Source organism: Amblyomma mixtum, chromosome 1 (genome assembly GCF_055824585.1).
Source record: "Amblyomma mixtum isolate Tamu chromosome 1, ASM5582458v1, whole genome shotgun sequence".
Taxonomy (NCBI): domain Eukaryota; kingdom Metazoa; phylum Arthropoda; class Arachnida; order Ixodida; family Ixodidae; genus Amblyomma; species Amblyomma mixtum.
The window spans coordinates 156,766,185-156,837,913 of NC_143012.1; the positions used below are offsets into that span (position 1 = coordinate 156,766,185).

Here is a 71,729-nt window from a genome sequence, read left to right on the forward strand (position 1 = left end):
CATTAACTCCCGCAGAGAGAATCTATTCCGTGACAGAAAAGAATGTCTCGCGATTATCTTCGCTCTGCGGAAGTTTGACTACTACGTCGACGGAGTCGCTTTCGTGATTGAAACTGATCACATGGCACTCACGTGGCTGAGACGCCTAGCGGACGCCTAGCGCGGTGGGCGCTGCTCCTCCAGCGTTACGACTTCACCGTGCGCTACAGGAGGGCCAAAAACAACGTGGTGGCGGACGCACTTTCGCGCGCGCCCGTTGACGGCTTGGGAAGTAACAACACTACCTACACCGCTGCGCCCGACAGCCAGAGCAGCGCGACTGCCGCGAAGCTCACACAACGCCCGGAGGGAAGGGACACCCCGCCTTCCCAGGGCGAAAGCGTGAACCACTTGGAAGGCGTCAGTTCCGTGGTGAGCGTTTTCAGCAGAAGGGAGCTGTTGGATGCACAGCGGGAGGATCCATTTTATCGAAAAGTGTTCGACGGGCTCAGGCAGCCGGGCGGCGCGGCCGCGGCGCACATGGAGGCAACTGGTATTGTTGTCCGTGCGGGGCGCTCGAACACAGCTGGTAATGCTGTGAGCGCGACGGATTCCTATCTGCTCGACTCCGATGGCATCCTGCTGAGATATATCCCCTCCGAGAAGGATACACACGAGTCCTTCAAGGTGGTGATTCCACGCACGTTGAGAGGAGCACTTTTACGCTACTTTCACGACACGTGCATCGCTGGGCATGCGAGTGGCCCTAAGACTTACCTCAAGTTGTGCCGCCTCGCTACCTGGCCTGGCAGGAAGCGGGATGCGATACGCTACGCCCGCTCGTGCGACGTGTGCCAAAGGGTCAAGCCACGTGGTGGACACCCACCTGGGCTTATGCAGCCGATCAATAGCCAGGTTCCTTGGCAAATTGCGGCTTGTGACGTCATGGGACCTTACCCCAGGACTCCGAGTGGAAACCAATATCTGCTCGTTGTCACAGACCATTTCAGCAAATGGGTGGAACTGTTCCCACTTCGAAAGCTGACGGCACGCGTGATCATGGGGAAGCTGATCGAGGTGTTCACACGATTCGGCTACCCCGGGCAGTTGATAACGGACAATGCATCGTACTTCACTGCCAAACTTTTCGTCGACTCCTGTGTGGCCCTTTGCATTAAGCACCGGAGAACAACCACGTACCACGCCCAGGCGAATCCCACGGAACGCGTGAACCGCAACATCAAGCACATGCTCGTTGAATTTGCGGAGACGCACATAGACTGGGACACCTGTCTCCCCGAGATTGGGTTTGCTTTCAGGTCGACCTAAAGTCCCTAGATCAGCTTTGCTAAGTAGCGACAAGTCCCTCCTCTCCTAACCCCCTTTCCCCTGCGGCTCGCATCGTCCGCCATGTTCTTCCTAACGCGCTCCGGCGGCGCGGTTGTATGCACTGGAACGGCGGACCTTGCAGAGTCGCTGTTTTGCTGTAAGGGGCAGTAAAAAATGTAGCAAATGAGCTTGGTATGAGGAGAAGGAAGACATGCCAGTAATGCGCTCCGAATGTGATTTGCGTTGAGTTTTGTCGTAGACGGCGAGTGCGGCGGCCTAGTTCGCGAGAGAACACGGACACGCACGCAGCTTTATATATAGCGTATTATTGTAAATACTACCAACGGTCACTCGCACGTAGTAGAATTCATAACTGCGCCTGAAGAGTCACGCCCGAGCGGTGCGAACTTTTTTACCTGACGAATAGTGCACAGTACATTGCTCTTCCCTGTCCGTTCTCGCTCACCCCTTGCCGAGTTCTCCCCTTTGCTTTTATTTCCGCCGGCCGCAGCTCGTTTGCGCAAGACATTAGGTAGGAATTGGCGTGGCTTTCGTTTTTTATTGCAATGAAACCCTTACCGCTACAGCACCTTTTATATGCTGCTGTTTCAACACAGCATCCCCACTACGTGGTTTTGAATAGTGTGCCACAATGCACGATTACAGAAGTGTCACTCGCGCTCAGTCAAATTCACGTACTATCACGAAATAAAGTTTGCCGTCGGTAGGGGAATCTGTTTCACGCTTTTCAGACTCTGATGCAGGGCCTTTCGAAGCGTGCATTTCACACAGATTTGTGCTACATGCGGCTCTAATTTGCATAAATCATAGTTCGAGGTGAACCTAAAATAGAACATAACCAGTATTGCTGAAGTTAGAGGTCAAAGAAAAACATATTGTGGTGCCGGAGTGGGGCCGTAGGCTGAAATACGTGCGCATACTTGCACTAACATGCATGTTTACGAAATGAGAAAGGCGGACTGCAGCGCGTAATCAAACAATCGGCAAACACAATGCGAGCTGGGAGCTTTACCAATTCTTACACACCAGCCAAAGTCTGATACTAGAGCATTGAATCTCAACGATGGAAAGCCGGAATTGAACTTACCTCGCATAGCTTGCTATTTCGTCGGCTTGAAATTTTTTCTCCCAATACTGTGGAGCCACGCTTTCTGTCGCACAACGTCGTTTTTTGCAAGCGGCACTGAAAACAACGCCAGCCCTTTTCCTGACTGGGTTGAGCACCCGAAGGCGCGCAACAACCTGGCACTTCGGCTGCTGCTCGGCCACAAAAAAGCGCCAAAAAAACTCAAGTTACTTCCAGCACACAGCGACAAATATAAAAAAGTCACCTCCGCTGAATGTCCGTCGCCAGCACAACTATACGAGTAGCGTGCAAGCGCCGTCAACGCAGTCGAACTATGCAGCCGGACGACTTGGGAAGAACATGGCGGAATTAAACCAGTTCCCAACCGAAGTGTCCAATAGTGTTCGTCTGCAGCGCCGCAAATGTTTTCGGTACTTAGCTTTTTTTAGAAAAGCTCATACAGGGACTTTAGTTAACGCAACAGTTATTCTATAGCAAGTTCCTCATATAGCTATCACTCTCACTGAACTGGTTTGCAACAATCTATTTCATGCTCATGTGTCCAGCATAAAAAATTGTAAATAAAAGGGGAGAAATGTAAAAGGGGAGAAAGAAAAGGGGAGGAGAGAGGTACAACATTTGCTGCTGCTACAGGCCACCAAAATTCAGTTTTCTGCAACTGGCTATCCAACCCCGCTGATATTTTTAAGCAAGATAGTCTTTGGCTTACCTATAATTGCATTGGACATCTTCAAGGCTGAAAAGTTCAGCTTGTTTTTCCTCCCAACCTAAGAGAACTTTGCTGCCAGCTGATCGCTTACTACATATGCCAGCATGCGCTTAGCAGCGATATTTGAATGTTTCCCCCCAAGCTGCACAAGTTCTCGGACCTGCAAAGAAAGCATGCGCGGTTTTTAAGGAATGCATCTCCAGTACATGAAGAGGAACAGATCATTTCGCAGAATGTTTCACTTTTCGAGAAGTGTATGTGCACAAAAGGAAACAAAGCTTCTGAAAAACGTGCACCACATATAAAGAACATAACCAATGTTCAAAACAGATTTAACAGGCTAAAGGAAATAAAAAACGAAACCAACTCACGTTTCTTGCCTTTTCCCACCGGCTCCTAGCTAGTTTGACTGCAGCTACGCATCCAAAATCTGCACAGCAAAGGAAGGCTCAAAATTACACGAGAAGACTTTGCTAAAGAATAAACTAATCGGACTTACCGCTTCCACTCCGCACTCCTCACGCCGCGCACTTCTCGCCGCGCGAAAAAGCGACGCCAGCGACGCGCACCGCCACTGTACCGGCTTTGGCAGTGGTTGTTGCTGGGCGCAAAAGTAATGCGCGTGCTGCAAACAGCTATCTGCTTCGTCAGTGTCACGTGTGCCCTCTTCCGCCCTGCTCATCTTATCACACAGCTCTCCTTTCCTTCTCGTTTTCTTTGACTGGCTATACATTAAACCAAAGCCACGAAATAAACCTCGTTCTTTTTGCTCCAGCCACCCGTCTCGTTTCGTTCTAGCGGGCTCCGCCGCGGGAGGCCCACCTCGTGAACCAATACACGCGGCTCACGCAGACGGCTCCTGGGCGCCGCCTGCTAAACCGCTTACACATCCAACACGACTGCACTCCAGAGGAGGCGGAGCGTATCCCAGTACTATGGCGCCATATGCTCTGGGTCTCCCCGCTCCCCCGTAACATGGACACCGACATGCATGAAAACAGACGACAAGCGCGGGCTCGGGCTCTTGAGAGACAACACGGCTCCCGACCCGGTGTATATTATGTAGACGTAGCAGGGCCATCGCCCACGGGATTTTACTCGGCCGCTGTCGTTCACCAGGAAATGCACGTTGATGGACTCTCCTTTCGAGCCCCGAATTCAATGCGGGCCGAGGAAGTAGCGATAGCGCTTGCTGCCGCCCACGCCAATTCGAGAATAATCATCACGGACTCCCGAAAAGCATGTGAACATTACTTGGCAGGGGAGATCTCCCCCTTAGCTGCTTGTATTCTACGACGGACTGCCACTGATCCAACACCCAAACGAATCATTTGGGCTCCTGGCCACCAGGGCTTACGAGGTAATGAGGCCGCTGACGCGGCTGCCCGAGCGCTTACTCACCGGGCTCCTCATCCCAGCTCTTCTGGCTCGGAGACTAACCAGCCGCTGCTGCGATTCAGGGAAATTTTAACACATTATAGCGACAACCACCGCCTTTTCCCGGCCCCTGCAAAAGGGCTGAGTAAGACGGAGGAGCGAACTTTAAGGTGCCTGCTGACAGGTACTCTACTCTGTCCTGCAATAATAAAACATTACGATCCTAACACGGATGGGCGATTCCCACACTGTGGGGAGACCTGTGATATCTTCCACATGGTGTGGGCATGTAGTCAAAATCCCCACCTCCCCCCTTCCCCTACCCCTTCCAGAGAGGCATGGGAGACTGCCCTCCTCAACTGCTCCTCGCTTGAGTCCCAAAGGGCTCTGGTGAAACGGGCGAGAGACGGGGCCTCGTCATGCGGTGTCCCGGACTAGGGACGCCGACCATGTAGCGGGGCCACTCTGTGGCCCCCAAATTCTTTTTCACAATATAAAAGTTTTCACCACCACCGCCGCCGACCCGTTGGCAGGCGTCCGCCAGCCGCCGGCCCGTTTGTAACAGCGGGGTTTGAATTATTTGAATGGGTAGAAACTGTATGGTTGCAGAGCTCGGTTTATATTTGACGCATGTAACTGTTCGTTTCACAACGAAAACTCGTACATATGCACTTGAAAAATGTCAAGGGAATAGATATGTACTACAGCGGATGACCAGAGGATCATACCGCGCCGGACCAACTCATACGTCCAAAAGAGTGAATCAGGAGGACTTTCGCCGGTTCGCGAGTGATGGACGTCCAAAAGCGAAAATCCGCAGGACCTCCGATGGTTTACTACCAGTGGACTTTGCTAATTTCCGATTATGGACGTTCAGTGTACAACCGATGGACATTCAAATTGGGTCGTGTAACGAGTTAGTGGACCGAGCAATGCCGAGAGGCGGACCGGCTCGGCGGTCGCCGTCAACGGCTAGGCTCGAAGAACGGACGACGATGCACCGCGCTCCACTGCGCAACGAACAACTGCTCCTAGAGCTGTGTCCTTTTTATTGCCTTGCTGCCTCGCAAGTTCTATCCCGTCGGCACCGGGTGGCGCCACAAAACAAACATGAAACTGAAACTGTAACAGTCCTCCCCCATTAGTTTGCTCAAGAAGAGCTTTATGGAGAGTAGCGCTGCACTGGCTTGCGGCTTCTCATGCTTCTTCGCAACTGAGGCGTGCTGCACGCTGACTTTGGAGAGTTCATAGCAGTCTCTTCGTACCACCAGTCACGTTCACAGTTGTCTCTTCTGTGCCACTAGTAGCACTCACGGTGAGGTCAGAGTCCACAGAAACAGCCAAGCTGGTGTCACACTCAGTTGATGGGTGGCTGGAAACGCCCTGTGTTCCAGTAGGTCCCGGCCTCATAGTCCAGTGGTTGGCTCAACGATTTCTTCGTTTTGAGGACGTAGGTGGTCGCCGTGCCTATGCCAGAGTGTACCGTCACTGAGACAGACTGTAGCTGCCGACTGACCTGTGGTGCTCGTGACACGTGCAGGTACCCACGCTGGCCCTCGACGAAAGTTCTGTGCGAGTACGTTGTCTCCCACATTCGGCAATGGAGAAGAACGACACCCTGTATCGGCCTGTAGTTTCTGCTTCAACTGTCTCAGCAGCACTTAAGTGTGTAGATTTGGGCGAAGAACATCCAAAGGTGTCTTGAACATCCTTCCCATGAGCATTTCACACGGTGCTCTGCCTGTGACTTCATGTGGCGTGGTTCTGTAATGAAATAAGAACCGCGAAATCTGGGTTTGGAAAGATCCAGATCCACTCTTCTTGATCTTGTTCTTGACAGTCTGTACGACACGCTCTGCCGCGCCATTCGAAGCTGGATGGTAGGGAGGCACAAGCATGCGACGTATTCCATTACGTGCCAAGAATTCCAAGTACTGTTCACTTGCAAAGGCAGGCCCATTGTCAGAAACTATGACATCCGGCAGTCCATGCTGCGCAAATGTTGTTCGCAAAGCATTGACAACAGCATCCGCTGATGTTGACGTCACTGGAAAAACTTCGACCCACTTTGAATAGGCGTCAACAATGACCAGGAATGTATGACCAATGAATGGGCCCCCAAAGTCAACGTGAAGCCTTGACCAGGGCCTCTGTGGAAACGGCCATGGCGTGTGCTGAATGCGTTGCGGTGCACGCAGGTAAGCTTGGCAGGTTTCACAGCTCTTTACACTCTTAGCGATGTCTCCATCAATTCCCGGCCACCAAACGTGGCTTCTGGCAATTGTCTTGCTTTTCTCAATGCCAGGATGCCCTGCATGAAGTATCATTAGGATTTTGGCTTGCAAAGATTTTGGGATAACAACTCGGGAACCCCACAGCAAGCAACCTTCGTGGGGGCTGAGTTCGCTGCTCCTTGCTGTGAATAGATTTCCTTCTGGTCCTGCTGGAAGTTTTTCCCCTCGCAGGACAGCAAGAGCTACATGGCTCAGGAATGGATCCTTTTTTGTAGCTTGTGCCACAATGCCAGGTGACAACAGTCCTGGGTATGCTTGTTCAAGCATGAACATTTCACCAGGTGCAGGTAGATCCACGTTGTTTGCCGGCAACGGCAACCTACTGAGAGCATCCGCATGATCTAAGTCCACACCAGGCTTGTACACAAGCTTTTACTTGTATGCAGAAAGTTTTAATGCCTGTCTGACTAGTCGTGGTGATGCTTGCACTGGAATGGGTTTGTCATCATTCAGTAATCCTAGTAGAGGCTTCTGATCCGTATAAGCAGTGAAAGGATTGCCCCACAAGTACTGGTGGAACTTTTCCACACCAAATACAAAGGCTAATGCCTCTTTGTCGAGTTGGCTGTAGTTTTGCTCTGCACGAGACAAACATCTGGAGGCAAAAGCAATGGGCAGTTCTCGACCATCAGATTCTCGGTGTGCCAAAACTGCGCCGACCCCATACGGAGAGGCATCGGAGCTGAGACACAGTGGCTTCCCTGGGTCGAAATGTACTAGGACTGGGGCGGATGTTATTAACTGCTTCACTGCATTGAATGCATTTTCTTGCTCTTTTCCCCACACACATTTCTTCTCGTTCATGAGAAGTAAATGCAAAGGGCGGAGGCGTCCGGAAAGGTTTGGTAGGAAACGCCCGTAGAAGTTCACAAGTCCTAAAAAACTTTGAAGCTCCTTGACGCCCCGGGGTGCAGGTGCATGAAGGATGGCAGATACCTTACTCAAACTTGGAGACAGGCCTTGTTTGCTTATGATGTGCCCGAGGTATTCAACTTGTCGGACGAAAAAATGACACTTGTCGAACTTCAACTTAATTCTAACATCACGAAGTCTAGATAGGATAGCACTGAGGTTGCGAAGATGCTCTGAGTCATTCGAGCCAGTGACAAGGATGTCATCGAAATATACTGCAACATGTGGCAGCCCTCGGAAAAGGTTCTCCATCTCCCTTTGGAACAAGGCTGGTGCCGATGACACGATGAATAATCCCATGTGTGTGGAGATTGTGACATACTCTCTAGATTCTTTGTCAAGAACTCTTTGCTGGTAGGCGTCCCTCACATCCAGCTTCGTGAACTTCTCACCTCCTGACAGCATGGCCCACAGGTCCTCAATTCTTGGAATTGGATACTTTTACATCACAGCCACTGGATTAACGGTAATCTTGAAATCTCCGCAAATCCTGACGCGTCCATCCTTCTTGGCCACTGGAACAATTGGTGCAGCCCAAGCTGAAGAAGTGACTGGCTCCTTCCCTCTGTAGGCGCTGAAGCTCTTGTGACACCCGATCCTTCAGGGCAAAGGGCAGTGGCCGTGGCTTGAAAAACTTTGGTACAGCATATTGTGGAACATGGATTGTGGCTTCTGGACCCTTGAAAGTTCCCAGGCTCTGTTTAAACACCTCAGGAAACGCTTGAAGAACGTCCTCAACATCAGAAACAGCATGAACGTCTGCTTCCACGCGAGCAATGTCAATGCCCAGTTCTCGAATCCAGTTCCGGCCCAGAAGTGTGGGTGAACGTTCCCCAGTCAGGAATAAAGGTAGCACTGCTTTTCTGTCACGAAACTGCACTGTGACATCCGCTCTACCTTGAACTTGTGTGAGCTCACCCGAGTAGCTTCGCAGGAGTACATCAGACGGCATGACAGGTACTGACGGTAGCAGCTCCTGAAGACGATTTTTTTCCATGACAGAAACGCTCGCACCAGTGTCCAGCTCCATACAGAGTGGCTTACCGCAAACGCTGACTGTCATGGTGAAGGGTGGTGACGGTGCGACGGTGTCGACTGGCCACATGTCAAACACGTCGGCAGAAACGTCGTTGTCAACAGTGTTGAGTGGATGAGTCCCACACGAAGTTTTGCGAGCCGGAGGCACGGACGCTTGTGGCTTTGTGAATTTTCCCTTCCGTGACGAAGCGTGCTTTTTCTTCGCGTTGCACACTCGAGCAATGTGTCCCTGCTTCCTGCAGTAATTGCACGAACTACTGATGTGCTTGCACACGGACGCGAGGTGTTCGTCCCCACAGCGGTAGCATGTGACAAGCCCCTTTGATGCCGCGACTTAAGTGGGAAGCGCGCTTCGGCTTGAGCTCGCTATCTCGCCGGCATCTTTCTTCGCAGCTTCCATGGCAAGTGCAGTTTGTACAGAGTCTTCATACGTAAGGTCTGCTTTCTCGAGCAGCCTCGTCTGCACGGCTGTGTAGTTGATGCCGCACAAGATGCGGCCCCTCAACATGTTGCTAAGCTCAGTTCCAAAGTTGCAATGTTCAGAGAGGCTTTTGAGCGACGCCACAAAGTTACTGACTGACTCGCCCTCCGCGCGAACACGCGTGTTGAACCTAAAACAATGCGCGACAGCAGATGGCTTGGGGCAGTAATGGTCACCAAGAACAGAAAGAATTTCTTGCAAGGTTTTGTCTTTTGGTTGGGCTGGCTTCACGAGATCCCGCAAGAGAGCATACGTTTTCTGTCCACAACAACTAAAGATGACTGACTTCTCTTTTGCTTCTGCGATGTCATTCGCGATGAAAAAAGCTTAAAGGCGATCAACGTAGCAAGGCCACGTATCTCCTCCTCCTCCGTCGAACGCTTCGAGGTTGCCGAACATTGGCATGACGGAATTCTTGCGCGTTGAACTCGTCAGGACAACGAAGAACTCACGTGCGCAGAAGGGGCGGAGGAAAGACGAACTTGAACTTGAATTTTTCTCCTCGTCGCCACTTGCAACGAGTTAGTGGACCGAGCAATGCCGAGAGGCGGACCGGCTCGGCGGTCGCCGTCAACGGCTAGGCTCGAAGAACGGACGATGATGCCCCGCGCTCCACTGCGCAACGAACAACTGCTCCTAGAGCTGTGTCCTTTTTATTGCCTTGCTGCCTCGTGTGAGCGCCAGCTCATCCCCGCCGACGGAGATCCTTCGCCGGAGGGCGAGCAACCCGAACTTTGAGTCCGAGCAACCCGAGCCGCCCGTGGGAGGAGAGAGTGATGTGAGGAGAGGATGAGGAGGACGAGCGCTCGCGCGGCGCGTGAAGAACAACAGACTCAGCTGTTGGACACGAAAGAAGCAACACGGCCTTTTGTTAACCCAGAGCTCCTTTGTAACGGAAAGACGAATAAACGTCTTTTGAATTGTTATTCTACCCTAACAATTCAGAAGTGGGATAGAGTCAACGTTCGCCCGAACTTACGAAGTTAACCGGCAAGCCCCACCATGCCTGTCACCCGCACCGGAGCATCTTCAACGGATATGGCAAACGAAGATGGCGGACGACCGAGCAACGATGGCGGGAACGACGACGCCGACGACTCAAGTGAAGGCGGATCCGACAACGTGGTGACAAGTGGAAACTTATCCCCGATACCTCCGTCAACGATTAACGTGGCGGAAATCCTGCAGGCCAGCGTTCAGGCCGCAGTGAGAGAAGCCATCAATGGAATTGCCTTGCTTCAGACGCAGCAAGCAGCGGCCACACCCATCATCGGCGCGAGAGAGACAGCTCGGTTAGTGCCATCGTTTGATCCAGTGTCATCCAGCTCTCCGACAGTAGATGCGTGGATAAGACGCGTGGACGACTTGGCACAAGTCTACCATTGGTCCGACCGGCTGACATCTGGCAAAGCACTCTCGAGGTTGGAAGTGCCTGCGAAGACATGGTATGACTCCCTCTCTTCCGTCAACAAAACATGGCCGGAATGGAAAGAAGAAATTAAGCGCGCCTTCCCCACGACAGCGGGATTCCAACGACTCCATCGAGAAATGCAGGAGCGACGACAAAAGCGCGGTGAGCCCATCGAGTGTTATTACTACGACAAGCTCTCGAAAGCTCGCCGTTGCAACCTCACAGATGAAGCTTGCATTGAATACCTCATCACGGGGCTATACGATGACGACGTAATTAGAGCAGTGAGCGTACGCACGTACGAGTCGCCGGAAGACCTTCTTCACTGCCTGAAACGCCTCGAAGAAAGATTGGGAAACACTGCCTCCAAAAGTTCAAAATCAAGTGGTCCCCCGAACTACTCTCGTTTCCCCGCATATGCCAACGCCCATGGCAACAAAAGCGAAGCAATGGCGTTGGCCTTGAACACTACCGTCCACAAGAACCTTTCTCCGAAGGCGAGGAGGAAGCCGCCATGGAATGAAAGAGGAGAGCCCCTCTGCTTCAACTGCAGCGAGTACGGTCACGTGTCCCTCAATTGCCCGGCCCCACAGCGAAAGGCGAGATGCAACGCTTGCGGACGAGTGGGCCACGGAGAAAAAGACTGCTGGGCAAAAACGGAGAGAGGAGCGCGCGTCGCTCAGAACGCGTTGGGGTTTGACCTCCGAGCCACTGAAGAGGCGAACGAAAAGTACTTTATGATGGCGAAAGCGAACGGCTGCGACATACGAGCATACGTCGATCTCGGTAGCCAATGCGTAACTCTGCGGAAGGAGGATGCCAACCGAATCGGAGTCGCTTACACGAAGTTGACAAAGCCGTTCACTATCGGGGGTTACGGGTCCGGACATGTGACACCGTGTGGGGAAACGAACATCACCCTCACGGTCGACCAAGCTACAGCGGACGTTCCCGTGCTGGTCGTGCCGGACGCGTCACAGTCCATACCCCTACATGTGGGCCAACCTTTCACCGAGCAACCACACATCACGATTGTGAGGCGGAAGAACACAGTGCGGATTTTTGAGGAGCACAGGAACGAGGACAATAGAGACGACACGCTTCAGTCCATTGAAATTCCAGAGCTCCCAGAACGACCTGTGTGCCTATATATGGGCGAAGGAAACAACGGTTGTGCCCCCAAAATACGTGGGTTTCGTTAAGCTCTACGCCACTGGTAGCGCACCACGCTCAGATGTCTTCGTGGACATGCAGCTCAGGTGCCAAGAAGGTCGAGAGCATTGCATACCACGCTGTGTCCTCAGCGTTGACGGGACCAACGAAACAGTAGTCCCTATAATGAACATTTCCAATCATGAACTGACCATCAAAGAGAACGAACGAGTCGCACGAGCGGAAATTTGCTACCCAGACGATGCATCGCCACGAGAGGGTGAGTCGGACATTAGCACTGACCAGCCCTTATTGATACCGAGCGAAGAGATTCAAGTAGGTCCTGGTGTTGCTCCTGAGGAACGTGCAAAGCTCGAACAGCTTATTTTTGAGTATCGGGATTGCTTCGCAACCACCGTTTCAGAGACTGGCTGCACAAATGCCGCTGAAATGAGCATTGAGCTAACAACGCTGGAGCCAGTGAAATTTCGTCCCTACCGACTCTCTTACGCCGAACGGGCACACACAAAAGAAATGATTGAAGAACTAAAGCAAGCTGGCATTGTTGTCGACTCCAAATCGGATTATGCAAGTCCTATCCTACTGGTGCGAAAAAAGACAGGGGAGCAACGAATTTGCGTGGACTACCGTGCCCTCAACCGTGTCACAAAAAAGGACCGGTATCCACTGCCTTTAATTGAGGATCAACTGCACCGTCTGAGAGGGAAATGCTTCTTCACGAGCCTAGATCTTGCGTCAGGCTACTATCAAATTCCTATGACCGAGGAATCGAGACACAGGACTGCGTTCGTTACTCCAGACGGCCATTATGAATTCGTTCGAATGCCATTTGGCTTGGCCAACGCACCGGCAGTGTTCCAGAGAATGATCAACGCTGTACTGGGTCCCCTACGGTACACCGTGGCTCTCGCCTACATGGATGACATCCTGCTGCCCACAACGACCGTGGAAGAGGGGCTACCACCTGAGAATGCTTTTGGATGTCCTCCGTGGAGCGGGATTAACGCTGCGATTAAGCAAGTGCCGTTTCTTCTTCGAGAAAGTCGATTACCTTGGCTACGACATTTCTGCCAGAGGAGTGCGACCCGGAAGTTTAAAGATCCAGAGCGTCGCTAACTTTCCCGAACCAAGGAATGTACACCAGGTGAGTCAGTTTTTGGGTCTGGCAAGCTATTTTCGAAGATTTGTAAAAGGGTTCGCCAGCACTGCTAAACCTCTAACGCGACTGACGTCTAAGGACGCAGTTTGGAAATGGACTTCAGTGCACGAAGCCGCGTTCACTGAACTGAAGATGAAGTTGACTGAAAGGCCAGTTTTGGCGCATTTCGCGTTCGACGCAAGAACAGAGGTGCACACGGATGCCAGCAAAGACGGCCTAGGAGCAATACTTCTGCAAGAACAAGCAGATGGGCATGCAGCTTCATCCTGTCATCTATGCAAGCCGGCGGACAACTGACTACGAAGAGAGATACCACTCATACGAACTAGAAGCGCTTGCGGTTGTTTGGGCGTTAGAAAAGTTTCGAGTGTACCTAATCGGGACGAACGTCAAGGTGATCACGGACCGCGGAACTGCTTATACAAGTGCCAAATTCAAAGCAGCGTGGCAAACTTACAACATCGTGCACGTCAAAAACGCTACTGCCACTCCGCGAGCTAACGGGCAAGTCGAAAGATATAATCGCATGATAACCTCGGCAGTGGCAAGCTTGACGAAAGATGCAAACGGCAAAGACTGGGACTCTGCGTTGCCTCAGGTGATGTGGGGCATAAACAATACGCTCCTCAAAGCCACTAAAACTACTCCGTTCGGACTGCTCTTCAACTTCAGGCCGCGAGGCATCAAGGGCGACACCGTGGAAGACGCCCTCGCCGAGGAATTTGACCATGAAGTTGAAACCAGGCGAGCCGCAGCGGCGGAGAATATCCGAGAAGACCAACGCAAGCAACAGGAGCGGTACAACAGGAAGCGGGTGGAAGCGCCGACATACAATCCCGGAGATGTTGTACTAGTTGAGCGAGAACCGGCAGCAAGTGGGGAGTCAAGGAAACTGAAAGAAAAATACAAATGACCGTATATCATCCGAGAAAGGCTTCCCAACGACCGCTACCGCATCGAAAACGTGCCTCCGGGGCGGCAAAGGCGAAGAGCTTACAGCAGTATTGCACCGGTTGACAAGCTGAAGCTTTGGGACCGGGAATTCCACGAGACAAGTTCGGAAGAATCGGGCCGCGAGGACGATTCCGACCGGAGCGGTCGGTGGCACAGGATGGCCGAATGTGAGCGCCAGCTCATCCCCGCCGACGGAGATCCTTCGCCGGAGGGCGAGCAACCCGAACTTTGAGTCCGAGCAACCTGAGCCGCCCGTGGGAGGAGAGAGTGATGTGAGGAGAGGATGAGGAGGACGAGCGCTCGCGCGGCGCGTGAAGAACAGACTCAGGTGTTGGACACGAAAGAAGCAACACGGCCTTTTGTTAACCCAGAGCTCCTTTGTAACGGAAAGACGAATAAACGTCTTTTGAATTGTTCGTTTATCCTAACACTCGCAAGTTCTATCCCGTCGGCACCGGGTGGCGCCACAAAACAAACATGAAACCGAAACTGTAACAGGTCGCGGACAGTAGCGGACGTTCGGTTCTGAAACGGATGTCCGACGAACTTTTGTGGCCCAATGGGACCGTTTCCGGATAATTGTCATTTCAGCATCCCGTCTACGTTCTACTATTCGTCTGTCGTGCAGAACTCCATGACCAGCACTGACATCAGCAGTTTTTTTAGCTGTCCGGAAAGGCGTCACCTCCATCCCACAACTGATAACTGCAGACTCATGGAATAAACATATTGCAGCTACCGTCAAGATCATGAACCGGTGCTTCACAGTGATCGTCGGGTACGTACCCTTGCGTGTCACCTTTGACGCTGACCGCCTTCAACATATTGTAAGCAGTACTCCTGCACCGCATATCATAACGGGAGACTTCAGTGCACATCATCCTGCACGGGGAGGCACCAGATCAACAGCCAGAGGACAACAGCTATTTGATTTTGCACAGCGTAACAATTTAACTTTCCTCAACAATGGCCAGGCAACTTTTTATCAAGGAGCAAGATCCAGTGCCCTTGACACTTCTATGATCTCTGCGCACCTGTCGTCTTTAACAACTTGAAATGTTGACATAGACTCTCATGGCAGCGATCATCTGCCTACGTACATTAAGATTGATGATGTTTTTTTAAGCTTCCAGCGGCGTGAGGTACGCTACACAAATTGGGAAGTTTTCACAGACACAGTTGAAAAAATGGAGCTCTCACACCTTGATTATGAAAACTTCATTGATGCTGTAGCACGTGCTAGGTCAAGCACTAAACTTATAACTCAGCCAAAAGTGTACTCAACTACAGATGCTGAATATGAGCGACTTGACTTCCAGCAATTCGTCGCAGAGCAGAGAGAGAGCACGCAGGACGAATAATAGAGAAGACATGCAGCTTCGCTAGGCACGCACAAAAATATTGTAACGTGGTGGCCAGCCGAAGAATGAGGCGTGGTGAACGATGGCTACGAGATGATTTTAATGGCCGCTGGCTTAGCGCGGGCGCTCCGTCCCGCGCCACTGCCAGCTTCGTCTTCGTCACACTACCCGGGGCCTCCGAGCGATCGTCCCGATCGGTGACGCACAGACGGCGAAATGGCGATGGTCGTGAGTGAAGGATCGAACAATATGTAGAAGATGGTGCAGTGCTGGCCGCCACAGTGGATGAGATGATCGAAGGATGAGTCCCGGTCCGCGAAGCATCCGGGCCGGAGGGTGCCAGGAGCTGACGGCCGAGGTCCGTGGACGCACCGGACGGCAGGGGCAGGGGGGCGGTGTCCTCACGTGTGGGTCTTGGGTCAGTGGGGTCTTGGGTCGGTGGGGTCTTGGGTCCGTCGGGTCTTGGGTCGTCGTGTCGTGTGGTCCGGGCGGGGGACGGGGCTGGGGTGAGCGTCGAGGTCGGTTCAGGTCGGGCGGGCTGGGGCACGGCCGTGCGGCGCTGACCAGGTACTCACTGCCGACGTCCACGGCAGGCCCTGGACGCCGAAGCTCCGTGACCAGGATGGCGATGAAGGGGCCCCAGCACCTCACACCAAATGTAACGTGGCGGCCAGCCGTAGAATGAGGCGTGGTGAACGATGGCTATGAGATGATTTTAATGGCCGCTGGCTTAGCGCGGGCGCTCCGTCCCGCGCCACTGCCAGCTTCGTCTTCGTCACACTTCCGGCTACTCCCCCTTCTATCTTCTATACGGCCGTGACCCTCTGCTTCCATTCGACAGCCTGCTCACTCCCGTCGCCACTGCCAGCTCATATGCCCGTGACGCCATAGCCCGAGCTGACGTTGCCCGCGTTGTTGCTCGCAACCGACTCACAGCCTCCCAGCACTCCCAGAAACGTCGCTATGATTCCTGTCATCGCAACACAGAGTATTCTTGCGGCTCTCTCGTGCTGCTTTGGACCCCAGCTCGCCGCGTTGGCCTCTCGGAAAAACTTTTGCCACGATATACAGGCCCCTACCGTATTTTACGACAAGTGACATACGAAATTGTGCCCTTGCATCCCGCACGCCATACCTCCACACCTCGCACTGAGACGGTCCATGTTGCACGCCTCAAGCCGTACTACGCGGACCCTGGTTTGGACGCTAGTACGCACCGGGACGGTGCTTTTCAGCCGGCGGGGTATTGTTACATTAGGCGGTGCATGCATAAGGAAGGAAGAAGAAGAAGCTCTTTAGTTTTTGTGAAGAAGACGACGGTCGAGCAGTGTCGGCTGGTGCCTGCAGTAAACGTGCCTGTGGTTTTAAAGCCCTGTTTTCCGTGTCCGCTCTCTGCAATCCCAAGCGGAACTACCCCGTAACAATATGTTCAGTGCCACTTGGACAAGCTGGCAAGACAGAAATGGCGATCCTTTCACGCAAAGCTTGATCCCAGAGAGCCTCTTCCTAAGGTATGGAGCATTGTACGCAGCCTCAGTAGCCAGCCCGTGCCATTAAATCCTTTCGAGTGCGTAGCTGTGAAAGCGAATATCTCTCGTCTCGATGCAGCGGAGGCTTTCTGTTCTAAGATCACTGCTCAATTAACAGCGATATCTGTGCCATTACCTCCCCAAAGCTTTATCTCTTCACTTAACACTGCCCTCCTTGACGAACCGTTCACTATGGATGAACTTCAAGTGGCATTGGCACCTACCAATAAAAGAACCTGTCCAGGACCAGATGGTGTAAGCTACACTACCCTTTCTCACTGACAACTAGGGCCAAGGTTCACCTGCTCGCAGTTTGTAATACCTCCTGGGAGTCCAGCTGCCTTGCAACATGCTAGAAGCGTGCGCGTGTCATACCTATTCTCAAGCCTGGAAAACCATCAACTGACGCCTACCGTCCTGTTGCACTTCTCAGTTGCATCAGAAAACTGATGGAGAAAATGGTTCACTCCCGCCTAACCTGGGACCTGACTAATAGGGGAATTTATACCTTCCGGCCATGTCTGGTTTCCGAAAAGTACGCAGCAGCATTGACATCCACCCGAGCGCAGCCATATGGCTACAAAGGAAAGCTATACAGCTTTCCCCTAAACTTTTGACTGACCGACCAGCAGCATTGCCGACGTTATTGCCCTTGCTAATTTTGTCAAACACAGCAAAGCAGAGCAGTCTGTGACCATAGCTGTGCTTCTTGACATGAAGGGAGCTTTCGATAATGTCACACATGAGGCAATTCATTCAGCCTTACAGTCAGTTGGCATTGGTGGACAAATGTACGACTGACTGTGTGACTATCTTCACGGATGATCGATTTTTATGTCAACAAGTGAAGATGACACTGCTCTGCATCAAATATGGCGTGGAGGACCTCAGGGAGATATTAAGTCCTACTCTTTTCAATATCTCACTTGTTGGCCTGGAAAAATGCTTGCCACCGACAGTTTAAATCTCCCTTTATGCAGATGACATCTATGTATGGTGTTCCGGACTCAATAAACGTATTGTGCATGTCCGACTACAGAGGGCAATAAGCTGCATTGAATCATTCTTAAGTAAGCGCAGTCTCGTCATGTTGCCAGATAAAAGCTCAGCAATTGTATCCTCGAGGCGCGATCTTTCACGCTACATGCTGAAAGTAGCTGGTACCCCAATACCGTATGTCATAAGCCATAAATTTTTGGGCGTGACATTTGACAGGTCACTCTCATGGTCCTCTCATGTGCAACAGCTGAAAATCAAGCTCTGCTCTTACGCATCTTTTGTATGCTCTCCACTATCAGAAAAGGTTGTTCTGCAACTTCATTACTACGAGTGTGTGGCGCACTCTGTGAAGGTGTTTAACGCTACAGTCTCCCAGCTCTTCAGGGTATTTCGCAAACCAATATTAAAATCCTTGAAGCTATGCAAGCTAAAGCCTTGCGAATCAGCCTTGGCCTTCTTAAAAACACCTCCACAGTGATTACTGTAGCAGAGAGGTCCATCTGCTCTCTGTTAACCCTGGAGCGCCTTCATGCCCAGGTTCGGTTTGTGGCTCGTGTACCTCCCTTCGCAGAGTACTGTATAGAGGAAGTTTCTCACATTCTTTCATCACAGTACCAGCACCCCGTCATGACCTCCTCCGCACCTTGGAGGAACGCAGGACGGCAACTCAAGACCACAGTCCCTGGCATTAAACGAAACACAAATACCTCCGATCACTTAAATACTTTAAATACTTTGCTCTTGCGCACATTTATGGTTGATACAGTGTGTACCGCCACATCTGCACTGGTGGCTCTGTCACATCCATCTCATTGATTGGCGTCTGATTCTGTCAACGCGCACCACAATTTCTGCACACTCAGTCACCACACCTCGACTACCGCTACCGAGCTGGCTGCTTTGCGAGCAGCATTTAATTACATTCCACAACAACCGCCAACAGTGTGGGTTATTTTCAGTGACTCTTGCGCTGCACTACAATCGACAAAGTCATCACGAAGCCTTCAGGAGCAGACCTTTGATGATTTGAACAGACTACACACCGAGGCCTGTGAGCTACGTCACCGTGTTGTGCTTCAGTGGTTACCTGCTCACTGCGGCCTCGCAGGCAACGATCGTGCTGACGGTGCAGCGAGGTCGACGCATGGCGACACCTCCTTGCTCCTACCCATACACTAAAGAAGGATGGAGGACCCCCCCACGATGTCCTGCCGATACCCTTTTCTCGTAGTGATGGCGCGAGACTTCTGACTGTTAACGGCAGATGCAACGCTCTTTGTGATCTGATCCGCAGCGTCAATACAGACACCTTCTTCGCACCGACCCAACTTGTGAATTTCATTCAGATGCCACGCAATTTAGACAGACGTGATTGTAATTGCCTGCACCGAATTCGTCTGGTCGTTGCCTTCCCTAAATTCTATCTTTATAAAATTGGTGTATCAAGTAGCCCTCCGTGCTCGACATGTGGTGTGCACAAGGACCTTTAAGTGCTTTAGGACTCCGTCAGGACGGCCCCGTGCACCTCGAGCATGTCCTTGGACCCTGGAGTGATGCGACTTCGGCTGCGCAAGGGACAAAAGTATTCTTAGTTTTTCTCAGGGACACGGGTTTAGTGGGCATCCTTTGATAATCGTGTGTTTGTGAGTGTTGAGTACGCTTGACGTCACCTTTCTTTTTTCCCTTTTTCTCTCTTTTTCACCCTCTTCTTCCACCCTCATCTGGAGTGGCATGCCAGGCTCATAAACAGGCAGACCTCTCCTTTATTCATTAAAGTCTCCCTCCCTCTCTCCTGCAGCGCAGCAGGGGCAACCTGGTCGTGTTCCAAACAGAATACAGGGTTGCCATCATGGAGATACATCGTGAACTGGAGACACGACGCCTCCAAGCACCAGCTCATGGGGAAGGTACCGATGCAACACCTCATCGGCAGCAGCCACTGGCATGCCTGCAGTGAAAGTGTGTCACTACAACCACAAAAGGGACGCCCATCAAGTAGCGCATCAGACCACTGCAGAGGCCCATTACAAGTGACGAGGCACTGCCGAGAAGCCATACCCCATGGAAGGCTGGACTTGTAAGAGACACTGGGAATTATATCTGCTCTCACAGTGAGAGGTGCACATGGCACTGCCACAACAGGAGTCTTAAAAACCCTGTGCTGAAAGCTGGATTTATATGCGTTTTCTCACTTGAATAAAGCAGACAGTTTGGTTCCTTGCTTGACTCAGTCTACGCTGCTGTGGGTCGTGCGTGCAGCCCACAGTACGTAAAAAAAGAGCTCACTATCAGGAAGTAAGTATGCAAAATGTTGGCAGGAGTTTTCACAAAGTTGATGTGGACGCAAAACATTTTACCAAACAGGTAATGCACAGAAAGCAATTGTGCTGCTGGACTTCAAACTGCTCTGCTTTCTTGTTCGTCCACTTTTCAATGTGCAATCAGCTGAACTCCGTGGCTGTCAGACATGTGAACTCCTTGTCCACCCAACAGCATGTACTCGTTGACAACAGCTGACACATGCAGTGAATGGCATCCCCAGGATACCTAATGAGGTTTCCACACACATAACACGGCTTATTATCCGCACACATACCTGTCATACTCATCCATACATAGCACTATCTGGCCCTGAAATACACAACTGAAGCGCTAAAGGCACCATGGCCACCAAGGTTACAAAAAAATGGCAGCAAGTTGAGCTGCTTAGCGAAAGGAAACTTCGTTTATTAAGTGGTAGAAATGTTTCCATAAATCATTACATAACTGCACAAGGCACCCTTTGGAGAAACACATTTGATGTACAGTGAGGGCAAACGTCTATAAGCACGATGAAAATGAGCGTAACACAGCATAATGACAACAATGCCCATTGTCCAAGGCCATGAGGTTCCTGGCTCAGATGCTGAATGGGTACAGGACTCACCAAATGGTCACACAGTGCGAGTCTCATTTTTGCACACTGCTTGGCAAATTAACGACAGCGAACGAAACAGAGCAAAGGCAAGTGAGCCCAATCTATGCTCACAGCAGTAGCACTTTCCCACACCAGTGGCAAAGCTGCAAGGCACACTGTGGCTGCGTCATATATATGCATCACTTAATACCTCCTCTCTATGTAAACGTGATAGACCCATTGATGTGTACTGTTACGCTGCAGATGCTTCGTCCGATAAACACAAATAGCTTTTCACCTAACATGGTTTGGCATTCCTTTACAGCAAACCGCACTCCATGCAGGTCATTGGACGTCATGCATTTCTTTCTCGTTCTATCCTTCTTTGCTTCCCTCAGGACAAAGTTTCAGCAACATACTGGTATTGTAGCCAATGCTCCTCCAAGCCATTCAGTATAAAGCCTAAGAAAAACATTATGAACGCTTTCTCTTTGGAGTGCAAAACTGCTATTGGAGCAAGCATAGCGTTCAGGTCATGTACTTTCTGCTCCAAACAGCAGTAACGATATTCGTCTCGAGTAGAATCTGGCTTCACAGTTTTTTCGCATGTAAAACTAATTAGCACTTCTAATTACTGCATCCATTACTGCCATGAGAATACAAGCACATAAAAAGGCAACATTGTAAAATACATTCAAACTCTTCACTGTTAAGGTCAACCAAAGCTTCCAAAGCACCATGATGCAACTGCCAAAGCCAAACTACCGACACTACACAGTTTATAGTCTTGTGAATGTTCCTTTTCGACATTCTTTGCTGTAACGTGAAACTTAAACTGTAAAGCAGCCAAGGAAACACAGCTGCATTTTGTCCAATCCACCTTAAATATTCCTGCAGCTGAGAGACATTCTTTGAAAGTGCATATCTCTTAGAACAGAGGGGAAAACTTCACTTGGTCTACACCTTTTCGGAGAACTGCAAAAGAATGCAAACATGGCATAATGCTGTAAGATGTTCTAAGGCTAGGGAAGCACTCATTTTTTACACTTTAGTGAAAGGGCAGTGTTTGGAATTATTTTTAAGCTGTGGAGGTGATTAAGAAGAATACAAATAAATTAACAGCAGTGATTCTGCCTGCGGTTAAACAGCACAGGCCAGAACAGATGGGTTATGAACCATGACTAGGTGTATGAGTAAAAAAATAGTGAGGAGAGCATCAATGTTTTTTGCAGAAACTCTACAAATGAGCTCTCTAGCAAAACAACTCCACATTGGACAAAATTTACTGCACAGAACGGGGCTTCGTGAACAGCCAACGAGATATGAAAGCAGCATGAGACACTACACTGGGCATACAGCTGCAGCTTCCTGATAACAGGCACAAAAGTGAAAAAGAAACTGCAACGTGCAGCGCATCCAGTAGTGAGGCCCTGCCAGAGAGTGCAGAAGTTTAAAACCATAGCTATTCTGTTGAGAAGTTGCAAAGTTCCAGTTCCATACTGAGCCCCAGTGATGCATTTGTGGAGTTCAGAAAAAAAAATGAGAGAAAAGACCACATATTGCACAAAGGGAACAAGGCAAGCTGTGCTTGTCATCGGCAGCCAATCTTCATGGTCGTTTCCGCTTGCGTGACTTCACCCCCGCTGTCTCATCCAGCACGTCACTGATGCGCAAGAAGGCCCGCACATGCAGCCAGGCATCCACATCAAGCTCATCGATTTGCTTTCGCCCATCGAGTCTCTCATAGCAGACGAGTTCACCGCGCACAACGCCGGTAATTTGCCAGAAATCCATCTGCACACGTCGCCTGCATTCTTCAAGCATTGTGTTCACTTCCGCGGGGCTGTTCTGGAGTTTAAGCAGAACATTGGACGTCACCTGTGGATGCCATGACACTTGCTCGAAGGCGGCTGCTGCCCGCTTAACGGACGAGCCTAGCACAAATGCCACAGCGCACTCAACAAGTGACAGGTTGCGCAGACTCAGTTGTTCGACAATCTCCCATGTGTGGAAGTTGTTGGGGCACGATGAGATGCATATATGGGTAAGCGTGTAGCGATTAGAAAGCAGCTGAGCCAGGTTCTCAAGCAGTGCCCTGTACTCAAGGGGGCCAGCATTCAAGTAGACAAGGTGGTACAACTTCCTGCTGGCCGCCACCCACCTGCAGAGCTTGGTGACATCGCTGGACTCCATGGCCCAGCGATCGATGGAGAGTTTCTCTAGCGTTGTGTTCTTGCAAAGGCCCTCGACAACAATGTGACTGCACTCCTGAGAAATATAAAACACAAAGGAGACTTCTTTCAAGGCTCGTGTCGAAAATAAGTAGTTGGCAAGGAGGGACATGTGCTCAGTGCCAATTCTGCAATACCTAGCTTCGAGCTCTAACCTGGTGATGTGGTCATGCAGAGTGACGGCCGTGACAATGCTGCAAAACCTCAATGGATCCAGTCCCGACAACCGGTGGTGCCCCTTGCCCAGAATCTTGCCACATGACTGCAGGGCCGATATGAATGCCTCTGGCTGCGAATCACAAGAGTCCAACCTGACCTTTTCAGCAATGTGCATGTTTCGCAATTCGCAGTAAAATGTCTCGGACGAGGACTGCAACAAGACGTCACCAAAGGTGATCTCCTCCAGAGAATGACAGGCAGTGGCTGCTTCCAAGAGCAGGCGGACCCACTTTTCGGGGAAAGAGTCTGCAGTAAAAGTGAGCCTTCGCAGCGAAGATGTCCCCCTTAAGGCCATCATGATAGCTGAGACCATATTATCCTCTTCTACAAATGCAGCCCTTTCACTTCCATAAGAGAAACGAGACATCCGAACGAGAAACTTGACCTCACGTAGGGTTGTGTTTTGAGTAGCGAGACTAGCAAACCACTGCAGGATGGAAGGCTGTAGGTAAAATTTTTCGATGGCCAGCGAGTGGAGAGTTGAGTTCTTCTGGAGGGCCTTAAATACGTTCTCCAACTCGGATATATATAACCTGAAATTGCAGCAAATTACAAGGTTCTTCAGTGTTGCATTGTGAGCGAGATAATGACAAAAGGTATTTCCGCATTCACCACGTAGCATTGAAGAGGAGATCAGGAGGCTCTCGATGCTCACATTTTTTTCCAACGACTTGACAAGCGTCACCGACTTGCAGAACGGCTGAAAATTCGTTACATCAAGGATGCGAAGAGACTTGGAGTTGGTGACAAAGGCAGCGAAGGCATCCTCAGCAGCCTGCAAGTCGTGAGAGGTGACTAGACACGCATTCCAAGACAGCTCCACAATGTGCTCAGAGTCACGTATGACGGCGATGATGCTCTCCATTGCTGTGGCTCTCAGCGAACACGCGCCCAGTCGAAGTCTTCTCAGCACACCCTTCCTCAATGCGTCACAGAACAACTCAAGGTGGCCTGGAAGCATCAAATGCACCTCTTCAATTACCTGCACGTCAAATGAAAGGCAACACACGGAAACATTTGAGCAGAGTAGCAGAGTATGCTCATTTTGTTGTTTTAGAAGACATAACTAGCACACCTTTTTTTTTAACTTTTACACAGTTTAAAAACACCATAATTTAATGGCCACAGGCATGATTTTCCTAGACAAGAAGGCCTGATGGTAAGTAGAGGGCACTAATACGCAGTGGCATGGAAGCCTCAAGACAGCATAAACCTGTCAACTGGCGTCGTCACACTGGCAAGCAGTGACATTACCAGAGCGGAGAAATCACACTGGCAGAAGGGACGTGGCATCACCAGTCTGGTGGACGCCAGTTGCCTGGGGGGAAAGTGGCGTCACCAGGCCAGATTCGTCTGTGTGAAGCCTGCACCTGCCATCTGTGGCAGGCATGTATGGGAAGAAGACACTGAATAAATGATTACGCACATTAGAAGAAAAACAAGAATCACAAGAACAATCAGTAACTGCGCAAAAAGGTCGGGGCAAGATAGAAGAAGCACACGGGACGAGCGTAGACTAACAACAGGTTTATTGCACCAACGCCTCCTTCCTTCAAGAACAAAGCGCATGCACACTGACCACACAGAGACAAAAAAAAACAGTAATCATCTCGTCAAGCTGAGAAATTCCAACTCCTTGCGGTACAACTGGATGTACGCCTCACTAACACATTTGTCAGGCCCTGATCTCACGATTTCCAAGGCTTCAAGAATTTCGCGTTCTTTCTTTTCTCTCACGCATCCTGTAACCTTAGTCCTGCCAAAAAGTGGAGAGAATTCTTAGTCATCATGCTTGCAGGTCTTAGATTGCTTAGGCAGATGCTGATCAATGAATCAGCTAAGGAATTCGCATGCTCTAATAATCTTATGCTGATGCAGCGGCCGGTTTGCCCAACATACACCTTGCCACATCTGAGTGGAATCGCATATATTACTTTCATATATTATTTTCGATCTACAATGCACAAACCTGTTCCTGTGGTTAGTGCCACACTCAACCTTCTTTTGTTTATCTTTCCTCGCTAAACTTCACAAATGTGACAGTTTTCAAGGCGCAGAAAAAAAAGACCTCTGCCCAGAATTTCCCACCAACCATCTTCAGGCCGTGCGAGACCCTGAGACCACAGGGTATAGCTTCACACTTACGCCTCTCCTGTGTATCCGCCCCCAGAGGCGTTGAGTTGGGGAGTAAAGACTTCAGCAGGGACTCAGCAACTGCCTGAAGAAGGGCAAGCGGAAAACCAGTAATCCGAAGGCAATCAACTTGAGCACCAAAGCTAACCTGAACCTTATGTGGACAGGTCTTGGCTAGCGAGGCCCTGAGGCAGGTTGATGCAACAACCCTCTTAACCAGCTTCGAATGTCGTGAGTCAAAGGGCTAGAGTGCCTTTTTTGATCAAGGCATGTACGCCCAGCAGAGGTGTTCAGGGTCATTAAAAAACAACCCTAAAATCTAAGAACTAGAAACAAGAGTTATCAGGAAATTCAATGGTAAAATTCATGGTAAATGTAGACTTAAAAGATGCTAAAACCTCCCTTGCCACATGTGTCGATTTATCATTGTGGTCAATATTTAAAAGGGTTAGAAATTCTTGAAGCATTGAAAATCACGAGATTAGGGCCTGACAAATGTGTTAGTGAGGCGTCCATCTAGTTGTACCACAAGGAGTTGGAATTTCTCAGCTTGACGAGATGATTACGGTTTTATTGCGAAAGCAATACTACGCCAGGTCTAACCGATCGTCGCGTGGTCCGTGGACCCCCCTGCTCCTCGAGGAGCCGCCGCCGCGCCTAACAGATGGTGTGACGTCAGCCTCTCCGTTGTGACGTCAGCTTGCTCTCTCCTTCGACGTTACGCGCGCACGCGGCACTGCCACGTCACGCTGGCCAAAGCGAGACCCTATATTCTCCGACGCCACTTGACCACCGACATCTTCCGCACCTTCGGCGCGCTCTGACGGTGCTGGCGTCGAAACAGAACATGTGCCTATTCTGCGGCGAGCGCGTCGAAGCCACGAACCCAGAATGCACCGCGCGCGTCGTCTGCGGAGCACATAGCCGCTACTTGAAGGCAGCAGGCCAGACGAATGAAATTCTGCGCATGCGCGCCGCTTGTCACTCGGCGCTGTTTCACGTCGACGCAGCTGGAGTATAGGGGGAGAATTTCAGCCCGGCGCAGCGTCGCCAACGTGACGCGTCCGACCACAACCGCGGCGCATGCGCGCGCCGAGAACATAGGAGCATAACAGAGGTTAGTGTGCATGCGCTCTGTTGCTGAAGAAATGAGGCGTTCGTGCAATAAACCAGTTGTTAATCTGTGCACGTTCCGTGTGCGTCTTCCCTCTTGTCCCATCCTTTTTGTTCAGTTATTTATTGTTCTTATACTGTCATACCGACCAGCCCCTTACCACACTCTTCTAAAAACGAGAACATTGCTGTGTGTAATGTGTAGTAACAAGGGCCACACAATGAGGCTCTACGCTCTCGCATCACCACGAATAACCGGGCAAGTGTCCCAAAAGTTCTTCTGTTCAGAAACAGCCCACAGCACACATGACGAACGGGCACATTTAAAACACAAAGAGAACTGTGCGCGACTGTCTCTTTAATTGCAGGCCTTATTACAGAATGCATGTATGATGACATAGTCCTTTGTTATCCGCAAAGAGGTGGGGCAAGTGGTATACAGTCGATCCCGGATGTATCAAACTCGAAGAGGATAACGAAAACTTTCGATATATCGATAATTCGAAATATAAATTACACCTATTAGATGCTTATTACAAAATTGCGCACATCTCGGACAAATTCCCCGGGATCGTAACATGTGGAAACTCACCGATTTGCTCCTCCAAACTCCACAAAAAATGGAAGCACAGAGGCACGACCACCGCACTTTATTTTGCGAGAAAAAGTCCGTGAGCTTAGCTTGCCTCTTCTTCTGCACAATAAAGTTCATTAAGCTGTCCTCAAGCTTGTTGATAGTATCCAAATGTGAAAGTACAGTGCCTTCCATTGCGGGCAAAGCAGCAATGACTGACTCTGAATGCGGATGCAAGTTTAGCCACAGTGCATGGCGGCTGGGTTCTTTCAGCAGAATCTTCACCACTGCTCGGGTCCGCTTCCTCGGTATCAATGATGTCAGCCACAATGTCAGCATCAGCATGATTCGCAACGGCTTGCACGTCATCGTCAGCACTGTAAAAATCTTGTGCTATTTGGCCGTCTCGGACGGTGCCTACAAACGCTGAAAGCTCATGAAACTCGCTGTCCAGGCATCCAGCGTCGTCGTCTTCTGTGTCTAGACATCTGTCGTCTAAGCCACCACAAACCCTGCTTTGTGAAAGCAGTTCACAATTGTGCTTTTCTTCACGTCATTCTGAGCAGCAGACAACATATGTATGGCTCTGAGAAGGTTCACCTTGAGTTTGACTCTCATCCGAAGGTTGATTAGGAGCCTTGGCACCAGTCACCATATGTAACCAACCTTAGATGCCTTCACTATGCTCTGATAGAGAGGTTGAAGCTTCGCCACTGTATTTGGTGGCAGAAATTTGATGGTGATCTGCTTCAACTGTTAGACGATATGATAGGCAGAACAGTTGTTGAGAAGAAGAGAAAACCTGGCGGCCTGACTTCTCCACTTGGGCATCCCATGCTCAAAGCTACTCGGTGAAAAGATCGCATGTCATCCAATAATAAATATGTACCGAACCCGGAAGCATTTCATGTTTTTGAAACAGCGTGGTGGCCTGCTTTTGCTGATAACCAGTGGCCGCAGTTTGCATGACCCATTCACATTTGCAGCGAGCAAAATCGAGACACGCACTTTGCTGCTTTTTCCACCATGGTATGCACTGCCCTTCAGGTGCAGAGCCTTATTTGGCAGCATTTGCCAAAACAATGCTGTCTCATCTGCGTTTAATATTTGCAACGGCGAAAACCTATTGCAAATCTCTGCCCACTCTTCGGACTTCTACTTCTTCGCATCAGTGCTGCTGGTCACCTCGCTTTCACCTGAGAGGGTCTTTCCGACGATGCTGTAGCGATTCTTAAAACGCTGCTGCCAACCAGTGCCACCAGTGAATCTCTCTTCTCCAAAGGCGACGGCAAACCATTTCGCTTTTTCTACGAGCATCAGGCCCTTGACATCGATGTTTCTGGCACGTGTCTCTAGGAACCAGCCGTACAAAGCTTTCTTGACCTTGCTGTAGGTCGGAGCACGCTTACGACACGCTCCGGGGTGACTGGATTACACTGCCTTCAACTTCACGTCGGCTTTGTTCTTCAGGATTGTACTCTGCGCGTTGCGAGGAATTCCGAATGCGTCAGTGACCAACGACTTTTTTCTCGTCAGCCTCCACCCATCGAATGATGTCCGCATTTGTTGCCAAGTCTATATTCTTAGGGTTTTCCACGTTCATGGCTCCCAAACATGAGACCAAAGCGAAAAGAAAACACTCGGCACCACACAAGTCACAAGCGAACTCACAGTGGCCTCACGAACAAAGCGAAGAGAACAGCCACCGCACCGCAATCAGTACCACACCAGTCACATTCGCAAGCAGCACTGACAGCAGGAACAGCAAAAATGGCCAGAACAATGGCGATGGCTAGCTAATGTCACATGTTTTGGCTACAGCGGAGTCAGCCAACCAGCATGCAGAAACTGGGCGCCTGCAGGCCTGCAGCCAGCACGGTTTCTGTCTTCCCAGCTCCTTACATGCCCCTATTACTGTACCCCTATGGCCATTCCTATTTCCTTTGATACCACAAAAAAGTTGAAAAAAGTTTGTTCCCTCTCATATTAAAGCCTCTCTCTTTCCCCTGTTATGAACGGGATGCACACCAGCCGAAGAGGATTAAGGCGCAGACTCCATCGACCGAGATGACGACGGTGGCGGCAACAGCAGCGGCAATTTCGACAGGTCGTTTGATGCCACGATGACCCCACCAAAAAAAGGATGACTGGCTGGGAACCAGCTTGTGGAATTCTTCCAACGCTCGGCTCGGTGCGAACGATCTTCCCTTTGGTTCCCCGCAAGAAGCGACCGACAATGGACAGATGACAGGGGAAGAAGGGAACGGTGTCTTCCAGTAATTGACCGTGTCTGACAAGAGCCCTCCTGAGCGGAGAGAGCCCGCCAAGGTTGTGACCACAGCGCTGCACCTGTGTTTGGATGGGCACGTACAGCTTGGGGCGAAGTAGCAGCGGACCTCCGAATCCTTCTCGCCAATTCCCTCGGTGCCTCCGCGTGCTATGTGCTGTGCCACTCTTCCGATCTGTGCCTCGTGTTGAATTGGCCACCGCCTTGAGAAGGGGCGGAAGTCTATTAACCGGGAAAACACTCTGGCCTGCGGTGCTGGGACACTCAGGTGGGCCGTTTCATCGCCCTCGCTGGCTCCCTTTTCTGGGGCGCTGGCCTTTTTTTGGCCGCATTTTTAGTGACGCTCGGTCTCTGGGCCTCGCACTTAGACTTAGCCCCAGCAAGACGGTGTTTGTAATTCTCCACCGGGTTTTATTTTAAAAAAAGGAAACTCGATGTGTCGATGGATCTATACGAACAGGCCTGGGGTGCCGCCTGATCTCGGTGCATAGAACTGACAACACACTTCCGCCCCAGAGCAGGATTTGGCCACCCTGGTGTAGTACTTGGCCGCAACCTTCTATGAACAACCCAATTAACCCTCGGCCCTCAGTCCCCAGTGGCTGCGGAGCAGCTGGCCGGGGTGGTGGTCAGACCTGTAACACAGCGGACAGTGCTAAGAATCATTGGTTCCGGACAGGAGGCCATTGGAAACTGAACCTAGCAACATTTAACGTAAGAACCTTATCCAGTGAGGCTAGTTTTGCAGCGCTGTTGGAGGAATTAGCTGATATTAATTGGGATGTGATAGGGCTTAGTGAGGTTCGGAGGACAGATGAGGCGTATACAGTACTAAAGGACGGGCACGTACTGGGCTATTGTGGATTGGTGGATAGACGAGAGCTAGGCGTGGGATTCCTCATCAATCAGGATATAGCTGGCAACATAGAGAAGTTTTATAGCATTAACAACAGGGTGACAGCTATCGTAATTACGCTTAAAGGGATACTGAGGCGGTTTTCGAATCAGCTAATTTTTTAGGGTTTTGAAGTAGTGTCATTGCTGATCACGTCTGTGAAATTATTTTTTCGATTTTGGCTAAAACAGTAGCGCAATCACCAATTAAAAACGCGATGTTCAAATCTCCCGCGCCCCGCGCAAGCGTAGGAGAGGAGAACAGCGGAGAGGGAAACCTCGTCCATGGCGGCCAACGTGACGTCACGTTGAGGAGCCGGGGATACTTCGGCGCACCCGAGCGAGCTTTCAGCGCACGTTGTTTCTCGTGCTGCGTGCGTTGTGACGTACAAAGCGTGTCAACCGACCTTGAGAATCAGAATCAACACGAGGTAGTACTCTGCGTTCGTGTCCATGAATAAATATGGCCGAAACTGTGTCGTCTTCCACTGTTTTTAACAAGATCAAAAGCTCGCAGCGCAAGCGCTCGCTGCTGTGACGAAGAATTCAAGCTGACCAAAGCAAGCCTACTCTGCTCGAAGCACTTTCGTAAGAGCGGCTACATGCAGAGCTTGTCCCTAATGTGACCTCTGGAGATTTCTGTCGAAAAGGCGCGGCTGAACCATGACACAGTTCTTTCGATTTTCTCGCGCATGAGATGCGTGTCACCATTCCGAAGAAGCGCCTCTTTTAAAAGTAGAAACATGCTCACTTAGCCCCTGAAAAAACCTTATAGAGGCTCAAGCATGTGTCGCTCTCCTCAGATTAGGTGCGGCCAGACCGCCTGAGACGTGCTCAGTAAGGCTCGGTTAGTGATTTTATGCTCGGTTCGACGTGTCCAAGCAAGCAAGCAAGCAGAGCAAAGCACAATAAAGCAAAGCAAGCATCGAAGCTCTTCATATGCGGCATCTAGTTTAATCGTAGCTAAGCAATTAAATGAAAGCGTTTGACGTTGATTTCGGATGCGAATTTATGAGCGAAATGAATGCCAACCGAGTTTTTGCAAAAAAACACCGCAACCTTACTCGGTTTCTTCATAAAGTTGTGGCAGCGGGCGAGTTGCAGCTAGCTTGGCTTTTAAACACACATATAGTTGGCAACTACTTCACTGAACCTAAACTGCAAATCTAGGAAGGGCGAATGTTTCCGAGGCAGCGATTTATATTTTCTGGCATCTGCTGAACGCGCCACGAGTGAAGTAGCAGCCTTGTGGGCGATTTGGCTTGGTTTCCAGCGCACAATGATTGCGTCACTATCTTGTGGTCACATGCCTCGCAGTGCTTGGCCACTGCGCTTCGCTAATTTTGACATCAACGTTGTGCTCCTTCATCGTTTTCTTGAAATACTTTCTTGCCCCAACCTGCAACACCGGGTACTGAGAACAGGATTTTTTGTACACAGTGCTTTGGGCCTTTTCTTTAGGATGACGCTCTTCCGGGCGAGCCAGGAGGCGTCCGGTGGTGGTAATTGACTTGAGTATTGTTCGCACCCCTTCCTTTCCGAGAATACGAGCCGAGGTCCCTTTTACCGAGGCACCTTTTACGCATGGTCGGCATCGCGTCTTTGATGCTGGCGTATGCTTGTGCTAGGCGTAGAATTTTTTGGTTGTGTCTTTTTTGGTTTCAGGCAATACGTGGAATGAGCAAACTGTAGTATCCTTTTCTTCGGAGGTCAGTAAAAAAAAATAGTCGCCGTATTCGCTTTTACAACGACACGGAAAGCTGCGATCTGCCCTCAACGCAGCGCCGGATCCGCATCGGCAGCTTCTCCAGTCCTCAAAGTGACGTCACGACCTCTCTTGACCAATCACGTGCGGCGGCGCGCCGCGCGGCGTGCCCCGCGGCACAGGCCGCATATTTCGGCTAAAAAAGCCAATTCGCGCTTGGTTTTGCCTTATTTGGATGCGATATTCCAGTATACAGCATGAAAAACTATAGGATGCCGCTGCCAGCCCGATTTTCAAAAAAAGTGCTTCAGTCTCCCTTTAATAAGAGGTATAAGCTGAAGGTGGTTCAGGTCTACGCGCCCACATTGGTTCATGATGACCAGACTGCTGAAACCTTCTACGAAGACGTAGAATTGCGATGACCAAAGTAAAATCACAGTACACTATACTGATGGGCGACTTCAATGCGAAGGTAGGCAAGAAGCAGGCTGGAGACCAGGCGGTACGTGACTATGGCATAGGTTCTAGGAATAGCAGGGGAGAGTTGTTAGTAGAGTTTGCAGATAGAAATAATTTACGGATCATGAATACCTTCTTCCGCAAATGAGCCAATGGGAAGTGGATGTGGAAGAGCCCCAATGGTGAGACTAAAAATGAAATAGACTTCATACTGTGCGCTCAGCCTGGCATCGTAGAGGATGTGGAGGTCCTCGGAAAGGTCTGTTGTAGCAACCACAGAATGGTAAGGTCTCGCATTAGCTTAGATTTGAAAAGGGAGCGCAGGAAATTAGTGAAGCGGAAGTTTATTAACGAGTTAGCATTAAGAGGAAAAGTAGAGGAATTCAGGATTTTGCTGGAGAACAGATTTTCCGCTTTAACTGAAGATGACGACCAAATGTTGAAACGATGAACAACCGTCTCACAGATATCATAACGGAGTGCGCTGTATAAGTAGGCGGTAGGATGGTTCGACAGGATACCGGGAAGCTATCTCAGGAGACTAAGGATCTGATTAAGAAACTGCAAAGCATGAGGACGTCTAACTCCATAGATAAAATAGAGCTAGTAGAGCTGTCGAAGTTAATAAATAAGCGCAAGGCAGCCGACATCAGGAAGTTTAACATGGAGAAAATCGAGCATGCTCTAAAGAACGGAGGTAGCCTAAAAGCAGCGAAGAGAAAACTAGGCATAGGTAAAAACCAACAGGATCGTTAAGCGGGCGAGTTGGTGATACATTATGCAAAAAAACAGCGCGAACAAACGGGGACAAGACAGAAACGGAAAAAGTTCGCAGTCCTTCCCTATGTGCATCGCCTTTCTCATGGTCTTAAAAATGTGGCCCATAGGTATAAAGTTGATGTGGTTTTTTCGGCCCCGAATAAGCTCAGTAAAATTTGTTCAGCAGTAGAAAATAAGTCCCGCAACCCCAAGAAATCTGTAGTGTCCTGTGGTGTTAAGCACGCTAAAAGTTTTGTGCCGTGCTCCAAAGGGGTAGTTTATAAAATCCCCCTATCCTGTGGTCAGATATACATTGGGCAAACGGGACGTTGTATCAACACACGTCTCGGAGAACATCTCAATTCATTAGAATCTAATCGCTCCACTAATCTAGTTGATCATTGCCGAGAGTGTCAATCATGTTTTCCGTCCTTACATTTTACTGACATTTTGTACAAACACCCCGACCAGTTGACCAGGGAAATTATCGAGGCCTACAACATGGCAAAGAAACCAAGATTGTGTGTTAGCAAACCATCCCTGCTCCTGCGTGACTGTGAGGTTGCATATCTGGACATCACATAGTAACACATGCGTTCTGTTTTTGGTGTTTTTTTTGTTGTTTTCTGTTTCCTTTTATAAGTGTGTTTCCTGTGATTAAACTTTAGTTGAGAGTCAGCGCTTGTTCCTGTGTATTCTTCGTCTTGTCCCCGTTTGTTCGCGCTGTTTTTTTGCATAATGTAAAAACCAGATGCATGCGATAAGAGACAAAGAGGACAATGTCATTAGCAATATGGATAAGATAGTTAAAGTAGCCGAAGAATTTTACACAAATCTATACAGTAGCGATTGCAATCAGAGAGTTACTGAGAGAGGCAGTGGAACACAGCAATGGGACATCCCGCCATTAACGAAGGAGGAAGTAAAGAAAGCCTTGGGAGCAATGCAGAGGGGGAAAGCAGCTGGTGAGGATCTGATAACAGCAGATTTGTTGAAGGATGGAGGAGAGATTGTGCTCGAAAAACTAGCCACCCTGTATACGCAATGCCTTGTGACCTCAAGTGTACCTAGAGCTTGGAAAATTGCTAACATTATCTTAATTCATAAGAAAGGAGACACCAAGGACTTAAAGAATAATACCCCTGTCAGACGAGCAAGTTTAGTGTCATTTTCAACGAGTGACACTCGCCTGTAGTGTCATTCACATCGTGTCACACGATGAACTTTAATGACACTCGCTGCTGAACGCACTCGGCAAGAAGTGAGTTTGGGGAACTCACTTCACTTTTCCCTAGGGGCGAAGTGTATAGCATCGGTAGCAGCGTTTCGAAATCAAAACACAACGTCGGCAATAAGAATGGCGTTTTATTGAACGCAGCTAATTTTTTTTTGCCCTCTTGTTCATGTAAACTTATTTGCGTTGCCATTAAATATATATACTGCACATATTCCGACATTCTCGTTTTCAGCTGCAATAATTTTTTAGGCAGCCGCAGCGGTATGGCTATGGCGGCTAGCGTGGCAACCGTAGTACCGTAGCAACCATCTGCAACCGTTTCGGTGTGGCGGTGCAACAGTCACAATATTGCACAAAGCTCCTTGATAATCATAAAAAAGTGCTTGCAGTTTGCAATCTACTGTACATTAACTGTACATTAAAGCTTTGAAGCGCGAAAAGTAATATTTTTTGTGCCTTACTTGAAAAGCCATCGTCACCACCATCAATTCCGAATGACACTTTATTTTTCCGTGTAGCAGCACGCCCCGAAAGTGTCACTCGTTCTGGAGAAGTGCACTTCGTTAAAGTGTCACTAAACTTGCCCGTGTGACAGGGGTATTACAGACCGATCAGCTCACTTTCTGTTGCCTACAAGGTATTTACTAAGGTAATCCCTAATGGGGTCAGGACAACCTTAGAGTTCAATCAACCAAATGACCAGGCAGGCTTTTGTAAAGGTTTGGTTTGGTTTGGTTTATGGGGTTTGACGTCCCAAAGCGACTAAGTCTATGAGAGACGCCGTAGGGAAGGGCTCCGGAAATTTCGACCACCTGGGGTTCTTTAACGTGCACTGACATCGCACAGTACACGGGCCTCTAGAATTTCTCCTCCAAAGAAATTCCAGCCGCCACGGCCGGGATCGAACCCGCGTCTTTCGGATCAGCAGCCGAGCACCATAACCACTGACCCACTGCGGCGGCGCTTTCGTAAAGGATACTCGACAATGGACCATATTCACGCAATCAATCAGGTTTTAGAGAAATGCGCAGAAAATAACCAGCCCCTATATATAGCGTTCATTGATTACGAGAAAGCATTCGACTCAGTAGGAACCTCAGCAGTCATGCAGGCATTGCGGAATCAGGGTGTAGAAGAGTGTTATGTGAAAATATTGGAAGATATTTATAACGATTGCACAGCTACCATAGTTCTCCATAAAGTCAGCAATAAAATTTCAATAAGGAAAGGTGTCAGGCAGGGAGACACGATCTCGCCTATGCTATTCACTGCCTGTTTACAGGAGGTGTTCCGGGGCCTTAAATGGGAACAGTTGGGGATAAGAGTTAATGGAGAATACCTAAGTAATTTGCGATTCGCTGATGACATTGCTTTGCTAAGTCACTCAGGACATGAACTGCAAAGCATGATCAATGAATTAGACAGGCAGAGCAGAACGGTGGGGCTAAAAATTAACATGCAGAAAACCAAAGTAATGTTCGACAGCATAGCAAGGGAACAGCAGTTCGCAGTTGGTAGCGAGGTGCCGGAAGTAGTAAGAGAATATGTTTATTTAGGGCAGGTAGTGACAGCTGATCCAGATCATGAGAGGGAAATAACTAGAAGAATAAGAATGGGGTGGAGCACATATGGCAGGTTATCTCAGATCATGAATGGAAGTTTACCAATATCTCTCCAGAGAAAAGTATACAACAGGTGTATCTTACCGGTATTCACCTATGTGGCAGAAACGTGGAGGCTAACAAAGAGGGTTCAGCTTAAGTTAAGGACAACGCAGCGAGCTATGGAAAGAAAAATGATAGGTGTAACGTTAAGAGATCAGAACCGGGTGGAGTGGGTGAGAGAACGAACGCGCGTTAATGATATCCTAGTTGAAATCAAGAGGAAGAAGTGGGCTTGGGCAGGGCATGTAATGCGAAGGCAGGATAACCGCTGGTCCTCAAGGGTAACGGAGTGGATTCCAAGAGAAGGCAAGCGTAGCAGGGGGCGGCAGAAAATTAGGTGGGCGGATGAGATTAAGAAAAATTGCAGGAATATGGTGGCCGCGGCTGGCGAAGGACAGGGTTAATGGGTGAGACATGGGAGAGGCCTTTGCGCTGCAGTGGACGTAGTCAGGCTGATGATGATGGTGATGATGACGATGAAGGGGCGGAGCCTTACTGTATTTAACAAGCACCCTAAGTGAGAACGAAAGCTATGGGTGCTGCCCAGAAGGCTCATCCAGTCGCTCGACGCTATGAGCTCTGAAATTTTGACTCTCTTTCTTCAGAATGTAAATACATTTCTTCAAAGTGTGAGCAAACCTGTTTGTGTTTTGTTCCCAAATGTCAACTTCCATCTATCCTTGTCCCTTCTCTGGCCCAACCACACTACCCTACATGCCAATAACTGGTCGTGCTACCTGAGCCGTAACAACTGGTGGCAGCGGTGGGATGCTGCTACCTGGCCCGTAACACCCCCGCAAAGTTCCCATCACATGACTTTTACTTGTGCAGCTCCGCGCTGTCCAAGGATTATACCGCGCGCGACATATTTCGGATCATGAACCCCATTAGGAGAAGCCAGTTTGCAGGAGCACACACTAATGGAGGAAGCCCACTTCCAGGGTGGGGTGTACTGGGAGAAGCGCACTTGCGGGGGCGCGGCACCGCGCGGAGTTCGATATATCAAATATGGGGTGCAGATGTTCGATAAACGCAAACAAATTTGCAATACTTTTGCATGAGATCCCCAAGGGGATTTTACAACTGTTCGATACAGGCAATAATTTGATATATCTGGGATCGACTGCACTAGGTCGTGTTAGCCTACAAGGACTGACGCAACTGCGATATTGGGAGGCAATTCATAGCGGCAGCAGAAGAAGCCCATTCTTTCGGTTCCTCTTCCCTGAAAGCTACAACATCAACTTTCCGGAGGTGAATTAGTGTGACGTTTTGTAGCGTAGAACTGAGTATGTATACCATTTCTGACGTTGACTTGATGACAAACGCTGCGTGTCCTTAGAGATAACCCTGTATTGCATGGTGCTTTAGAAGGTTTCCAATTCCAGCACAGACAATTCTCCCATATGAAGTTGCTCAGAAAATCCACTTAGTACATGTGCAATTGCTGAGCTACAGCTCATGAAGTAGATATCTACTTTTAAAATGACGTGCTGCACAGTCACTGATGTAAGTCAGCTGTGCATATAAAAGTGCCTCCTTCCTGAGCCACTTGTAGACCTTGATGACAGTAGAGCATGCGTGGGCCTAATTTTAGAGTGTGTCGTCCGTTATGATAGCAAAGCTAAAGGCTCAATTTCCTTGTCATGACGATGCAGATGAACAGGAAAGCTTGGCACTTTTTTTAATAGTAGTACGACTGTGTTTCTTTGAGCAAGACAGCTGTCCAGTTTTCCACAAATTCAATGTGTGAGACAATGGTAAATTTCAGAAAAACTCCTTTTGCTAGCTTAGGGGTGTCGCCTGGAGACACTTAACAAAACCATGACTTGTCCATTTTCTCACACAGTCTCGAAGGTGCGCTATGCCCAGGTTTGCTTTTCCTTTCTTATTTCAATGCCTTTTCCGCACAATACATGGGATCCTTCTCCCTTGCCTGGAATTGCAAGTCTAGACACCACAAGCGATCGAGCAAGAGGATACTCTTAAAACTTGCAAGGGACTCTGTGATCAGTGTCTTGACATGAAAACTGGTGTAACTAAGCCTCAGAGATCCAGGCACAAACAAAAAAAATCCTGAAACCACTGGAGCTCCCTTGTGAAAATAGCCACAGATGGCCACATCTGTATTTCACTTTCTGATCTTTCCTAGATTAAAAAAGCTCCGTTTCTCGTGGAAGTGGCTCCTTTGTCATTAGAGCCCTGTAGTATACCATTACAGGCACACATAAATTTGTCCTTGGTATCGCTTTAACCTTTTATAAAGCACAAGCCGTGCTGTGTGCATGTCTTACATGTTTAGAAATGGTAAAATTCCTCCCAAAATGACTATAGGAGCTGAATGCCATCACAACTACTGCTACTACTGTTTCTAGTATAATTGGTTTTGCAGAAAGAAACGGGTATACAACTGTACCAACGACTTTGTAAAAAGACCTAAAATAAGGTTCATATTCTTAACTCAGTGCTCCAAACTGTGAACCTTCACTTGTACAGACACATCATCACCAGCCTATGCCCACTGCAGGGCAAAGGTCTCTCCCATGTCTCTCCAAGTAACCCTGTCCTTTGCCAGTTGTGGCCACCGTATTCCCACAAACTTCTTAATCTCATCCGTCCACCTAACTTTCTGCCGCCCCCTGCTATGCTTGCCTTCTCTTGGAATCCACTCCGCTACCCTTAAGGACACTGAACACCAAGGAGGCCCACTGGTGAAAGATAAAACACACTGAATGGCTTCTATGACAGTTCTGAAGAATTCAGCATGCAAGAATATGGCACGCAGGGGCACCGTTTCCCTTTTCCTGGCATTTGAAGGAAGTGGGACATGTGTCTGCATAAAGGGTTAACACGCTGGAGGTCTTAAAAGCCGCGCCACTCACATGCAGCAGTATGAAACAGTGCAGTGTTCACACCACCTGAGGCACAAAAATTTGTTACGATGGACTCCGTTTGAATCAGACGGCAAAGACTAGCTTGAAGCCACGCACCTCCACACAGCAGTGCCTGGTCAGCAGGCAGTGCAGCAGTATGGCTTGGGTGTCCTGATTGATGCTGAAGATACGGCCGGACATGAAGTTAGTAGTGAGGGCGAGCCTACCCGGTGCAACCTCGAAAGCCTTAATGCCCACGCAGAAGAAATACTCGTTCAGCACTGGCAACAGATGCAGCACCACGGGACAGGTGGCAGTCGGATTGGACCAGCACTGCAATCAGAGATGGCGAACCAGCAAGCAGCTGTGAACGGGGCTGACATGTCCCCAGCAGAGTTGCTGCAATGCTGTTCCACAAGGCAGCCAGCACAAAGCATGACAAAGGAGTGCCAGTCAAAGGGAAATGAAAATTGGTTATGAGGAAAGGCACAGTAACAGTCTCTCTTCTACACTGTATTACAATAAGCATGCATGTGAACGGCCAGATTGGAGCAGCAGCAGGGCGCACTTTGAACGACCTTCACACGGGGGGGGGTGTTTCCTGTCTCCTCGCGCTGCACGATCATGGTGCAGTTACCGTGCCCTACCTCTCCACGTGCAGACCGGCCACCTGTGTAAGAAGTGCCTTGGTGCTTTTGTTGTGTGATTGCATTTTCGGTGCATTGCAGATTAGCTCGACAACAAGAACGCTGGTATGCCTGAGGACGTAGGCCTGTACATGTTTTACGCCTTCACTAAGTTGCGAGTTTTTAACCATTTACAAGCAGGAATATGACGACAATTAGGTTTATACTCTCCAGTGAGATGTATCAAACTTGAGAAGTGCATGGAGCACCCCATGATCATTTTTGCTGCTACTCGTATATTAGGGGCCCAAATGTAATATAATCATCCCACGAAGCAGCGTCAGCCTTTGTTGTTCCTCCCTGAACATGCAAAAAACTTTGGCACAAAGTGACATGAAATTCCTCCGGAGGAACACAGTGCATGAAAGGCTTGAAGAATTGAATGTTCGGTGCTAGCAAGTGAACTCGAAATCTAAATCTTTTAGGCACGCCAAAAAATAAGCAGACCATACTTAATGCTGTCAAGGAAAATAAACCTGCAGAGCTTAACTGTAGGAAAAATTTATTTGCAGTATGCGCACTATTTAAGGCAGTAACATGAGCACCTTACTGCACTGGTCCCCACTTAATACTTCATGATCACTTGAATACATAGCATGTCCCCTTGTTCTTTGGCCCAGCCGTTTGAAACCTGAAACACTGTATTCTAGAAAGAGAAAACTGCTTGCGAGTTATACGGTTCTGTGCCTTTCTGCAGCCCCGTCATTACAATTTTTGGTGAGCCTCGCTGAATAAATGCATTCGCAAACATTATGTCGAAAAAATCTAGCCACACAATAAAAGAAATGCCAATTTTCTGCAGCATGCAGCTCCACTCAAACTTAAGAGATTCACTTTTGCCTTGTTACGCTTACGATGCATGTGCACAAAATGGGAATGAGGCAGAGCAATAATTATATCATAGCACAAGCCACACAGCTTACCAAATGATGAAAACATAGAAGATAACTCAACTGTTGCTTGGAAATAGTCCGAATCTCTTTTATTAAACATATAAAAGGAATACTTGCCTCATTCGATGGGGAATTATACATTTGCTACAAGTAAATACCTATGGAGCACAAAACAAAAAAAGGCTTTTAAAATTTCTTAAAAGTATCCTTGGCACACCTCTCCAGACACGTACTGCAGCTCCTGATATTCAGAATGATCTCTCCAGCTATCTGTGCCAGCACACCCAACCTCAACTTATGTGTTAAGAAATGAGTCATTAATATTATTCTGCGCTATCAATAAGCCATACCACAACAGAAAATTCGGACATCTATGATAGAGGACGTGAAAAGCCAGCACAAAGCTTTCGAATGCTGAACCTGTATTCCTTGGCGCTCGGCTTCAGCGTCTGCCATTCCAGCCTGAACGATCACTGGTGAATGGCCTACAATCTGTACATGCTATGAAAGACCAGCAGTGTAAATAAGTTGATAGAAGTCCGTCCCTACTATTGAAAGGCCGCCTTGGTGGCTCAGTGGTTATGGTGCTCGGCTGCTGACCCAAAAGACATGGGTTCGATCCCGGCCGTGGCGGTTGCATTTCTTTGGAGGAGAAATTCTAGAGGCTTGTGTACTGTGCGATGTCAGTGCACGTTAAAGAGCCCCAGGTGGTTGAAATTTCCGGAGCCCTCCACTACGGCGTCTCTCATAGCCTAAGTCGCTTTGGGATGTTAAACCCCATAAACCAACCAACCTACTATTGAAAGCCACAATACGTGCCCTATGCTCTCTATGGTGTCTGGAAATTGGAGGGCGATTTCTCTTTTGCATGTTTCTTTAACTCTCAATATATCAAAGAAAATATGTGTCTTGTCGGTCGTCATGAAGTAGAGCAACCCTTCACGTTTTGTTTTTCCTCATTACGAGACAAGCGAATGCACGAATCCAGGTGCGCAGCCCTGTTACTACACAAACGAGTGGGCGGGACGAGTTAACGTCTGGAAGGGTAGAGTTGCCACGACCCTAGCAGCGGCAGAGAGCATAATTCGCACAGGAAAGCTCTGTTCACCACAAGTGCGCAGGCCATAAGAAGCCGTACGGCCCACCCACTCGACTCCGGCCGTGGCAAGTGTAAGTTTGATGTAGTTCACGAGAGAAAGAACTTTAAACCTAGATATCTGAGCCGTGCAGTGAGGGAAGGGATGAAGGGGGAGTTGAAAGAAAGAAGAGACATAGGCGCCACAGTGAAGGACTCTATGTTATTTACAACCACCTGGGGTTCCTTAATGTTCGCTCACATGCACAGGCGATCATAAGATGAGATACGACACATTTGCTTTAGCAGTACTGGTTGAACATTTCCCTTTTACAATGACCGCCTTCCCCATTGCATCTTTGAGTTGAATTTCTATGGTGCGTTTTTTGTTGTGGTGCTGAGGGAGCTTCTGGTGGGAGGAGGCCTTTGGAAGGTGAAGGCTAGAAGTGACAGGCATTTTTACCCAAGGGATTAAGGATTATTGTGGGAAAAATTATTGTGGGAAAAAAGACTATATGGCTGCCACAGTAAAACGCACTGGTATCACCAGTGTACAAAATAACATCTGTGCTAATTGGTATATGTCATCATCAGCCTGACTACACCCACTGCAGGGCAAAGACCTCTCCCATATCCCTCCAATTAACCCTGTCCTTCGCCAGCTGCGGCCACCATATTGCCACGTATCATTGTAGCGTCCGTTCGTTCACGCAAGGCCACAGAAAAGGCGTGTTATCATATTTGTTCGTGACGCGAGAAGCGACCGGACTAATCGCGATTGTTCACAGCCATGAACAGCTGCATCTACGTTTGGTTTGGTTTATGGGGTTTAACGTCCCAAAGCGACTAAGGCTATGAGAGACACCGTAGTGGAGAGCTCCGGAAATTTCGACCACCTGGGGTTCTTTAACGTGCACTGACATCGCACAGTACACGGGCCTCTAGAATTTCTCCTCCAAAGAAATTCAACCACCGCGGCCGGGATCGAACCCGCGTCTTTCGGGTCAGTAGCCGAGCACCATAACCACTGAGCCACCGCAGGGGCACGTGTTTCCAGAGTACTCTGGATGATCTTGACCTGTTATCTCGAAGTTTCCTTGCCGGCTTTAAATTGAACGATGCCGTGAGCAGCGGGCATTCATAGTTCGACGATTGATGAGCACGCTTGTTGCTTACGCCGCCACCGAGTGATTCAGTTCTTTTGCGGGCGCAAGTCAGCCCAAATAAAGAGCTTCATTTGCTAGTATTTCTGGTGTCTTCCTGACCGCTGGACTGCCGTCACTACAACGTGACATCTGGTGGAGGTGCTGGGTGACCTTCCATGTTCAGGACACCCCCTACAAGTCGTGACGCCAGCCCTCTGAGTCATTCACCGGAGGACCTGACTCCAGTCTACCACGCAGCCTCTGGAGCCTCCAGCCATGACCTACGCCGCAGTTGTGCGCCGTCCTGCACCTCGACGATGGGACCCAAGCCCCTATCGCCCTCAGCCAGCTGCGCTGGACCGCCGCCCTCTCGCCCCAACCCACCCGTCCTACAAGCGTCGCACACAGCCGAGGAAATGCGACGAGTGGAGAACTCCTGACCAGCGCTGCCCACTATGCTTCCACTGCGGCGAAGCTGGTCACGTCCTCCGGCGCTGCCCATACAGAAGACTGGGCATCCGAGGGTTCTCTTACGACGCCCCACGACCCCGACCCGGCCAGCGACCAGCCGAAATCGAAGAGTTTTTGCGTCGGGAAGAATGCTCATCACCAAGCCGCCTATCACGTTCCCCGTCGCCATCGTCCCCGCGCTTTGTATCTCCTAGCCGAGGTTACGCCATGCGTGGACGCTCCCCCAGCCCCCGAAGGTTAAACTGAATAAAGCAGCCTCTGGAGGTGAGGTTGCTTCTAAGCGCAATGACAAAGATCCTCCATCGACGAAAACACAAGACTATGCCTCAACTACGACGAGAACTACGAGAACTACGACGAGAACTACGACAACGACCCCTACGACGACAACGACGACAAATACGACGACGAAAACTACGACAACAGCGATGATGACGACACGGTTAGACCAGAAGCTTTTACCGCTGCCCTTAAACATTATTATGAACGCTAAAGGACTCAAAGTTCACATTCTCCGTGTTTATTTTCATTTTAAAGAATCGAGACGATGCTTCTTTGAGAGGGGGGTAATGCCACGTATCATTGTAGCGTCCGTTCGTTCGCGCAAGGCCGCAGAAAAGGCGTGTTATCATTTTTGTTCGTGACGCGAGAAGCGACCAGACGAATCTCGATTGTTCACAGCCATGAACAGCTGCATCTACGTGTTTCCAGAGTACTCTAGATGATCTCGACCTGTTATCTCGAAGTTTCCTTGCCGGCTTTAAATTGAACGATGACGTGAGCAGCGGGCATTCGTAATTCGACGATTGATGAGCACGCTTGTTGCTTACGCCGCCACCGAGTGATTCAGTTCTTTTGCGGGCGCAAGTCAGCCCAAATAAGGTATTGCAAGTATTGCAATACTTTATTGCAAAGTATTGCAAGTATTTCTGGTGTCTTCCTGACCGCTGGACTGCCGTCACTACAACGTGACAATATCCACACACACTTCAAAATCTCATCCACCCCCTGCTACGCTTGCCTTCTCTTGGAATCCACTCCGTTACCCTTAAGGACCAGCACTTATCTTGCCTTCACATTACATGCCCTGCCCAGGCCCACTTCTTGATTTCGAATAGAATGTCATTAACCCGCGTTTATTCTCTCACCCACTCTGCCCACTTCCGTTCTCTTGACGTTACATCTATCATTTTTCTTTCCATAGCTCGCTACATAGTCCTTAACTTAAGCTGGACCCTCTTGGTTAGCCTGCATGTTTCTGCGCCATAGGTGAGTACCGGTAAGATACCGCTGTTGTATGCTTTTCACTTGAGGGATATTGGTAAACTGCCATTCATGATCAGAGGGAACATGCCATATGCACTCCACTCATTTCTTATCCTTCTAGTTGTATCCCTCTCATGCTCAGGATCAGTGGTCACTAGCTGCCCTAAGTAGACATATTTCCTTACCACTTCCAGCACCTTGCTGCCAGTTGCGAACTGCTGTTCCCTTGCGAGGCTATTGAACACAACTTTGGTTTTCTGCTTGTTAATTTTTAAACCCAGTAAGCTGCTGTGCCTGCCTAACTCATTCATCATGATTTGCAGTACATCTCAGTGAATTAGCAAGGCAATGTCATCAGCGAATCGCAGATTACCTAGGTATTCTGCATTAACTCTTATCCCCAACTGTTCCCATTTCAAGCCCCGCGAAATACCTCCTGTAAACAGGCGGTGAATAGCATTGGCAAGATCTTGTCTCCTTGCCTGTCTTTGCTTGTTTGAATTTTATTTGTAGCAACATAGCATAGTGGGCGAGTTGGCATTGCATCTTTAAGGAACGAAACAGGGCAACTAAAACGAAGGACCAAGAAAAAGAGAGACACGAACACGCGCTGTCCTTCGTTTTAGTTGCGCTGTTTCGTTCCTTAAAGATGAATTTTATTGCTGACTTTATGGAGGACTATGGTAGCTGTGCAATTGTTATAGGGATCTTCCAATATTTTCACATAACATTCTTCTACACTGTGATTCCACAATGCCTGCATGACAGCTGGGGTTTTCCCCCCCAAGTCAAATGCTTTCTCGTAATCAATGAAGGCTATATATAGCAGCTGGTTATATTCTGCGCATTTCTCTACCATTTGATTGATTGCGTGAATGTGGCCTATTATCGAGTATCCTTTAAGAAAGCCTGCGTAATCACTTGGCTGATTGAGGTCTAAGGTTGTCCCAACTCTATTAGCGATTACCTTAGTAAATACCTTGTAGGCAACCGACAGTAAGCTCATCAGTCTGTAATTCTTCAAGTCCTTGACGTCTCCTTTCTTATGAATTAAGATAGTGTTAGCGTTCTTCCAAACTTCTGGCATGCTCGAGGACACAAGGCATTCCGTATACAGGGTGGCAAGTTTTTCTAGCACAATCTCTCCTTCGTCCTTCAAAAAATTTGCTATTATCAGATCCTCACCAGCTGCTTTCCCCCTTTGCATTGCTCCCAAGGCTTTCTTCACTTCCTGCTTCATTACTGGCGGGATCTCCCATTGCTGTGCTCTACATGGCTCTCTCATTAATGTTCTGATTACATTCGCTACTGTATAGATCTGTGTAAAACTCTTCGGCTACTTTAACTATCTTATCCTTATTGCTAATGACATCACCTCTTTGCCTCTTAGCGCATACATCTGGTTTTTACCTATGCCTAATTTTCTCTTCATTGCTTTTAGGTTACCTCCATTCTTTAGAGCATGCTCGATTTTCTCCATGTTACACTCCTTTATGTCGGCTACCTTACGCTTATTTACTAATTTCGACAGCTCTACTAGTTCTATTCTGTCTATGGAGTTAGACGTCCTCATGCTTTGCCACTTCTTAATCAGATATTTCGTCTCCTGATACAGCTTGCCAGTATCCTGGCGAACCCTCACACTGCCTACTTCTACGACGCACTCCGTAATGGCTGCTGAGAGATTATCGTTCACTGTTTCAACATTACGGTCATCTTCTTCAGTTAAAGCGGAAAATCTGTTCTAAAGCGAAATTCTGTATTCCTCTACTTGCCCTCCTACCGCTAACTCGTTAATGGCCTTCTGCTTCACTAGTTTCCTCCGCTGCCTTTTCAAATCTAAGTTGATACGAGACCTTACTATTCTGTGGTCGCTACAACGGACCCTTCCGAGAACCTCCACATCCTCTACAATGCAAGCGTCTATTGGATTGTTAGTCTCAACATTGGGCTCTTCCATGTCCACTTCTTGTTTTCTCACTGGTGAAAGCAGGTACAAATGAACTATAATTTATTTCTATCTGTGAACTCTACTAATAACTCTCCTCTGCAATTCCCGGAACCTATGCCATAGTCACCTGCCGCCTGGTCGCGGGCCTGGTTCTCTTGTACCTTCGCATTGAAGTCACCCATTAGTACAGTATACTGTGATTTTACTTTGTTCAATGCCAACTCCACATCTTAATAGATGCTTTGAACGATCTGGTTATCATGTCGAGATTTAGGCGTGTAGGCCTGCACCCCCTTCAGCTTGTACCTCTTATTAAGCCTAATTACGATAGCTGCCACCCTTTCGTTAATACTCTAAAACTCCTCTATGTTGCCAGCTATATTCTGATTGATGAGGAATCCCACGCCTAGTTCTCGTCTCTCTGCTGATCCCCAACAGCACAGTGCCCGCCCTTTAGTACTGTATACCTCTCACCTGTCCTCCTAACCTCACTAAGCCCTATGACACCCTACTTAATACCCGCTAATTCCTCCAACAGCCCTGCTAAGCTAGCCTCACTGGATAAGGTTCTTGTGTTAAACGTTGCCAGGTTCAGCTTTCAATGGCGGCCTGTCCGGAGCCAGAGAATCTTAGCACCCTCCGCTGCGTCACAGATCTGACCGCCGCCCCGGTAAGCTGCTCCGCCGCCCCGGTAAGCTGCTCCGCAGCCCCTGGGGACTGAGGGCCGAGGGTTAATTGGCTTATTCATAGAAGGTTGTGGCCAAGCGCTAGGGTAGCCAAATCCTGCTCTGGTGAGAAACTGTGTTCTTGGCTCTGGTCACCGGGATCAAGTTGCAGCCCCATGCCTGGTTATGAAATTCCATCAACACATGGAGTTTTTTTCTTTTTTTTTAACCCAGTGGAGAATTGCATGGCACTGGGATTCGAGCCCTGGTCCTCTTGTACTCGAGGTAGATGCTCTATCTCTATGCCACTGCTGCCATCGCGTGGCAGTGATGGCAGCGATGGCGATAGCATTAATAATGCTATTAAATCTTTTCAGTCTGAAACTTTTCAAACTATTACCTGCTTCATGGCCGTTCTATTCCGGAACTATTTTGACTATTTCCTGTGCTGTGGGAGAAAATCACAACTCTGCAAAAAGACTTAATTGAGTGAAAGTTTATATTTTTGTACCTGCCCAACGCTCTCAACGATATTTTGGCACCGTGTAGAACCGCTCAAAGCATTCCCCAAGGTGCAGTCCAGTTTTCTTAAGGCGTGTTTGGCAGAAAAACACTTTTTTTTTCTAATCCCTTAGTTTTTTTTTGGTCACTGCAAACCGTGCATTATCTGGTGCTTCGGCCAGGGAGCTTATATACAAAGTGAAGCCTGCCATCCAGCCTTTCCTGGCCATTCAAACATGCAGATGAGCCTCGCTTTTTAGCGTGGGACCTCCCATTATCGACCAGCTGTTTGCTGAAACAAGCCAAGAGATAGAGGCTAGTTGATGCTTCACAGTGGAGATATTGTTACGGTGCATAGTTGCTAGGAGAAGACGACGTTGTTTTGGGACGTTCGGCAGTGAACGACGACGAGGACGTGGCAGTTTGTGCTGGAGTGATTTAGCTCGGCGTGCCTTCTGACTGTGACCTGTACCGTCTGCCGCTGGGCTATCTCCCCCGTAATATTTGGTGGAGGTGCTGGGTATCACACCGGGACCCTGCCCTGGACCTCCGCAGCGGTCGTCAGCTTCGAGCCATCACTATGCCGTCCAACCCACCTCCGGCCGCAGCACCACCACCAGCGCCGACCGTTGTCGTGGCACAGCCTCGCGACCCAGGCACATTTTGTGGCACCGATGACGTCGATGTCGAGGATTGGCTCGCCATGTATGAGCGAGTCAGCAAGCACAACCGCTGGGACGCGACGCTCATGCTTGCTAACGTTATTTTCTACCTGGCGGGCACAGCGCGCGTCTGGTTTGAGACGCATGAGGAAGACCTCACCTCTTGGGACAACTGCAAAGAAAAGCTCAGAGACTTATTTGGCAAACCAATTGGACGCAAGCTGGGTGCTAAAAAAGACCTTGCTTCTCGAGCACAGTCATCTACGGAGTCATACTTCTCCTACATTCAGGACGTCCTCGCTCTGTGCCGAAAAGTAGACAGCGCCATGCCAGAGACCGACAAGGTGGGCCACGTTCTGAAGGGGATTGCTGATGATGCATTCAACCTTCTTCTTTGTAAAGATTGTGCAACGGTTGACTCCGTCCTCCAGGTATGCCGGCAATTCGAGCAGGCCAAACATCGCCGTATTGCTTCTCGTTTTGATCGCCTTCCGAACACCGCAGCGACATCCTCCTGCGAAGACCTGCCAACACTGCGACAACCGTCCCATCCTGCCAATTTAACTAGAATCGTCCGCAGAGAACTGGAAGCTATGACTCCCGTCACCTTCGCCCCTCAACCGGCCGACTCTACGATTGCGCTGATCCAGGCCGTCGTTCGCCAGGAGTTTGCGAACGTGGGCCTCAATTCTGGCCTGCCGTCTGCGTCGCCCTGTTTGCCAAACACCGCTCCACTGGTTGCTGCTGCTTCACCGACTCCGACCGTACTACCACGTTACCGCTACCGGAATCCTGCGGATTGGCGCACCCCGGACGACCGCCCAATCTGCTTCACCTGTTCACGTGTCGGCCACATTTCCCGTCACTGTCGCAGTCGTTGGTTTTCACCACCTTACCACCGTTCCACTTACGATCGTCGTGCAGACTACGGACCTAGTTCCAATTATGATCGCCGTGCCGGCTTCGAACCATGCCAGACGTCTTCTCGTGCTGAGTCTCCGCACGCTTTCGACACTTCGGCCCCGCGAAGGTCCAGCCGCTCGCCTTCCCCTCAGATCCGCCGCTCTCGTTCGCCGCAATTTCGACGCCCGTCCACTCCACCCTTACCTGGCTCTCACTCGGAAAACTAACCAATGCAGCTCCCGGAGGTGATGCTGCATTGATGACCCGGCCCGAAAATCCTCTCCTGACCCTCGCTCCTCGCCGCAACCTTCTCGATATCTGCGTGGACGGTGCACCAGTTACCGCTCTTATTGACACTGGCGCCCAAATTTCTGTCCTGAGCTCCTCGTTTCGCCGCCGTCTGAAGAAGGTTGTGACACCTGCCGTTTCCTCAGCCGTTCGCGTCGCCGACGGAAGTGCTGCTGCCGTTGTTGGACTGTGCACTGCGCGTGTTTCCATTGCTGGTCGTACAACTCCTGTCGCGTTCACTGTCCTCGACCATTGCCCCCACGATGTGATCCTCGGCATCGACTTTTTAACGACGCACGCGGCTCTAATTGATTGCGCCACTGGCCTTCTTCGTTTGGACATGCCGCTCTGCTCCGAAAGCGCCGATACCAAGCCGCCTCGCTTACGTGCCGCTGAATTTACTCGCTTGCCGCGTGACGCTGCAGTCTATGTCCCTATGTCCCCGTTTCCCGCCGTTCCTGATGGTGTCTACGTCACGTACCCAATCAAAGACGTTGTCCTCCAGCGTAACGCCATCCTTCGACACACAGTCCTGACCGTCACCGGCAACCGCACCTACCTTCCGATTCTGAACTTCAGTCTCTCCCCCCAAGTTTTACCCTGTGGCATCGCACTCGCTGAACTGGTTCCATTGGCCGAATGTACAGTTTCTGCTCTAACAGCTGAGCCTAACGCTGATCTTCATGCCCTTCCCCGCTCGCCCGCTTCACGCCCGGACCCTACTTTTGCGATGATCGCGGCGGATTTGCCACCTGACCACGCCAACGCCCTCTGCGCCCTTTTAGCTTCCTACAGTGATGTCTTCGAATCGTCCTCTTGGCCAAACTTCTGCCGTGACCCATCGCATCAATACGGGCGATGCCAGCCCTATACACAGAAGGCCCTATCGTGTCTCTCTTCCTGAGCGCCATGTCATCCAAACCGAGGTGGACAAGATGCTGGCGAACAACATTATCGAGCCTTCTAGCAGCCCTTGGGCATCCCCTGTAGTGTTGGTCAAAAAGAAAGATGGCAGCTGGCGCTTCTGTGTCGACTATCGTCATCTTAATCAAGTAACGAAGAAAGACGTCTATCCTCTTCCGAGAATTGATGACGCCCTCAACTGTCTACATGGTGCCAGCTACTTTTCTTCTATTGATCTCCGTTCAGGCTACTGGCAAATCGCTGTTGACGAACGGGATCGTGAGAAGACTGCCTTTATCACCCCCGATGGCCTGTACCAATTCAAAGTTATGCCTTTCGGCCTCTGCAACGCTCCTGCCACCTTCGAGCGCATGATGGACTCGCTTCTGCGTGGCTTCAAATGGACAACGTGCTTGTGCTACCTAGATGACGTTGTCTTTTTCTCCTCAACGTTCGAAAGCCACATACGCCGTCTTGCTACTATCCTTGCGGTCTTCCGTCGCGCTGGTCTCCAACTGAACTCCAAGAAGTGCATCTTTGGCCAGCGCCAAATTAAGGTCCTCGGCCACTTGGTTGATGCGTCTGGTGTAAAGCCGACCCTGACAAAGTTCGTGCCGTTCGCGAGTTCCCCACCCCCCTTTCCTCAAGCGATGTGCGCAGTTTCCTCAGGCTCTGCTCGTATTTTCGCCGGTTTATCCCGAACTTCGCCGACACGGCCCGTCCCCTTACCACCCTCCTGAAGAAGGATGTCCCTTTCTCCTGGGGCCTTGACCAAGCTCGCTCCTTCACCGCACTTGTTGCGGCCCTCACGGCTCCACCTGTGCTGGCCCATTTCGACCCATCTGCGCCTACGGAACTTCGCACAGACGCCAGTGGCCATGGTATTGGCGCCATTCTTGCGCAGCGCCAACACGAGCACTTTCGTGTGATTGCTTACGCCAGCCGCCTGCTCTCGCCTTCCGAACGTAACTACTCCATTACGGAGCGGGAGTGCCTTGCTCTTGTTTGGGCCTTAACAAAATTCCGCCCTTATTTGTTTGGAAGGCCCTTTTGCGTAGTTACGGATCACCATGCTTTGTGTTGGCTGTACTCTCTTAAAGACCCTACAGGCCGTCTGGGTCGCTGGGCCTTGCGTTTGCAAGAATACACATTTAATGTTGTCTACAAGTCCGGCCAGCTGCACCAAGACGCTGACTGCCTGTCCCGCCATCCTGTCGATCCCCCTGATTCCCACACCCGTGATACCGACGACTGTGTACTGTCCGTATCAGACTTTCTAAACATTGGTGACGAGCAGCGCCGTGATCCATCTCTGCGCCTCATAGTCGACCGCCTCCGCAGCGACCCTTCCGATCCTGCTCTACGAATGTTCGTGCGGCATCACAATATTTTGTACCGGCGCAATATGCACCCAGATGGCGCCAACCTCTTGCTCGTCGTCCCCACCCATCTCCGCTCCACAGTACTTGCCCAATTTCATGACGCTCCTACTGCAGGGCACCTAGGCGTGTCACGCACGTACGACAGCATGCGCAGGCGGTTCTTCTGGCCTGGCCTTTACCGCTCTGTCCGCGGTTATGTTGCTGCTTGTGATCAATTCCAGCGCCGGAAAACGCCCCCACTTCCACCCAGTGGCCAGCTTCAGCCCATCGACATCCCGACTGACCCATTTTTCCGTGTTGGTCTCGACCTGCTTGGTCCTTTTCCCCCATCAACATCCGGGAACAAGTGGATTGCCGTTGCAACCGATTACACTACCCGCTACGCTATCACGCGCGCTATCCCTACCAGCTGTGCCTCCGATGTCGCCGACTTTCTTCTCCATGACGTCGTCCTACTTCATGGCGCTCCTCGTCAACTGCTTACGGATCGCGGCCCCTGCTTTCTTTCTAAAGTGGTCCACGACCTTCTGCGCTCCTGCTCTACCCGCCACAAGTTCACGACGGCCTACCATCCTCAGACCAACGGCCTTACTGAGCGTCTTAATCGCACCCTGACGGACATGCTGTCTATGTATATCTCAGACCACCATCGAGACTGGGACGTCAGTTTACCTTTCGTGACGTTCGCCTACAATTCCACACGCCACGATACCACCGGCTACTCCCCCTTCTACCTGCTCTTTGGCCGCGACCCGTTGCTACCCTTCGACAGCCTCCTGCCTCACGACCCTTGTACCAGCAGTTACGCTTGTGACGCCATTGCCCGAGCTGACGCCGCCCGCCAAATCGCTCGAGATCGCCTCGACGCTTCACAACTCGCTCAAAAACGACGGTATGACCTTCATCACCGTGACGCCCATTACCCTCCCGACTCCCTCGTACTCCTCTGGCTCCCTGCGCGTCGTGTGGGCCTGTGTGAGAAGTTGCTGCCTCGTTACGTGGGTCCTTACCGCGTCTTGCGGCAACTGAGCAATCTGACCTACGAGATCGCGCCCCTGCAACCCCACACTCCTCGTGCGGCCCCCTCCACACAGCTCGTACACGTCGCCCGTCTTAGCCCTACCATCCAAACCCACCATCTTAGGACGCCCAGGGACTGTGCTTCCTTCCGCCCGGCGGAGGAAGGGGGGGTAGTGTTATGGTGCATAGTTGCTAGGAGAAGACGACGTTGTTTTGGGACGTTCGGCAGTGACCGACGACGAGGACGTGGCAGTTTGTGCTGGAGTGATTTAGCTCGGCGTGCCTTCTGACTGTGACCTGTACTGTCTGCCGCTGGGCTATCTCCCCCGTAATAATATTGCGCTGATACAGAAAACACATACACAGAGCGGAAACAGATGAAGCGTGTACTTTATTGGACAGTATGTGGCGTGTATGTATTCTATGTGCCTTTTCTGCATGAGTTAGCACAATAACTCCACTGTTTGCTGAAGTTCTGGCGGTAGTGAAGGTGTCACTGCTGTTGGGGATTGTGCTTCAATCCCATCGGTGCCACTAGTGCTGAAGACGGAGGGGGCGTGGAGATGACTGACTCGTTCAGCCCCGCAGGTCCCGGCTCCGAAGGACGGTGTTGAACTCCGATATGGAGGAAACTGTACAGAAGGTTTATTTTACATATTTACAGTCGAGATGGGAGTGCTCTGGTCACAAAACAACGTCCCGTTAAATAGGGTTCGTATTCCCCAGATCCCTGACTGGGGAATAAAGTTCGGAGAACGATGACCAATCACGTGGGCAGACATGGACACAGGTGGTACCACCCACGACAGGGGGCAGTGCTGGGCTCTCTCGCTCTCACAGCTCGGTCGCTCGGAAGGGGAAGACCGAGTCATCAAACACTGATGCGTCAATTTGACCTCTGCGGCCAGTCTTCTGTTCGTTGTCTTCGTAGGAAAGAAATTTCCTGCAGTCTCCCAGCAGGTGAATGAACGTCCTCGTGCTTCTCCGCGAGATGTCCAAAACACGAGACCTCTGTAGGGGACACAGGCGCCTTTCAATCAACAGCAAAAGCTTTACCTTGCGCAGCACCGCTCCGTCCGGCGGCTAGAGGACAGACTTGGCCACTTGACGGCGGCGCCGTCGCCGCCGCCTCTGCTTCCGCCACTGCTGCCACTGTCGCCAGCCCTAATCGCATCTTTGTTCACGATGACTCACGCCTGGTACTAATTCTTCCCAGGTCCGTGTTCCCCGATCTTAACACTGCTCTTTTAGGCCCTCTCTTAGCTTCTGCATTCCCATCAAAATGAAGCTGTTTATGATTCCAGACACCCGAAAAACAGCTTCCTCCACAAATTCATGCTCGTGTGTCACCAAAGCCACCGTCTCCAGCGCAATTGTTGTCGTCTCTACCGCCACTTAATTCCGTGGAATCGCCGTCGTCATCATCTGATGGAGGCACATAGTTGTCTTCCTCACAGAAATCATTGTCACTTTCGCTGAAAGCTTTGCAACTTTTGCCATAGAAAGCACTCGACCAAAATGTGGCCATGTTGTTCTTCCAGTGGCGCCGCCTAAACACCCACAGAACGCTCGCACATACAAAAGCCCCAAAGCACTTGTGCTGCCATCTAGTTTACAAAAACACAAACACTAGAAAAATGAAATCACTAATTGTCTATAAGATGGCACATCCTGCACAGCAAAGGAAAAAAAGGCATGCAATTCAACCGTGGAAAAGTTTGTTGGGCAGTGCTCGATAATGGACCGCTACGGCTGAGTTGCATTTTGCAAAATTTTTGCACGAAAAACATGGACAAAAAGAGTAGACGATACGAGCGCTCGTGTTGTCTACTCTTTCTGTCCGTGTTTTACGCGCTAAAATTTTGCAAGATGTATGTCAACCAACTCGCCCAATATGCAGTACTGTTGAGTTGCATTGTTGGGCTGGGCCTGACTAAGGACCACAAAGAGTTTCACGAGGTTTAACGCATCACAACGCCTCGGGATATGAGGGACACTGTAATGGAGGGCTCCAGAAAATTTCGACCACCTGGAACTCAATGTGCACTGACATCGCACAGTAAACGAGTAACTGACATTGCACAGTTTGAAAAGCTGCAGCTGTTCACTGCAAATGCGATCGCACATATTTCATGGCGGCCGTTTCCAACCTATACATTAGATAACACCACAATCTGAAGATTGCGGTGCCCATGATAAAACTGCTTTATATTAAATTGGGAATGATATCCATCAAGGCCCAAGTACTGCAACCTTTGAGTCAAGGGCGGACATGACAAATGAATAGATCAATTTGCCAAAACTCATTTTTCTATTTTTGTCGTACTCCTCGGGTCATTTGTCTCATTATTATAGTGAGATGTGCAGTAAAATTTAAAAAATGACGTTTTTTATGTAAGCTTATCGAAAATTGTAAGCGAATCATTGTTCTCATGGTTTTGGTGCATCAAAGGTTCTGTAGGTTTCCATCAACAAAGCACTACTTCGTATCACCACGAAGAGGAGAGAACAGAGCTTTCGCTAGTTCCAATGTTATATTCCTCTGGCCAAAAGCAAAAGAACTGGAGGCGATAAATGAGGCCAGAAAGGAATGAACTTTTTTGCCATCGCTATCAGCCATCGCTACAAAATTTCGGAATCAAAGACGGTGGAATGATACTGCTTGCTGCTCATAAATCCCGAATGTTTTCTATGCACATACGCAATAGATTTTGAAAGTTACTTTTGTAAGGAAAGCTTTCATGCAAGTATGCATGCTTCCATGAATATACTGGTAGTGTAAAAGAAAAAAACTGACAATTTTATTGCACTACACAGGGTTTTTTGAACACACTGACATTAAAAACTTGAGTATTTGTTCTTAACTTTTTAGCACTCAGGAAATGACTTTACGAAGGTGTTCTCTGTAATTACTAAGCAACTCTAACAGCTGGGTTAAAATAAGATGCAGTTCTGAAATCAACAAAAAATTACACACACATGCCAAATTTGGTTACAGTTCATACAAAAACAGTTTCAATTACCACATCCCCCCTAAATATAGGTGCAGATCAACCAAAGTGCCAGTCCTTGAATTTCACAGAAAAGGAGTTTAGGGAACAAAATATCATGCTTAATTGGACAAAACGCCTTTGTAAAGTTTGAAATAGTTTATCTGAAATAGTTTACTGCGAAAATTATTAAGTTTCCTTTAGCATTAAAGGGTAGCTAAAGGGGATGTATTTACTTCAGTGTGGCCACTGCCTAAGGAAGCTGGGTCGAATACAGGTAAGGGCAGCCATATGTCGATGGAAGCGAAATGCAAAACAAGCTCATATGCTGCACAATTCTCAATGCATAAGCAGTCCAAATCAGTCCGGAGCACTCCACTGCAGCATCTGCCATAGCTCATCTTCTTGTTATTCTTGTTATGATTTTCAATGCGACAGAAATGAATGATCCCCACATGTATGCACACAAGTAAAGAATCGCGTTAACCCATTGCGGGGGTTCACATCTCATCGTCCTCAACACAACTCAGACCAGCAGTGCTGGTTGTTGTGTCCTCCAGGTTGACAACAATAGCCGGCCCTCCATCAACAACATCGTCTATGATGTGGTTCAGTTTCCTCACCACATCTTCGTGTCTGAGAATATGCTCCACACAGCTCTTCCACTTGTCACCAGTCACTTACTTGATGCCTTGCCAAACCAGAGGCTTCAACGTGTCATTGGCACTCGCCAGGAAACCCTTGACGTCGCTCCGAACAAGCTCATCGGGTTCAGTTGGCATTGGCAGGTGCACAACGAGGCGACAAGCAGCTTCAGCAATGCAGTCCACACAGTATCGGTCCCCTCCTGCATATGTGCTGCCGACAGGCTTTATGAGCTCCACCTTCACCATGTCGCTGCTTCACGCTACACCTTTTCCAGACAGCCAAGACTGTTTGTCCTTTTTTTTTTTGACAGTGCTAATGCACAGCCCTTTATCCTGCTTCACAGAATGATATGGGGCATTATCCATGACTATAACATGGTCTGGTGGTAGTTGTGAAAGCAGTTTCTGGGTAAACCACTTTTTGGAGTGATCCCTGTTCATTTGCTCGTGGTAGCCGCCTGAGCTTTTCTTAGCTCGGAAGGCTTTTGCTGCGCCTTCGACGAAACCACTTTCACTGCCACAATGAGTCACGATAAGTCTGCTGCCTTCGCCACTGGAGTTTTGAAGAGCAGTCAACAGTCCAGATCGACGTGCTTCAAGCGCAGACTGGATAGTCACACTATGCGTGATGACGGCGTTCACCCACGTTTTGTCAGTGAAAAAAATTTGCATACAGTGGCATCGCAGCTCGGCAATGTGGCGCAGGCACTAGCAGCAACACTACACAATGTGCATTGCTTCAACACCACTGCATTGACAGAGTGTTTCCTGTAAACTTCTTCAGCATCGTTTGCATCGTCACAGTGAACACGGTAGGTAGTGTGTCATTCTCTTTGAAACGCTGCACGCATCACCTTGGCAACCGCTGGTATTTCCCCTTTCTGGAACAAGCTGTGCACCACCCTTTGTAACATGCTCACGTCAAAATTGTTCAGCTTCCTTGTCCACTCACAGACTGTTCCACAAGAACGCTTATTCGGTGACAACACTCTGCCCGCCTTCTCTGTCACCGTTGTCCACTGGTAGGGTGTTCGTTTGCTCACCTGGGCGAGTTTCAGAGTCCTCATGATGATCGAGTTCAGTCTTGAACTGCCCCCACACTTGATCCGAAGCGCTTCAAGAATGTTTAAAGCTTCGCCAGCCTGGGGAAGCTGTGCACAATCGATGGATGGCACCCAGGCGACACGGGCGACACAGTCAACTTGGGCGATGCCACGTTGCCAAAAAACGGTGCCTCACCACCTCGCAACAGGCCTCTGCAGAGCTGTGCCCATGCGGGTTTTGACTATTAATTTCACGTCTAATTGAAATGCTCTCCAAACTTTAAGAATTTCAGTAAAAAATAGCCCTAGACAGCTCAGATATTTCAGGGAGCATTTGCTGTGCCCCTGCAGCCCTGATTAGACAAGAGAGCTCTACTTTTGATGGTGCTGCAAACAGCTTGTGAGACGGACTAAACACCATTTTACTGAAGGCAAGCCAGGGAGGAGGAAAATACTCTCTAGCCCCATGCATTGGGCGTCAACAGCCATTTCCGTTTCCGCCGATCCATTGTTGCCAGTCTCGAGTGGGCTGCGCACTCACGCATTTTATGCATTGCAGAGCAGCCTTTTTCATCGGGCTTTTGCCGTTTTAAATTTTTGCACCCCTTAATCACTGCCGTTCACGGTTGCAGCATCATCGGAACAACACCACATGATCACAGGCTGCACAAGTAATCAAAGAAATCAGAAGCGGATCACCGACAGCGCATTTGGGAAGCATGCAAAGACAATCCCGATGTGGTTGTGATATGTTTCTGCTACGCCGGTTTCTCAGTGACCTGCAATTAAATTGCCAGTAGACTTCTTACGTATGGGAAAATCTTCATACCAATTATGAACTATCGGATATGTTCAACCCATGTCGTGGATGGTAGGCGCGCAGAGGGCAGTCCGGTGCAGATATTGAACGTGGGATAAAAGCGCAGGACAAGTGGTTGTTCTGCTTTCATCATGTCGTGCATTGTTTCACAAATTGTTTTCCTCACCATGAAATTACCGAGACCATGTCGTAAAAGGGATTGTAAATTTACCTCCGGTATGTGTTAAATATGACCTGACTATCAGTCGTATCATGGCGGTGCCGCATCAAGACTTTAACACATTGTGGGCAGGTCCTGAAGTGCATTTGTACTTTTCAATAGCAATGTGGGCACTGCAAACTTCTGGCCACTGCTTGACACGTGTGTAGCAAAACCGTCTGTTGCTTTGCAGAGAAACAAGACAGCATTCCTTAATAAGTGCCTTTCCTGTGCAGTGTAACCCTTGATGTTTTTCTGTTTTTGTTTCGTTTTAAGTTTCATGCGGTTTCACCTTATATATTTCCTGATTTTTCCATTAAACTTTCAATTGTTAGACAGTGCCCGTGTCATCTTCTCTTCTGTCGGTCATTTGTCTGTTTCGGGCTGGTCTTCAAGATGAACTACATCCAACTCGCCCAATACAGCGTGGTGGCAAATTTAAAGCATGAACAATGTGGCTGCAGAAGCAATGTTTTTGTCGGGCTCAGCCCAAATTTACGGAAACTCGGTGCCTTCACGAAAACATCAACAACCCACAAGTCTACGAACACGAAGCAAATTTTTGTGTTGAGGAAGTGTTGATTTCTATAAAAAGAAAATGTCTAAGTTCACAATAAAAAAATGTGTAAGTTCACAGTACCATTTTTTAATTGCTGTTTAAAAAAAATAAAAGCTGTTTTTTTTAAATTTAGTTCCATGTCCCTTCCTAAAACAAAAATCACATCTGGCATGAAAAGCACTCTGCACCCCATTGGCATTAGTTGTTACAGAAATGGACATGGGCCAAGCAGTGGCAGACTTATGGGTCACTCTTGGAGGAGGTGGTTTGGGGGGAGAATCCCATTTGGACCATGTATTTACGGGCGCTTTTTTGTCTAAAAGATAGGGTTCAGTTCGGTTTGCCTGTGTAAAATTTCTTACTTGGGAAAGAGTTTCCTCCCCATCCCGGCATAAATCCGCCCCTAGAGCCCAGTTTATGTGAACAGAGGCAGTTCTGGCGATTTGACAATTTTGGGCATCAACAGCACCCTTTAGCCCAGATCACTTCCACCTTCTAAAATATTGTGTGAACTGTGGCGGAGACCATCCAGCTTATTCTTGTCCATGTTTAGTGTGGAAAAAGGAAGACAGTACAATAAGGCTGAAAGTCAGAGAAAACATTTAATTTTCTTAAGCACGTACAGGCACATGACAGTCTTCAAAACGTGCCTCTCGTGATGTGTTCATGTGTATAGAATAGTAAAGTGGCCCAGGGCGTCGGACTTTTATTGAGATCAGTAGTGAAGCGTAGCTGGCAAATATTCTGAACTGAGCCATGAAAACCAGGTAACCTATATTCCTCAAGAGGAAAGCATGATATCTTGTTTGCCCTCACTGATGAGGGAAAAACTCTGAGAGTGATAATGAGGCTGGTATTTTAATTAAGGACAGCGCAGTGAAGCATGGAAAGTAACATGGCAGGGCAACGATAAAGGGTTTGAGGAGATCCTAATGAGTTAGGGAGCAAGTAGGAGGTAAGGAAATACTAGCTGAAATCAAGGAAATGTACACAGTGAGTATGTGGAGGACGGATAACTGATGATCCATTATACTAAAGGAATGGATTCTGAGGCAAGAAAGACATGGCAGAGAGTGAGGTGGGGAGGTGAGATTAGTTTGATTGCAGGGATAAGGTGGCCGCATCTAGAACAGGAGGACATGGTTAATAGGCGGGATATTGGAGAGGACTTCATCTCGCAATGGATGGAATTCACCAAGCGATGTTACATCAGGTGCTTCTAAGGATGAAAGTTATGTGCCTAGAAAAGGCATGCTTCCTTGTGCTAGCTTTACTCGTTAGCAATGGAGGCTTTGGGAAGCAGATGATTTCAAGCATCAGCATTTTAATGGCACAAATATAATATGTTTCATAACTAGCCAAGTTTGACATTGAAAAGGCAACTGCATAGGTTTCAGAAATTTGAAGAGCTTATAGGGGGTGAATGTATGAAACTTGAAAGTAAAGCATGCACAGTCCTTTCGGGCGAGTATTTGAAATGATGATGTAAATGCTGTCTGAAATCCTGACGGCGTTGAAGCTTCTCGCAGCGCAAAGCGCCAAGTTAGGGTGTGCATCATGATGTCATCGAAGGGACTGCTATATTTCCAATCCATCAAGGCTTGTTTTCAACGAAAAAAAATCTAAGGTCGTCAAAGGCAAATGTCGCCTACCGTTGTTCAGCAGCACCCAACAAGGCACGGCAGGGTGTGGTCAACGACAGTGAAAATTTGAAATCTTGCTTTCCGTGACATCACACCAACCTTCTCTGCACTCCTCCGGTGCTGTGAGGAAAAGTCTAAAACTTAATCTTTGATTGTGTCAATATTTTAAATGCTGACGCCAGAACTGTTGGCATGCTTTACCCGCACAGCTTGTATAGATTTGAATCCTTGAGTAGCTTGGAGAGAGAGAGAGAGAGAGAAAAGGACGGAAAGGCAGGGAGGTTAACCAGGCGATGCCCAGTTGGCTACCCTACACTTGGGGAGGGGAACAAAGGGGAAAAAAGGAAAAAGAGCGGCAAAGAAATGAGTCTGTCAAGTGTCCATCGACCACTATGTCACAGGGACAGAGGGCGCGCACAGAAAACTTAGATTATAGGCGGGAATGCAACCCCGAGTCCCTTAGGAAATTCAAGCTCGAGCGCTTTCACCGCTTTCCGTTGTCTGGAAGGTTGTGTCCAAGGCCCCAGAACGTTAGACTCTGTTAAAGGACGCGAGTCCAAGCGGAGCAGAGAAGCAACTAGGCAACCGCGTTCTCGCTCAAAACGAGGGCAGTCACAGAGGAGGTGGCTGATCGTCTCGTCACAACCACACTGGCCACACGCAGGAGAGTCAGCCATTGAGATGAGATGGGAATAGGCGTTTCCCAGCCACAGGCGGCACAACAGCGTAGTATCACTGCGGGGGAGGCCGAATGGAATATGATGTTGGAGCAAGAGGTTGAAGTGATGCGAGCGGGGTGTCCAACCTCCAGGGGCAGACCACGACGTTACAGTCAGGTTTCGGGCGAGCAGTTGAAGGTGCCCTGCTGCGTCAGCTAAAGTGGTGCAGTTGCCCTTTAAGACCAGATACATATCAAGCATAATTTTGAGTGTACTCTAAACACAATATGAATGCTATGCTTATAAAAGACTCTAAATGTTTCACATTGTTTGGTAAGCACGTCAGAATGCGTTGTAACTTTATATGAAAACTGTGCCACAACTCTGTATCAGTCTGATGCTTGCCAGCATCTGTATCGGTCGTGTTGCGTTATGGTAGGACAATTATGTCGAGACAGAGTTCGTTACATCACTATGATATGAGGAGGGCATACAGCAAGCACAAGCAGTAAAGAAAAACAAAATTAGGTGCTGAGCACAAAGCAGAAGAGGCGAATAAAATTGTCAAATGCAACCACCTGTGATAAACGCTCACGAATGTTCATTAACACACATAGGATGTTTCGCTACCAAAAGACACGTGCAAACTGAAATGCATATATCGCATAATAACACTGAAGAAATAGAAAGACGCTTACAGAAAATATTCTTGCAGTGTTCAGAGACTACGTTTTTGTACTGAAAAACCTGTTGAAGTTAGTTTCTTAATTAATCATGGGGCTGCGTGGTGCATCATTTGTCAGCCAAGTCCTGTAAGGCTGAAGCAAAGGTTCCAATATATTTGTTTTCAAAATTTATAAAACGGTGCCAAGGTTGGCTTGAGGTGCGACAGTTGTAGAAAGATGTATGGTCACGGTGAGAAATAGATTTTGTATGTTTGATGGCTTTGCTGTGTGTAATGTAAACCAACATTAGCTATGCAACATGCAATGTTCTTTTGCAACAAGTAAATTTGATTTTGCCTAGGGTAGCTTGATTAGTACTTCTTAAGACAAAGGAACAGTAGTCTTCCTGTCCTAAAACATTGAAAAAAGGGCCACAATTGGGCTTTATCGCACGAAGCAGATTTAAGTTATTGGATAGAGGACCGAATCACCGGCATGTTGAAGAAATTGTCTGCTGAAGGGCTCTTTTCCGCAGCATTTCATGCCACAAAAGCTAAAAGCAAGGCCTGTAGAAAGCTGGCGTCTAAACCCAGCGCTGTCTACATGCAAGGTATATGCTCAAACTTCTAGGCCACTGCCTAGGAATTACTAGGCAGTCTTACAATTTTATTTGTTAGGGTAACTGATAATTCAAGCAGTGTACTTTTTTTGAAGGAAAAAAAATGTGTGCAGTTACCTTAAGAGAGTAACTTACATGAACATTTCACTTCTTGTCAAGGACATGTAGATGTTGTGGCACTAGTGATGTTGTTAAGGGGCAGGCAAGATTAGCCTTGCAATGAAAATTGCAGAGTTGGTCCACCTGTATCACATAGTCTGTAAACAAAATACAACTCCTAGCATTGCTCTATCACAAAACGAACTGTGAGATTATGCGTCTCGAAATGTCAAGAACAGCCTCGTCACGTTGAATAATATTTACTTTTCTTTCCCTGAAATCAAATACCTACTGATCCTTTAGAAATGACACAGAGTATTTTATGTGCTGCATGGGACCCTTGTTTTCCTGAAGGGAGAGAGAGACTAATGAATACAGGAGAGGTCTGCTTGGTTGTTAGCACAGCATGCTACTCCAGGTGAGGGTGAAAGAAGAGAAGAAGATGAGAAGAAGAGGGGAAAAGGAAAAAATAAAGGGTGAAAAGTGAAATATAGTGTAGTCAACACTCATGCACTCACATACACACATAATTATCAAAGTGTGTCCATCAACCCATCTCCCTAAGAAAAACTAATAATGGTTTTGTCCCTCATGCAGCCAAAGCCACATCACTCCAGGGTCCAAGAAACTGCTCCAGGTGCACGGGGTCATCCTGACGGAGTCTTAAAGCACTTAACAGTGCCTTGCAATGGTTAATAAAGGTTTGGCAGCAGCAGATCAAGTGTTGAAGATCTTCGCGCACACCACATGTCGGGTACAGAGGGCTACTTGATACACCAGTTTTATGAAGATGGCATTTAGTGAAGGGAACGTCGATGCCAATTCAGTGCAGGTAATTGCAATCATGTCTATCTAAATTGTGAGGCATGCGGAAGTCACAAGTTGAGTTGATATGAAGGAGGGGTCTGTATTGACGCTGTGGATCACCCCACAAAGAGCATTGTGTCGGCCAGGATTTAGTAGCCAGAAGTCTCGCATCATCAGTACAAGAAAAGGATATGGGTGGGATCAAGGAAGTGTCGCTATGCACCGACCTTGCTGCACCGTCAGCATGATTGTTGTCTGCGAGGCGGCAGTGAGTGGGTAACCACTGAAGCACAACACGGTGACGTAGTTCACAGGCCTCGGTGTGTAATCTGTTCAAGTTATCGACGATGTGCTCCTGAAGGCTTCCTGATGACTTTATCGATTGTAGTGCAGTGCGAGAGTCACTGAAGATGACCCACACTGTTGGCAGTTGTTGCAGAATGTAAGTAAACGCTGCTCTTAGAGTAGCCAGCTCGGTAGCAGTCATCGAGTCGCTGTAGTTGTGGTGCACAATGACGGAGTCCAGGTGCCAATTGCTGATGAGATGGAAGTGTCAGAGCCATCAGTGTAGATGTGGCGGTGCACACTCTAGCAACCATAAACGGGCTCAGTATTTAAGTGCAGGATCAGGGGTGTTTGTTTTTATTTTAATGCCAGGGACTGTTGTCCTGATGTGCCATGCTATAAGTACCTCCAAGGTGGGGAGGAGGTTGCGACAGAGTGCTTGTATTTTTATGGAAGAAGGTCAGAAATCAGAAACTTCCTCTATGTAGTACTCTGTGAATGGATGGTTAAGTACACGAGCCACAAACCGCACCTCGGCGCGAAGGAGCTCCAGGGTTAACAGTACTGATGCGTCTGCTCTCTGCTAGAGTACCCACTGTGGAGGTGTTCTTGGGAAGACCAATGCAGATTCACAAGGCTTTAGCTTGCATAGCTTCACGGATTTTAATATTTGCTTGCGAAATACCCTGAAGAGCAGGGAGACTGTAGTGAAGGCCTTCACAGAGCACTCCATACAGCCGTAGTAATGAAGTTGTAGAACAGCCTCTTTTGATAGTGGAGAGCATACAAATGATAGAGTCGCAAGAGCAGAGCTTGACTTTCAGCTGTTGCACATGTGGGGACCATGATAGCGACCTGTCAAACGTCACCTTCTGGAATTTATTGCTTGTGACTTATTGTATTGGGTACCAGCAAGTTTCAGCACGTAGCACGAAAGATCGCAGCTCGAAAATGCAGAAGCTGAGCTTTTATCTCGCAACATGGTGAGACTGTGCTGACTTAAGAATGATTCAATGCAGCGTTTTGCCCTCTGCAGTCAGACGTCCACAATGCGCCTGTTCCATCCGGAACACCATATATGTGCGTAGAGGGAGAGTTCAACTGTAGGTGGTAACCATTTTTCCAAGCCAACAAGTTTGATATTGAAAAGGGTGTGACTTAAAATCCCCCTCTGAAGTACTTCGCACGATATTTGATGCAGAGCTGTGCCACCTTAACTGCTGAGGTGAAAATCCATCTTTCATGCAGATAGTCACCTAGCCGGTTATACATTCGTCCACCAATGATAACTGATTGTAAGGCTGAATGAATTGACTCATGTGTGACATTATCAAAGGCTTCCTTTATGTCAAGTAACACAGCAATGGTCATAGACCACTCTGCTCTGCTGCGTTTGACACAACTGGTATGGGCAATAATGTTGTCAATGCTGCTGCATCCTTTTTGGAAACGACATGGTCGGAGGGTAAATTCCCCTGGTCCCAGGTAGGGCGGGAGTGTACCATTTTCTCCATTGGCTTTCCGATGTAGCTTGGAAGCGCAATGCGACGGTAGGCGCTTAAGTCAGTTGATGGTTTTCTAGGCTTGAGAATAGGCTCGAATTTTCTGTGAAATAAAAAACATCCATACTCGAGTATGGACGTTTTTTATTTCACAGAAAATTCGAGTCTTTCGTGTATGTATACTGTTTTATTTGCAGCAGTTGGAGGGTTTGACGCGAAGACGTTTGTAAATTGGTGCGATTCCACACCATAATTCCACTCCTACCGGCAGTGCAAGAGCCGCCAACGAGCTAAATTTATCTAAGAGGAGAAGCAGGTGTTGCAGAATTTTGCAAGAACTCAATGACTAGTTTTATATTTATAAAACTTCTCCAAATTGGAGGAGTTGCGCGACATGTCCACTGTTTTGCTAGCTAAACTTGCCATTGAAACCATTCGTAAGCATCAAAACTCCCGTGCATTCTGCTATCACCATCATCATATCGCGTGTTGCGTAAATCAGAGAAAATCGAAAAAAAAATTATCACGGCCTAACCGCACGTTTGTTCGGGCTCAAATTTCGCACAGAGGTTGCATTTGGCGGTCAGTTTTGTTTTATACTACATTTAGGTGGGGTACGTACTTTCCTGATTCAGTCAGAATTATTTGGAAATCCCCATCGTCTGCGGCGACGGGGAACCAAAACCGGAAAGCCTCACAGCAGACAAGCGTTTGCGGGTAGGCAGGCTGGAAACACTGATTGGTCAAAAAAATATGACGTCATACGCGTGACGTCATAGGTCACGTGATATTTAGTGACGTCATATCCGGTTGGGGACAAGCAGTTTTCCTTAGATTTTTCCCCGCCACCGCTCGTCAGCGGACGGGGCTGCTCGCGAGGAGCCGAGAGGCGAGGAGGCAGCGTGCACTGCAGCGTTGCCTGCTCGGCGTGTCCCCGTCATGTCTTTCGACCCGCCGCGGTGGCTCAGTGGCTATGGCGCTCGGCCGCTAATCCGAAAGACGCGGGTTCGATCCCGGTCGGGGTGGTCGAATTTCGATGGAGGCTAAATTCTAGAGGCCCGTGTACTGTGCGATGTCAGTGCACGTTAAAGAACCCCAGGTGGTCGAAATTTCCGAACCCCTTTCACTACGGCGTCCCTCATAGCCTGAGTCGTTTTGCGACGTTAAAGGGACACTGAGGAGAGCACTATTAATATTTTTTTTATAGTAAAATCCGATAGTTCGGCATGTCATGGCTTTGTTGCCACTTGGCCGGCAGCGAAAGATGCATTTATTTCTAAGAAATTTGGATTCGAAGTTGAAAAAATTTTTCCCGCCGCTCTGATTCAAACTTGGGATTCGTCTATGACGACAAGGGACTAAGAGACGTGAAACATGACGTGCACATGACGTAACGCAGACTCCGTGATTTCTGGCGGCCAGCAGTGCGGCCTAGCAGCAGCCGAAAACATGGAGGAAAAAAAACTGAGGAGGGAGCGTCCGGCGACAACCTTGAAGCCTAGTCTAAACAAGTAAAGATATAGCAAAAAGAAGAGAGTGTGTCCCCCCGTGATCGCACCACGTGATAGCGTGCGGTAAAGTCTAGCCCCGCTGAGCGCGCGCATGCGCCGATTAGCGCGGCAGACTAACTGTAGATCAACTTCCTTGCTGTAGACGCCCGCGCCGCGGGTCGCGCATACGCGCGCACTAAAACATACCAGAACCAAAACATAAAGGACTGCCTCGGAGAGCGAAAAACTGAGGGAGAAAACGACTTCAAAACAACTCGGCTTGCGAACGCTGGCCGCGTGACGTCACGCTCCCTCCTTAGTTTTTTTTCCTCCATGGCCGAAAAGAAAGCTACCGCCAGCCGCACGTTGAAGGCATCTATCGGCTATTGCGGCCGTCGCTACAGTCGCTTCGATTACGTTTGCACTGGCGTTTTGCCAGCGTCACGATGGATCTCGTTCTCGAAGTCGTCAACGAAGTTCTCGCAAATAGACACCTTTAGCATACCGTTACAGCTCTAGCCACTGTAATACCGTGTACCTTGTTACCGCTAGCGGAATACCGGGAGCCCGCCTACCGCCGGATAACAGGCGCTGATTTGTCCCGATGCTTCAGGAGCGCGCATAGCAGCTGGGCACGTGGCGCCATCTGGCGACGTCAAGGAGATTTGCGCATGCATTTGCTGCGCCTCAGTGATGCATGGTTTCTCGGTTCCTGGTGTTGCTAGAACCATTCGTTCTAGCAACACTGTTTTGGCCTATGATCTCATCACGCTTGTACTTGCGAGTTTGGCCTGTGGCGGCGATACCTGTATTTTGGTTCTTGCTCTTTTCTACGTTACAAGAGCTTTGTTGTCAGTATGAGTGGCGTTTTTGTAATCAGGAGCTGGTATTCTGTCGATACAAGCCAACTTCAATTTCTCCTCAGTGTCCCTTTAAAACCCCAATAAACCATAAACCCATGTTCTTCAGAGCACGCGCGAGATTAAAAAGCGCACCTGTCGCGCTGCGCTGTCACACTGCATGCCTGCTTCTGTGCATTTCTTGCGGACTCCTTTCAGTCATACTGATGTGTTCTCCAGTCGGAGTCTGAGGCAAAACTGTTTATTGAGCGAAAGCCTACAAGCGGGGCAGACAGTCGGTATAGAGAGAGAGAGTGCAGAGTTCAGTGTCCGCGTGTAGCTTCGTACATGCATATGGTATGTGCCAGGACCGAAGAGCCGCGGAGACGCGGGGATGAGGTGTTGAGCGAAATACGATGCTCAGGCCAGACAGAAGGTACCATACGGGAAGCGGCACTTGGAGCGGCAGTAGTGTGATACACAATTGGAGCGGCAGCAGTGTTCTCCAGTCGGAGTCTGAGGCAAAACTGTTTATTGAGCGAAAGCCTACAAGCGGGGCAGACAGTCGGTATAGAGAGAGAGAGTGCAGAGTTCAGTGTCCGCGTGTAGCTTCGTACATGCATATGGTATGTGCCAGGACCGAAGAGCCGCGGAGACGCGGGGATGAGGTGTTGAGCGAAATACGATGCTCAGGCCAGACAGAAGGTACCATACGGGAAGCGGCACTTGGAGCGGCAGTAGTGTGATACACAAATGGACCGGCAGCACCACGATACACAACACTCCTCCCCCCTTAGACGTAGTAGTCTCGGAGGTGAGAAGGAAACTTCCTCTCTCGGGCGGAGCGTCGAGGAACGGTGCCGGTCGCCGGAGGAATTCTGTCGGAGGTATCTGTATCGGCTGTCACAGTCGATAGAACATGACAACACGGTTGCAGGGCAAAGGAGCCTTCGTGCTTTATTGCGCGCTGGTTTTATAGCCACCACTGGAAAGAAGGGCGACCTCCTCTCCCCAGAAGCCGACTGTGTGCGCATGTCCCGTGGCTTCCGGGACGATGACTTAGCTACCGATACATCCTCCTTCGTTTGGAAAAAAAGAAAAAGAAAGAAGAGGAAAAGAGAAAAGAAGAAAACTCTGTTACAAACAAATCTGAATGGTGTATGGCCCTTGCACAGACGCCTTGTTGACTTCACTTGCATTGGAAATTTAGGGCACCTGTACAAAGTCCTTGTTGTACGAGAGCCGCCGAGGTGGTGCTATTTGTCTTGTTGATCTCCTTAGTGCTGGTGCTGGCGAGGCAGTGCGCGGGGGATCCTGCGTTGGAGGCGCTGTGCCGAGCTGTGGCATGATAGTACGCGACTGCGGTGGACCAGTGCGGGCCGAGGTTGCCGAATTGTCCGAGCTGTTTTCGTCGTCGACGAAGTCCGGCAGCTCCCGCTCAAAGGGTTCACTGGTCGGTAGCAGGTGCCGCCGGTTGCGTCGCAGAACTCTTCCACCTTCGGTGAGTACGTCGTACGACCTGGGAAACCTGGACTGACGCAAGATCCGAGCTTTCGGTGACCACGTGTTCTGCCTCACCCGAACGACGTCACCTTTCTGCAGTGGAGCCAACGGCCGCTTGAGGCTTTCGGTCTGGCGATGCTTGTACACCTGGTAGTTGGCACTACAGCGCAAGTCCGGCAATGTGGTGCGAAGCTCGCGGCCTTGGAGGATCTCTGCAGGGGTTCGACCGCACTCTAGAGGTGTGGTCCTGTAAGCAAGAAGTCCCAACCAAAAATCTTGTTTAAGTTCGGTGGTTTTCTTTAGGATGCGCTTTACAATTTGCACACCCTTCTCCGCGAGACCATTTGATTGAGGGAATCGTGGACTCGAGGTGGTGTGTTTGAAATCATATCGCTTTGCAAAGGCAGCGAAGTCGTTACATGCGAACTGCGGACCATTGTCTGTGCATACCTCCATTGGTATGCCGTATCGTGCAAAAATGGAGCTAGTTGACTCTATGACGCTCCTCGCTGACAAGTCGTTAAGCAGTTCTACTTCGGGGAAGTTTGACAACGCATCGTATAAACACAAGTAGGATTTCCTACCATACTGGAAGATGTCGATGCCCACTCGGTACCAGGGCTTTTCAGGCACAGGACGCATTTTCAATGGCTCTCTTGGTTGGCTGTAGGCGTACTGCATACATACGCTACACTTCTTGACGAACGCCTCAATGTCCGAGTTCATTCCAGGCCAGAAAACTAGACGCCGTGCCCTGAGTTTGTACTTATTAATGCCCATATGACCATGATGTATTTTTTCTAACATTTCCCGTTGTAAAGTAGTTGGTATTATAACCTTGCAGCCTTTTAGCAGGACGCCTCTAACTTCGGACAGTTCGCCCTCGCTTGACTTCAGCGGCCCTTCGATAGGAATACCATTACTTAGGCATTTTAGAACGGAGCTCAGATAAGGATCGTTCCTCGTCTCTACGGCCAGTCGCTTCCACGTGTCGTCGCTGACAAGTCAGCAAACCACACTTACGGCATGAACTTCCACGTCATCGCTCTGGATGCTCTTATCGTCCTCGGCGGGGGCCCTTGATAGCATGTCGGCGAGCAGAAGTTTTTTTCCTGGAACGAAGAATATTGTGATCTCATAACGCATCAGCCTAAGAAAAAACCGCTGCAGCCTTGGTGGCATATCGCCAACTGCTTTTTTGTGGATGGCAACTAATGGGCGGTGGTCTGTTTCCACAATAACCTGCCGGCCGTAGACGAAGTGGTGAAACTTTTCGCACCCGTATACGATAGCCAGTGCTTCCTTCTCTATTTGAGAGTACCGCTGCTGCGCGTCAGTGAGCACTTTGGAAGCATAAGCCACGGGTTTCCAGGAATCGCTATGACACTGCATTAAAGCTGCAGCAATCCCATTCTGTGATGCATCGCAGGACACTTTTGTTGGTTTTTTGGGGTCAAACATTGACAGGAGCGGTTGTTGGCTCATGCTATGGCATAGCAGTTTCCATTCACTCGCATGGTTATCTGTCCATTCAAAAACTGCATCTTGTCTGATTAGGCTCCTGAGAAGAGTCGTTCTTTCCGCCAGCGTGGGTAAAAATTTTGCAAAGTAGTTTGCGACCCCCAGCATTCGCAGAACTCCCGATTTGTCAGAGGGGGCGGGCATTTCCAACATACTTTTCACTAGTGAAGGGCTCGGTTTTATACCTTCTGCACTGATAACGTCGCCCAAGAACTCAATTTCTTGAACGCCAACCGTGCACTTCTCACGATTAAATGTGAGACCGGCCTGCTCAGCTGCTTGCAGAGCTGACCGAAGGCGTACGTCGTGCTCCTGCCGGGAAGTGCCCCAGACTAGTATGTCGTCGACGTACACTTTCACGCCGGGAAGAGATTCAAAAACTTCATTTAGTGTTTTCTGAAACACTTCAGATGCCGACGAAATACCGAAAGGCATCCGTAAAAAACGATATCGACCGAACGGTGTTGCAAAAGTACAAATCCTGGAGGTTTCTTCGTGCAATGGGATCTGATGGAACCCCGAGTTTGCGTCAAGTCTGGAGAACACTGTTGCGCCCGCTAGCTCGGATTCTATATCTTCTCGCCTTGGCATTTCGTAGTGTTCTCGCTTAATGCATTCGTTTATCTTTCTCGGGTCCATGCACACTCGGATATTGCCGTCTTTTTTGCGAACGATAACGAGAGGACTCACCCAGTCTGTGGCTTCTGTGACTTTTGTGATGATCCCAGCCTTTTCCATGCGTTCAAGTTCTAGCCGAAGCGGTTCTCGCAGAGCCAGAGGTACCCGTCTCGCTGTTTGGACAACAGGTGTGGCGCCTTCGCTCAGGGCCATGCGGTATTCGCGTCGAACACAGCCTGTGCCGCTGAACAGGTGTTGGTAATCGTGAATGACTTTATCAGAACTGTTCACTGTTACGTTGTGAACTTCCCGCGGCAGAAGACCCAGTTCTTCGCTTGCTTCAAGACCAAGGATTGCTTGATTTCCTTTGCGCACTACAAAAAAGTTGCAAACGCTCTTTCGGTTATTCAGCTCCACTTGAGTTCTGAGGACACCCATATGTTTGATAATGCCGCCGCCATACGATCTCAGGATCACACTACTCGGCATTAATGATGGCTTGGGATTCATCTTCCTGTAAAGACCGAAGGGCAACAGGTTAGCTTGGGATCCC

General features: G+C 49.2%; 3 protein-coding genes across 3 annotated transcripts in view; 1 reads left to right on the forward strand and 2 right to left on the reverse strand.

Moving 5' to 3' along the window:
• Positions 1–20,530: 20,530 nt before the first annotated feature.
• On the reverse strand, positions 20,531–46,526 carry LOC149369472 (uncharacterized). The gene is made up of 4 exons (XM_089577773.1): positions 46,472–46,526; positions 40,654–40,706; positions 38,975–39,190; positions 20,531–24,141 (listed from the first exon to the last, which is right to left on the reverse strand). Exons 1-4 carry the CDS (start codon positions 46,524–46,526, stop codon positions 22,318–22,320), a joined length of 2,148 nt encoding a protein of 715 aa, XP_089433899.1. The 3' UTR covers positions 20,531–22,317.
• Positions 46,527–48,090: 1,564 nt separating this feature from the next.
• On the forward strand, positions 48,091–49,499 carry LOC149369473 (uncharacterized). The gene has a single exon (XM_089571845.1). The coding sequence runs from the start codon at positions 48,091–48,093 to the stop codon at positions 49,300–49,302; it is 1,212 nt and encodes a 403-aa protein (XP_089427971.1). The 3' UTR covers positions 49,303–49,499.
• Positions 49,500–68,610: 19,111 nt separating this feature from the next.
• Positions 68,611–71,729, reverse strand: part of LOC149369474 (uncharacterized) — a 4,174-nt gene continuing 1,055 nt past the window's right edge. Inside the window, exons 1-3 of the mRNA XM_089558823.1 lie at positions 71,249–71,729; positions 70,061–70,149; positions 68,611–69,284 (exon numbers count right to left, since the gene is read on the reverse strand). The exon at positions 71,249–71,729 is cut by the window's right edge and continues 1,055 nt beyond it. Coding sequence (XP_089414949.1) covers positions 68,741–69,284; positions 70,061–70,149; positions 71,249–71,729 — 1,114 coding nt within the window. The 3' untranslated portion in view covers positions 68,611–68,740. The remainder of the gene's footprint in view (positions 69,285–70,060; positions 70,150–71,248) is intronic.

Excerpts from the sequence above, each read along its gene's own strand:
- LOC149369472 (XM_089577773.1), bottom strand. The coding sequence starts at position 46,526 with ATGGGTGACTTCAATGCGAAGGTACAAGAGAACCAGGCCCGCGACCAG. Across the intron at positions 40,707-46,471 it reads GGCCCGCGACCAGGCGGCAG|ATAGCTGGAGAGATCATTCT; the intron begins GTGACTATGGCA and ends GTGCTGGCACAG. Across the intron at positions 24,142-38,974 it reads CCAGGCACTGCTGTGTGGAG|GTAATTGAAGAGGTGCATTT; the intron begins GTGCGTGGCTTC and ends TTTGACGTGCAG.
- LOC149369473 (XM_089571845.1), top strand. The coding sequence starts at position 48,091 with ATGCCGTCCAACCCACCTCCGGCCGCAGCACCACCACCAGCGCCGACC.